Here is a 72,089-nt window from a genome sequence, read left to right as displayed (position 1 = left end):
TTTACTTCTGAAATAAAATTACATTATTTGTACATACAAATTTGAAATTTTACAATTACTCATTTTCATGACTGAAAATGTTGACTTAGGCGAAAGCATTAGTTTAAATAAAACAAAAGAATACATTAGAATTAAGGAATTTAAAAAATAAAGGTGGAAAACATGATCACACATCACTTAAGTTTGTCACAAACCCTGTAAAAGCCTAGACTGCAGTAAAACCCACTGAAAAAGCTTTTCGAAATAATATGTTAAAAGATGTATATATTTTAAGCTTGAACGTTTTTAATAGATTTATTATTATATTATATAGTTGAGTAATTTATATAGAGCCGGCGTCGTGGTGTAATGGTCAGGACGTTAGCCTACCATGGAAGAGGTCTCGAGTTTGATTGCCAACATGGTTGATATGAAATATTTATTTAAAAGGGTGTTTTCACACTAGAATATTTCATAGTTCCTGGACTGGGACCTGAAGCGTATGACTGAGCATCTTACCTTCACGCAACAAAAATGATCAAGATACGCTGCGATTGGTGTACCAATTCAGTGCCCTATGTAAAATTGGGTGCGGAAAGGGAATGATGATGATGATTTTTGTCAAAATCACCTCAAGGGAGCTTTCCGTACGATAATATATTTGAAGTTTGTAAAGGGTCTTATAAGCACGAATAGTTTAGCCAGGATTGTGAAAGTACTGAATGATCCGTGAATACCTCGTGAGGTATTCCGTGTATTACCGTGTATATATATTACCGTGGTAATCGTGTGGATTAGATCAAAAATTAGCACAAGGAAACCGAAGGTCTTCATCAGATAAAATGTAAAAAATGCCATTAGTGAACTTGTGAAGAGGAATTTTACAAGTCACAGAAATGTCACGTCATTATTCAAATACCAAGTCCATCATGAAGTAAAGATTAATGGTTTTACATTATCTCGATGAAGGAATATTATGTCAACTTTAACAGCTATAATTTTTATTCAATCGTTTCAAGTTCTGCCCCTATACAAGCTCAGTGAAGCAGGTAATTATTAGTTTTATCCTAAAATTAAAACTAAATCAATAATATTGATTGATACTTTGAATTAAAATTATTAACAATATAGCACTTGAAGACGGATCATCTTGGGTTAATGTAACATATGGTGACATCATGTGGTTTACAATATGTGACTTATGCTTTGATAATACTTTTTTGAATATTAATTTAATTAACTTTTTTATATACCAATCCATAAGGGTTTATCGAATAACCTGTCGATTGGTTTAAAATAAAATAAAATTAAAAAAAATGATTGAGATTCGAGATACATGTGTACTATTGAGTGTGACACCAGAGAGTCAAAATAATTATCACCTAAAAGTTTTTTCGTAAAAAAAAATATTCAAATAAATAATTGTTCTTTTTGACAGTTTTTTTTTATTTTCATTAAATTGTTTGGCTTAAATTATTTGGTTATATTTCAAATATCATACATATGAAACAAGGGATAAAAAAATATAAGATTACCAGTGAGGAGGAAAACAGAATCTCAAAACCCATTGTACAAGGGATTGAAGCTGTCCAATGAGTTACTTCAAAAGATAAAAGAAGTAGAAGGAATTGAATTATTTAAAATTAATTTGAAAAAATATGTTCTTGAGAAGTTTTGAAAAAAATAGTACTGTTAATAAATGTTTACATTAGTTCTTAAGATGTTATGAACTAACTTAATAAAGCGTAAATAACAATGTTTGATTATGTCCAAATGCTTGCAGACTGGCTGGATTTCCTCCCTAGGGAGTTGTTCGTATTTAAATTTATTTCAACAGAGAGGGAAAAAGTTTTCGAGAAGGGAATATGGAAGTCTAGGCATTTACAGTGTTGAAATAAATTTAAATACGAACAACTCCCTAGGGAGGAAATCCAGCCAGTCTGCAAGCATTTGGACATAATCAAACATTGTTGAATTACTACCTGGTAAAAGAAGAAGTATAAAAATTGGAAAATTGTTTCCAGGCGTTGCCTAGTAGGTGATTTGGTTCAGCCGGATGAATCTCACCCACGTGATAAAGGTTTCAGCTCTTTTACTTCACAAAAGTCAACAGATGGAAGAGTTGAGGAAATGTGGATGTTCAAACATGGGCAGAATGGTGAATGTTACACAGTGTGTAAAGTGGCCACTCAAACCAGCCAATGACAGGTCATAAGCCCTGTAAATGCCTAGACTTCCATATTCCCTTCTCGAAAACTTTTTCCCTTTCTGTTGAAATAAATTTAAAAGCGTAAATAACTTTAAATTGTTCACTGCTGTGACAATTTCAGTAAAACATTTTTTTGGAAAAGGTTCATTGAACCGTTGATAAATTAATAAATTAAATTAAATATATTATGCAGAAAACTATTCTTACTGGAAACTCATTAGTTTGTCGTAAAATAAAACTGTTGGAAGCTTAGGTTCTCAAAGACATAATTTTCTAAAAAAAATGGAAAATAATGTTGTTATTATTATATACAGCTATAATGATTTTGATGAATGATGTAGTTGAAATGTAGGTTAGAAGGCGAAATTCACACGTATTTCTATATGATATTACTATACCTGTAATCATCATCAATCTTCTTAATACGATGTACACGTTGGGCCCAAATTTGGATTTAACACATGGTTTGAATGGGATTTGATGACAATCAGTGGCATCAGTTTTTTAAAGAAAAAAGTAGTTGAATACTCTCTCGTCAACTCATTCTCATAGATTTTTGACACCGTTGTAAATATCACAAAATATTCAAATATTCAAATTATATTTTTTTAAATTCACAATGTTTAAGGTTCTTTGACAGTGCAATGTTATACAGTCCCTAAATTGGCAAGTGGTTTTTTTTTTTTTAATGGTTAATATTGTTTTGACAGGTGCCGTTGCGCAGTTGGTTAGACGGTTAACTGTGAATCTGACGTCGCGGGTTCGATTCGAAAAAAATCCAAGAAAGGTTTTTTTCTCAATCGGTTTGGGTGTTGTGGTGTATTTTTCATTACCTCCTTCCATATCCCCTCTATCCCACCTCTAAATAGAAGCGTAGCAGGTTATTACTTTAAAAAAAAAAGTATCTAGTGAAGGGTTTTTGTACAATGTTGCAATGGAATCATTACTCGTAAAGCGGTTTACTCAAATTTAATAAGTAATTTTTTGAAGCAGCTGGGTCTCAAACAATAAACCTTTACTTTAAAAAAGATCTTTATCAACCGATACTTATTCAAAATGATTTTAAATGAAAAATTTATGATTAACCCGAATGCTTCAATTTTTGTTTTCTGTTAGTCGTAAATAACCGTGTAAAAAAATGGGAAACAAATTGTGATAGAATAAGGTTCAAATCTCGGAACTTCAGTCGCTGACATAATTATAGAACCCTCAGAGTAATAATGCGTCAATTTATAGAGAAGCCCTATCACTATGTTTCATAGAACGCAAGTGATGTTGGTTAGCAACAAATTAGTGGCCATTTTGTTTTGCTTGACAACATACACATAACGGTTCTATCGGATGTTTTTGTCGCTGTGCTTGGCTTTGTTTGTAAATAACTTGGATATTTACGTTATAATAAATAAAAATCGACCATGGTGAATTGCAGTATGTTTGGTTGCAGCAGTAGGAGCGTCAAAGGTGTTAAAGGAGTCAGTTTTCGCAGATAATGAAATTCGGATATTTTCCCATGATTTACATTGATTTTTGTACTTTGTCTTATTTTTGTAACTTTCCTTATATCAACATATTTATTTCAGATACAATTTTTTCTCAATTTGGGAGATAAAATTGTGAATTAAAGTATGTTTACTGCTAATAATGACAGTTGATTCCGGGCAATATGTCGGGGCCGCACTAGGCATCGATATAACGTTTGAGTTTTTTATCGAGTAGAGGTCGATTAAAATTTTACTCGAAAATAGCAATGTTAACCTTGAAATCGCATCTTAAATGACTTGTCCAAATTTCAGGCCGCTACGACTCGCCATTTCGGAGTGACGGACAAACAAACAAACTCAACACAGGACTTTGGTTCCATGGAGTTGGGATTTATGTCCCAATAAATGTAACAAGTATATTGTGAATAAAATGAATAAACAAATAAAAAATAAACACACATGTATTTTCAGTTTTATAAAACAATAATAGGCGAATTATAGAAAAATAAATTGGAATATCCCTGCAATAATAAATACACAGATATTTAAAAGTATTTACAATGCAAATTAATATTCATTTGGAAATTCTCTACCTGAGTACAGCCCATTGTTTTGCTGCGAACTGTAGCTAACTTAATACCCAATAGTCATAGAATGGTTTTCCTACGTTTGGGCTCCTCTATAGGTTGACGCATTATTACTCTGAGATAGAACCGTAATACGTATTGTCTTTTTGTTTATGTTTTTTATTAAAATGACTATGTAACATTTAAAAAAAATATATTGTGCTAATTTTATTATAGTCCTGTCATGACTTTTTTTTCAATATACGTTCCTTATTGTAGTAAGAAGATGGACTAAAATGTCCCTTAATGGCGACCCAGAACAGGCAGAAGATGGGTTGACAGGCCTCAGACAAGGTGGTCTGATGACATAAGACGGGTGGCAGGAAGTGATTGGATGCGGTTCGTTCAGGATAGGGAGATGTGGAGATCTAAGGGGTGGCCTATGTTCGCCATTGGACACGAGGGCTAATGATGATCATATTAATAATGATAAAAAAACGTGTCGTTTTTAATGTTGATTAGGACATTATGTTAAAAAAATAATGAAATTCCAAAGTACAATTTATTTATTATATTATACTTAGCCAATTACAACAGTTAACTGAAGAAACATATGTACAAGAAAATGAATAAAAAGAACGTTAAACTATGTAGCAAAGACAAAAAAGGACAATAAAATAATGATGCATAATATTTATTCATTGACATGATCAACATATTAGACTTCGAGGAAACCCATGCTAATCCATCTTCATCCCACACTTCGTTAATGGCGAAGAGATCTAAAAAAACCCGAAAGATCTATCCCCAAGAATTCCAAGTTGTGTGACGAATTGACTAATCTACACTTTCTGGACATTGAGTCATAAAAACAAAAGTTGCTCTTAGTTGGAAGATTTGATCAATAGCAGATTTTGACTTCTAGTGACACGGTTGGGAACATGAAAAGAAATTGATTGCAACAGAGATGTGACATCACTTATAGCATTCAGTATTTTGGAAACGATAATCAGGTCCTACGTCTTCGTTCTACGTTTCTCCAATGCACACAAATTGAGAGATTGCTTTGATTCGAAATAGGAATAATTACCCCATTTACAATCCATATATACAATATATTAACAGAATTCAAATCCCTTCATGAAATGGCTCCAAAATACCTATCGGACCTTTTATTAGGAAAAATACACGTCGAAGAAAATCTACTCTTAGGTCAGCATTTGATTCAGGAAGAGGAAAACTTGTCGAAATCCGGCGCTCTCCAAACACTAGATTTGGAGATCGTGCTTTTGCCGCCGCCGGCCCCTCTGTCTGGAACCAATTGCCTTCAAACTTACAATCACGACAGTCCCAGTCAGTTCTGATCCCAACTTAAATCCCACTTCTTAAAACTATCATACCCTCAATTTTAAATCTGGAAATATAATATATCACTTTGAATGTAAGTTTAGGTATACAATTGTAAAGCGCCCTTGAGGTGATTTTTTACAAAAATGGCGCTATATAAATCAGCCAAATATTATTATTATTATACATATATTACGTAATGTATGTTTATGGTGAAAGTTTTATAATAAACGGTTGAAACGATGGTTTTATTCGATGACGAAAACGAACAATTTTCTAGGTTCGCCGTGATGAATTTATTGGAACCATGATTTTTATGCAAATATTGTTTATGGTTTGTGATGGTGCGATCTTACAAATGATAAAGTGAAAATTTATCGTATGCGCATTGTGAGAACCATCATTTTCCAGCTCAACACGTCATAGGTTCCATTGTTACATGTCACGAATCGTCCACGGCTGTCATCAAATGATATTTCTATTCCAATTTTCATACAATCCATCATGAGTCCACGGTAATAGTAAAATCTTATGTTATTGTTTTTCAATTTCGTTAGCGTGCTAATAAAATAAAAAAGGAAATCATGTTAATTGCTATTTTTAATGCTAATGATACTCGAATAAAAAATTCCACATCCCCAATAAACATTTTAAAGACTTTTTTAAGTTATTAAAATGATTTTTTGTCATTTCCTCATACATTAATTTAACAATGTATTTTTTCAAACGTTTAATTAATAAAACACTTTTATCTTTGACCATTTGAGTTCATTTTAAAGCACTACTAATTTCGGAAAGCACAAATCCTTCCATCTTTTTTTATTTTTTAAACAGTTTTATTCAATTTAACAAATCAGTAACATACATAACTGTATTTTTGTTCCCGCAAAGCCGAAGCTTGTCTGCGAGTTACATTATATTAAAAAAATATATACATAAGCAAGTACATAGTTTAATAATAAATGAAGAATAAAATATAAATATATGCACACCTAAGTTTCACTTGCTGTTTTTAATAATTTTTGGACTATTTTTAAAAATAAAATTAGGTTTTTTCCCTCACGATTTTCTGCTGGTACTAAATTGTACAGTTTTGGTACTACACTCCCCATTGTTCTATCTCCATAGTAGTTCTTTTGTCGTCATAAATCTACCTGGCCCATGAAGAAGTATAGAAATTGAAAAAATAATATTTTCAGGCGTTGCCTAGTATGTAGGTGAAATAATTAAATTAGGTGAATCTCACCCGCATAAATAAAGGTTTCAGCTCTTTAACTTCACAAACATCAACAGATGAAAGAATTGAAGGAATATAGATGTTCCAATTTGGGCAGAATGGTGAATGTTACACAGTGTCTAAAGTGGCCACTTAAACCAGCCATTGACAGGTCATAAGCCCTGTAGATGCCTAGACTTCTATATTACCTTCTCTTTAATGTTCTACATCTCTGTTGTAATGTGTGAAATAATTTCAATTAGTATTTGTACATGCTAATAATTTTATCGACAATTAGCATGCTAATATTATTAATAATTCCATCACTAGACTATGGTAGTCTGCATAAAGCATGACTGACGCAAACCTAACCTATCATTACCGTGCCGCCATTTTGATCAGTCAGACGATAAAACATTTATGTTATACACACGCAACAAAAAATGCTGATTCTGGTTTTTTGTGGGTTATAGTTTAAACGTGAATTTGAATTTCGGCCTCAGGGAAGAGGGTTTAATGGCTATAGTAGTTTGGACAGCGCTGAAAATTCTTTCTCCGCTGTAGTCGAGAGCGAGAAGCAGGTAGGGAGAGAGGATTTGAATTGATGATTTTTTTGTTAATTTAAAAATTATGCACGCTAGCCACTGCGAATACAACTTTCGCAACAACCGACCAAAGACAAATCGTAACTGGAATAGCAATAATAATGAAGAATTTCAGAGCTACAGGAATTTTCGACTTTATTATTTTTTTCTTTTTCTCCAATATATAATCGGTTGTAGACCATTAGCAGATTTTTTGAGTAAGAGTCATCAATTGACCTCTTACATCTCTTTTATTAAACTGGCAGGCCCTTTTCAGCTTTCAAAGACACCACACCCAGCCTCCGAGCGGGCTGGGTGTGAAATATAGTTCCTCTCTGCAACTTTAGTTTAAAATACACAAATATGTGTTAAATTGTTATAAACATTGAGTTAAGTCGCTAAGGTGTGAACATGCTATAAACAAAGAGTGAGATAATTAAATTTAAAGCATTGTTTTATAAACGTTATTATATTCAACTTTTTGTTCTAACCTAACCAAACCAAAATATATTCAAACGCCAAAAACTCTCGGGATTTTATAACTGTGCTTCTGTTAAAACTGTTTAAAAAAATGTTTATTTGTGAAGATCAAGTGCCGAAATTTAACTATTTATTATAAAACAATTTCCGTTTGATATAGTGCTACCTATCTAGGTTCATTTAAAAATACAAATAATAAATTTTTTCGTGTATCACGTAAAGTTACTTGAATATCAAAAGTAATACACAAGTTTATCTGACATCTTAATCAAAGTAAAATAATAATAATCAGAAATTTTAGGCGGGAAACATGCGTTTAGTAATAACAAACAAAATTAAAAAGAAGCGGATATATTCCTTGGTACTTACACTCTACACTACGCACACAGATGCGTTTCTACTATCATCCCCAGGGAACAGCCAAATGTAAACCAAGTGTTTTTACAGTTATTTACTAGGAAAAAGACAATAGATCCTGTTTACTGCACACCAAAATAAAACAGGGACAAGTTTGAGTATCGTCTATTGTCTTGTTAACCTTAATAATAAGTTAAGGAATGGTATCTTTGTTTAGTTTTTTATATTTTACTTTTTGTGCTGTTACATGTTCACTTAATTGCCATACTTACTAGTTCTTTGCTCAATGTATTATTATTGCGTTTCTTAAAACTATTTTTTATTATTAACTCATTAAAATCATTCTTATGTTGTTGAAATTCCATTTGTCGATGCGTTTTGAAGCTGCAAGACTTTTTGTGATGTTAGCTATCATATTATGTAAATGTTATGAACTATCAAATATATAAATTTAGTAAATGGGGTCTAGAATTTCAACCATCCATGCGCTCAGTAGCTGCAAGACTTGTTGTTATCTAAATTCTAATTTTATAAATTTGCTTTTTATTCCGTTTTTAAAATATCACTTAAACTCTAAACTTCATTGTCAAATAAAAAAAATAAAATTAAAAATGTAAATAGGGGCTAGATTTCTTATTGTCCATGCGCTCTGTAGCTGCAAGATGTTCTGTTATCCAGCTCATATATATCATAATTGTAATATTTATTTATTTTACAGCGCCCTTGAGGTGATTTTTACAAAAATGGCGCTATATAAATTATCTGAACATTATTATTATTATTATTATATCATAATTGGAGATGAGGAACTAGAATTCCAACCGTCCATGCGCTCTGTAGCAGCAAGATGTGTTGGGATATTTATTTATTGTACAGCGCCCTTGAGGTGATTTTCACAAAAATGGCGCTATATAAATTATCCAAACATTATTATTATTATTATTAAAGACAACAGCTGGAGGCGCGATGCAGGAGCCAGGGTGAAGATCTTTGCGACATCCCATCGGTGATAGGTAATAAAGAACTCACACGAGAGGTAGCATCATACATGATCAATATAGTGCAGGCAATTGGTAAAATAAACCAAAGTAGGGAACAAAATGCCGAACACTCTTCTAGTGGAACGGAAGGCCGGTTGACAACTGTCAACAGGCCGGCTTCTCCTGAAGAGTTTTAAGTGGTTTTCTCTCCACATGGGCAAATGCTGCGAAGTTCCTGATTGGCCCACATCGAAATATCCTTCCTGATCCCAACAGTTTAGCAAGGCAAGGTAAAAAATAATGCAACTCCCACATATTTTTTTTTTAAAACTGGTAGGCCAACTTCTAATTTGGTAAATCCAAAACGTTAAAGCTAATGAAACGCCTAACATCTCCGCTTACATCTAGTAAGCTGCTAGAAAGTAGCTCAATCACAAATAACTATCGATATGCTAATAAGCGACGTGATAACAATTTCTCACCATGTTTGTTTATCGTATCCGCGATCACAATGGAACACCTAATATTAAATGTCAAAATATTTTCGTTTCGCGACGTATAATCCTGCTGCGCATCACTTGTTTGAATTTCAACGATGTAAATATGGAAAGTTTTCCAAAACTGCTATTTTTATTTATTTATTAATTATTTATCATGCTGTTTATTGCATTTAGCTGGCGGTTGGCAAGCCAAATGTCAAGAAAAGGAGTCGCCATAGTAATTGTAGTTTAATTTTCACTTGTTTGTATTAGATACTACTTTTTTGCAAATGCAATATTTGTATTATTTTTTATAGTAAACGCCGATTTTTCGCTAATGAACTGTATTTATTTACGAGGAAAACAAAAAACAAACTGACACGAGCGTTGACTTAGAGATAACACACGCGTTGACTTATGACTGCGATAGCTTAAGCGTGTTCATTATTGTTCATTGTGATCGCTCAAATGCTTAGCATATTTTAAAGTACGTCGATAGTTATTTGTGCTGAGCTACTGGAGGCTTATTCTGTCACAATTTCGTTTCTTAAGTTCGTTCGTTCGTCATATATCCATCTCATTCTAACGCAATGAAAATCGTATTTCATTAACGTTCCCTCTCATACGATTCAAATGAATTTACGACACAAATTTGAGCCTTAGCTGGAACACCACACTGAATTTTCTTATCTTGTCTTTTACTAGAGGCACTAAACTTTGTACACTTTGGTGTTCCTGGAAAACCAAGGGCGTTCACTATGGCTCGCAATATCTTATTTTTAAAGAGTTGTAATATTTAAATATTGGAGTGACTGGCTGTGCCTCACAACTGTATTGTCAGCTCTGGTTTGAGTATGACTTTGTACTGGAGTGATATATTTTCTAGTGAAAGGTTGGAGCGCCTTCCTATCAGCCACTGCATTTGACTGAATCGAAAATTTAAATCATCTCTTTTGGCTTTGATGTGGTTCTTCCACGTAAGTCTTCTGACGAAATACATCTCCAGGTATTTTATGGTATTATGTGAAAGAACTTCATTATATAAGCGTACTTCTGGGCAGTCACTTCTTCTGATACGGAAGGTAATATGATTTGATTTTCCACCGCTTGCCTTGATAAGCCATTTTTGGATTTTCCAAAACTCGTATTGGATTAGGGCGGAGGCTGGAGTTGCGTTATCATGGCTTGCTAGAATAACCGCATTATCAGTAAATGTTGCAATGGTTACATCCTCTGTTTCTGGTATTTACGCTGTGTTATGGGTATATAGAATTGGTCCCAAAACATATCTTTGGGGAACACCATATTTTATAAAGGAGGATTTGGAGAACTCGGCTTGGTGTTTAACTTGGAAAATACTTTTGTCAATATATGATTTTACCAGTTTATAGAATGTGTGTGGCAGCCAATGCTTGAGTTTGAATAACAGCCCTGCATACCATACTAATCGTATATTATAAGCTTACTGTATATCAAAAAAAGCCGCCGAGCTATATGTACTATTTTTTCAAGGCTCTGAGTTATTTTGTTGGGAAATTGGATATAAGAAATGTTTTCTTGTAAGTGGTAAAAATTTGAGCATTTAATTGTACGTCGAAGTTTCTCGAAGATGTATGGAAAATAACTAAAAATGGTTTCAATAAAAATTAAAACGTCACAGGTTTTGTGACACAGGTTTGAAATAACTAATAAATTAAAGCGTGTTGCTGTGGCAACAGGCAAATGATTTTTGGGTTCCGGGATAGCCATGTTTTTCGGCGTTTAGAGGGTTTTGACGTTGGCGGGTACAGATTATGTACGGGGCTCAAATTTTAAAAATCAGAAATAAAAACAAATCACCGTTCGTACAAACTAATCCGATCACGTCAAACGATGTCGTAGAATGCCGCAAATCAGCAGTTCTGTAGCTGTATATTTTTTAACATTATATGAGATCACTAATATCAAACACACACACAAGCACGTACAATATTTTTTTGCTTACGTTTTTTTTCTTAATTAATTGGGTTTAAAAAAAATAATGAACTATTTTATTGGTTTTATTTAACTCTTCTATTGCTTTTATTTTACTCTTATTAAAATAATTGATTTATTTCTTTCTTTCAAGAAAATAACAGCCATTACAATACAAATATAACATTCACTTATAAATCAATATTATAGGCCAATTACCGTTTTCTATATATTATTAAATACAAACCAAAAAAAAGCATATTTGTTTAAAGTCACACTATACTTGTAAAAATAAAAAAAATACTTAATTCGTGAAATAACACATAAATAAAAAGTTTTTGGTGGTTTATTTGATCTTAAGAAAACCTTTTTGTCAACGGATTCATACGGAGTAACCTTTTTTTCAAATTTAACACAAGAGAAAATAAATATAATATGAATGTATACAAAAAAACGTAATGTCTATATATGGTTAGATTATTAAAATATTACAACAGAGATGAAGAACATTTTACAGAGGGGAATATAGAAGTCTAGGAATCTAAAGGGCTTATTTTACACACCTCAATCCAAACATTAAACATTCTGCCTATATCTGAGCATCTACATTTCTTTAATTAATCCAACTGTTGATGTTTGTGATTTTAGAGAGCAGTGAGATTAAAAGATTTTAATTATTATTTGCAATTAAGACTCTAGCGTTTTCTTTATAGTTGTTTGGATTGAGAAAATCTATTTCGATTTCAAAAAAAAAAATCTTAAAAAAATTTTGGGTTCTGGGAAAGATGCATTCTTATTGCTATTTGTGCTTGATTTGCCAACTTGAAACACTTGTTATAGCCGAGTTGTACGTTGAGGGATACGAATTTTAATTTTATCAAGGAGTTGAAGGTAATCTGTAGGGGAGACCGAGGAGAGTTGTAACAGAGGGCATTAAAAACAATGGCGATTTCGAGAAATCTATGATCGATGGCGAACTGGCAACATCGCGTATTTATTATTTTTTGACGTGTCACTTGATGGAGTCAGCAACAGCAGTCTACAGGGAGTGGTTGTGTGTATACGACATCTGGACAGAAAAAAATACCAAAAGTAAATTTTTGGCTAGAGTTTTGATAGCCTGTTATTCGATACGTATTACGTGAACGCTGACGTGATATTATTTCCAATTTGCATTGACTATTCAAGTTTTATATAGCCCGCCTCTAGTTTTCAGGTTAAAAGCCATTAATATGAACAAGTCCTGATTTTTTGGGCCTAGGAGAGTTGGAAAAGCTTGTTTCAACTTTTATCTTTTATTTATTTTATTACTATATGTTTTGTGGTTTGAATTTGGACACTGAATTGTTAATTGTTCTTGTTTCAGAATGCCAAATCAATATGTACGAAATACTATTTTGCTGTAATTTATAATTACTGCACGATAAAGCCTAACCAATATATTTTTATTGATGAATATTTTGTTTCACGCGTATTTTTCTAAAAAAAAATCTTATTTTTAAAAATAGTATGGTTTTTATTTTAATAAATAATTATGATCCCAAATGCCAAACTGTCACAACTTACCTTGACCTCTGTTTCAACTTACCTCGGTACTAGGAGAGTTGTAACTTGGGGAGTTTTTTCAGTGTTAGCCGATTTTCTCATTGACCCCGATTATTTTTTCCTGTTATTTTGAGATTATATGGTGTATAAAATTGGCTACGTTAATATATAATGTTTATTGAGGAAGGTCTATATTAGGCTAACATATACAAGGTAATGTAAAAACTGTTTCAACCCTCCTCGGTCTCCCCTATATACGAGTACATTGTATCGCTATTGTTTTCTCCTAAAAACAAAATCTACGAAGGTGCTTCGTCTCTAGTGAGATACTTATTCTCATTATTATTGTCATCACACGTTAGTTAAGGAATAGCTCGCACGTGCGAAATTTTGATACGTTGACACGTCGCGCATCGCGTCGCGTCGGCGCCGCGGCAGTGCGGTGCCCCATGGCGGCAAAGTACGTTCAAGGGCGGTCAAGAATTTCGTCAACGGCTACGCACAATACATCAAACTTATCTTTGAAGCTGTATCTCGATCTCACCCTAGAAATAACGAAAATTACGAGTTAATTATTTTAAGCCCCGCAGGTACAGCGGGCAGTTAAATGTAAATCATTGATGAGTAGAATGCGGTCAAGTGAAATATTTAGTCGAATTTCCCATAAGACCACGGCGGTTGTACGAGGCGTGCCGCGTGCCTCACACGCAAACAATGAAATAGAAATGTCCGTTCCAGAATTATCGACATTATGTGTTTTAGAAATATCCCTTTTTGAAATTTATTTGCCTCCAGGTTTTTCGATCGATAAGGAATCGTCAACATTTTCTATGATTTCTGAGCCGATTATGGAACTCAAATATTGATATTAGACTCAAAATTATTTTCTGGTCTTCCTTGTTCATATTTTGGACATGATACATACACATGACACTCTCTAGTTCCTTGAAATGGTTTCAATATATGAAATTCCGAGTAAGGAGGAAAGGTAGTCTGACTTTTCTTCATACAAACGTATTACGTTGTTTTCTCCCAGGGTTATGGCACTAGAGTAGTTTTGTTTTTGCACACTACAGATATTAACCATTGCATTGGCGTGTCTCTATTGTTTTTATTTTCTAACATCCAAAAACTCTTAAAAGGGCCTAGTTTCAAATATCTTCGGACGTACGGTACAAATAAAATAAATTATTTTGAAAAACAATAAATGTACCGACGCAGAAAATTTCCTTCTGATGCGCTTTCTAAAAAAAAACAACTAAATATTTATGAAATTTCTTTGACAACCGCATAAGCATTCTTCTAAACAATTTTTTTAATTCCCATTCCAAATCTGCAAAAGCAGTTTTTTTGCAGGGATTTCTCTCTTTAAACATTTTGGTAACACAATATAATGATGTTTACATAAAATATAAAAAAATCTTAAATATATCATTAAAATAAAAGTTTAAAAAAATTAAATACAAGTAAATCAAGTCTTTTTTGATAACAAAATATATGAAAAATAATAAACAAACACTTTTTTTGACACTGTTTTAAATTGTTTAGTTTTCCCATAAAAAAAAAAATTTACGCACTAAACTTAGAATTTAAGAAAAAGTTTTTTAAAACCAATTTTACTTTGTTTTTATTTATATAACTATTCTTTATTTCATCCAGGAGTCTTTTTCTTATGCGAGGGAGTATATACGCCCTGGTCCTCTCTCCATACTCTTATCGCACGCATACACCATAAGGATAAGTCAATTATAATGACTCGGACCGGATCTCGCCGGTTGACGATACCTGGTTGATCGTGAGACAAAGCGCGTAATGGGTCCTCCTCTGAGTGGCCCTAGGCTCAGCCATCTCAATGAGAAATAATTCATAAATCGCTCTCAAATTCTTCGACCGAGAAAAAAACAAATTGCTATATTCAATAGCATTCCTACTCTTTTACCGGTTTCAGATTATTCCGATTAGATTATACTTATTTACGAGAATAAATATTTATTACTTTTAAGTATTGTATTACATTTTAAATCAAGCGCTTTATAAAATGAATCTCGCTGGTGGCTATAATTAAACGTCGGTTAAGATTCTTAAGGGGTGTTAAAAGTTCAACTGCCAGAGGGATTATTCTAATATATTCCTCTGTGAATGTTAGTACAGAAACACAAATAGATTTTCCATTTTTTTTTAGTTTCAAGGTCTTGAAGTCCCGGGTTAGATTCTCGGAAAGGTTGTCAAGAAATATTTATTTGTCTTTGTCCACGCAGATGAAGAATACTGTACAATGCTTAAATATAATAATGCAGAGCCACGAACATTATAATATATATTGCGACCGAAACTACATTCTTACTAGGCAAACACTACATTTTATACTCGTACTTTCTGATTTAAAAATTCAGGGTATGGCGAACGAAAGAGGTGAGATTTTAGTTGAGATCAGAACTGACTGGGACTGTCAATGATTCGTAAGTGTGAAGGCAATTGGTTCCAGGCAGAGGGGCTGGCAACGGCAAAGGCACGATTTCCGAACCTAGTGTTTGGGTAGCGCCGGAGTTCGAATTTTTCTTCGTCTGAATCAAATGCTGACATGAGAGTAGATTTTCTTTGACATGTATTTTCCCTAAAGCAGAGGTCCGCTGTGTATGTATTTTATGAAAGGATTTGAATACTGTTCAGCAAAGTTTATATTTTATTCTCTCTGGGTTCTTCAACCAGTGCAAACTTCAAAGATACGGTGAGATGTGAGAATATTTGTTTACTCCCGTAATAAGGCCCGTCTATAGATAGGATGGCACCAATGCTTCCCTATACATTTGACTACTAAACAATTGCACCTATTTTTTTAATACAATAAAATCACCCATAAGTTAAGTAATCTATTTTAATTTTTATAAAAAATAATTTACTGTTATTCGTATCGATCTGAGATAGGTTAGATGCTCATTCATTAATAACCAACCAAAAAATTGCGACAAACCCACAAACATCCTTTCGCCTGTGTAGTTATACGCTAACTGAAGTAAAATTCACAGCGCTCTGTCTAATTTCGAAATAAGAAACCGCGTAAGTCTGTTGGTTCCTATAAGGCGATCACCTAGTACTGAATTCACAAGTTAACGCATGTGCACATTGAGATCTTTAGTAGCTCTGTGGAAGCAAATTCCAACAAACCTATATATTTATTTTGTATATACTGTGACTGTTTTATAACAAATTTAGCACTTAAATCAGTTGACACGATGGTATTATAAAATAAAACTATGAAATATAGCTCTTTCATGCTGAAATTATGTCAAAAAAATGCTTTTTAGTTTATTTCAATATACTTAATTACTGTTTTAGTATTATTTGATTGATTTATTTAACACTTTAAATAAATATACAATTTATGAAGTTATAAGGGCAGGCCTATTGCCTTAAGGCAATTTCTTCCTTCCTACCCAAACCGTTCAGTTTGAGAAAATTACAAGTAAATGGGCATATTCAATCTTACAATTTTATTCAAAATTAAAAACAAAGATTAAGAAAAAAAATATATAAAAAATTTACACTGCGCTATGAATAGAGGAGAGGGGATGGGAAAGAAAGAAAAAGGATAAAGGAACAACTTAAATATTTATATAGTGACATTTCAATCTTGACTTACATGTTAATAAAAAAGGGGCTAACATTAGTGGCTAAATTATTCCAGAATCGAGCAGCTACTACTGGAAAAGAGGAGGCAAGAAAATTAGAGCGATGAAAGGGTATTAAAAGGGTTCTCTCGTTGCTAGAACGAAGAGATAGTCCGTGTTGTCATAGTATGAGTATGTATTTTACCTACAAGTATGTACCAAGGACCAAGTGACTGTTTTCGTATTCGAAATCCTCACCGCACGCCCCCGGTACATAAATACAATTATTATTGTTTACTTTTAAAAAAAAAAAAATATATATATATTTATTATTGACATCACAGGATGCTAACTGAGGCCTAGCAGACCAAATTGATTCATTCTTTTATTCGTCGATTTTTTACATCCGGTGGGCAGCTAACCCTCAACGCCATTTTTGCACTTAATTTAGTACCCAACTGACTACGTCACGTCCTGTCAACATGAATGTGTAATAGATGGCACTTAAAAATAAGTAATTGCCAATTAATATAAATCAATTTATAAACTCATGTTTGAATGTCCGCCTTGTGAAATAGTGATTGGCGCGTTTCGTTACTATGCATGAGATCTCATGTTCAATTCCTCGGCACGATTTATTGAATCTTGGAATAGGGCGCACACTAACATATTCTTATGTATGTGTGCTTTAATAATAACAATGTACATATATTTCATTTATTAGTTGTTTAACACATATTAACTCGGTTGACATGGTTATTTGATCTACTTGAAATAATAATTTTCAATGAAATATTTCATGGCTCTCTCCGTTATGGCAGTTGAAGCGTAAAATCGGACACAATTAAATTATTGCGTAAACAAAGTACATAATTTAATGAAGAATATTACTGGTATTTATCTTTCTGAGAAAAATTTGAAATTAAAAAAAATAAAAGAAGTATATTTGTTCTTATGATTTATTTATTTGACGGACTTATGCAGTCCATTCTAACGATTGTAAATGCAATTTTTTATAATAAATACAGGTACTAATAAAATAAAATACAACTTAATAAAATTAAAGCTAGGACAAAAAAAAAATACTACCTCAAGTCAAGGTTCAGTCAATCTTAGTGATTAATAAAATTTATTTTTCTTGTGTTAGTAGATGCGTTTAGCATTATCATCATTTATTTATTCATTTATATGTACATTACAAAATGGAATATCTTAATTCATACATATAGACATAATTAAAATAATTAGGTAAAATTAGGTATATATATTTAAAAAAAACACATTAGTATACATAATATACAAATTTACTTGTGAAATAGACATTTTTAATACGACAATTATCCATTTTAAAACGTTCTTAAATGCACTGTTTGAAACTAATTATCAATGTCGTAATAAAACTTTCTTTTTCATACAATTCCTTCTCTGTTTTTGATGTGTATTATTATTATCTTATCTCTTTCTGATATTAATTTATCAAATATTTTTGTGTACCGTATATTATATTATTTTCACATATATACTTACTGTTAACTAATTTTCATTATTTGTTTTTAACAATAATTTGTTGATACCATTTTTTTATACTTATAAGTATTTGAAAATGTATTTATTTTTTTGTTTGAATACTTTACAAGTTATTTACAATTTGCTTTTTAATTCAATTACTTTTATTATATCCATTTAATTATTTTTTTTCTTTTTTACTATGTAAAGTTTCACTTTTTATTTTGCATGGCAGTATGCTTCTTATTGTTTCTACATGTATACAAAAAAGCATTGTTTATCTTTTAAATTTTTACGCACTATGTTTTGTACTTACCTGTATATTTTTTGGTAAATGCCCCTTGGGCGTATTGTAAAATTAAATAAATAAATAAAAATAAATAAATAAATAAATAAGTATCCAAAGAATAATATGTTAAAAAAATAAGAGAATCTTGTAACGAAAAACTCCCTCAGAGACGTGAAAAATGTCGATGTCCAAAGTGATATTGTTCAACATAGAGATAGCCCTTCCAACAGGCATAACCATTGGCAAGTTGGTCCTGTATATTGGAATGTGAAACAGTCTATGCTGACGCTGTCTAAGATAATTATCAGGAACATAAAAGCTAATGATCCGCATAATTTCAGGGTATAAAGACTTACACCAAAAAAGTCCAGAACCTGTCTCTAATATTAAAATATTTAATTTTGAGGGCCATTTTCAGCAAATTGTTAATAACTCACTATTGGAAAATGGGAATCAAGTTGGGGTGGAGTAGGATTTGAACCACGGACCTTTGAGCCGTGAGTCAAAAACATTAGCCTCGGGACCACAACCCTATTTAAATATAGAATATATCAAAAATTGTATTTTTACGCCAAACGCGTGTTGAATATAAGAACACAACATGTTTCGGATATTCAGAATAACCCATCATCATTTTGTACATAAACAAAGTAAGACCTCAGTCTTAGTTATGAACAGAGGAATTATTTTTTTCTTATACATAATATGAAACGTTAATGTAAACATAGATGTGTAATAAACTAATGTAAAATTTGTATTTAATTTATTTACGGTCACTGTTATTTATTTATACTTTTACATTGTTTGTATTCTTTTTTTTATACAGAATAATATTCCCTCGTTGGGGTGTTCCGTGCCGAGGGAAACATTTTACAAAATGTGAAACATGCCTAAGATTAGCTATTTAACAAAGTTAACATAATAATAACAATTAAAAAAGGTATTTAATCCAATTAACCTAATTATAATTAATAGAATAAACAATAAAAAACAAAAATATTCCTAAAAAACATAACCAATTTATACAGACCAATTTAAAAAAAAATCATAAACTGTGCATAGATTTTACCTATTTGGCTTGATCCACTCATCGATTCGTAGCGCAACCCACCTCCACTATCCATTTCTTAATAGCAATTTTATATTGTGAGAACTTACTAATTGTCCTTATTTATTTTTTTATTTTTTTTAACTGTAATTTAATTAATTTTTTTTTTTCATTTTATTTTTGCACCACAACAGGCCAGGAGACCTAATTACAGTGGTGAATTACATCACAGAACACCCAGGCTTGAGAAAAATCACATTTCATTTTTGTGTTCTCACCGGGAATCGAACCCGGAACCTTCCGTCTGTGAGTCAAGATAATGAAAGTAGATTGTACACTTTAACCGGGTAGTAGGTCAATCCTCTTTGACCGAAGGATCTATTTATTTTTTTATTTTTTTGCAGCATCAGGTTGGAGAATTGTTTTTCTGAATACACAAAAAAAAACTTTCGGTTGAGAAACTTCTCAAATTGATCATTCGGAGAAAGTGACTATTCTCATATTCCACCATCTTCGCATAAAAACAAAAATGGTACAGATGATATAAATATTATATATTATTCCCTTCCAGATGTAAGATGAAAACAAATTGGTAGTACTTAGTTACCTTTATGGTATTTGGCTAACCGTTTACCAAAACCAGAGATATAAACGTGCCAGTAATAAATAAAAGCTTTCTCATATATATAAATGAGACATTGAATAAAATAAATTCAAGAGTATCTTCCGGTAAAATCAGGGGTCTTCAAACTACGGCCCGCTGCGCGCAGGCCACTCCAAAATACATTTATATTTTTTAAGTTCGCCGTGAGTTGTGTAAGTCTCATGCTTTGGTAAATAATTATATTTATAACATTAACTAAAACCAATGAGGAAGTTCAGTGGTTTTAAAAAAAAATTAAACTTTTTAATAGAGAATAAAACTAAGCTTAATTTTTTTTTCCAATTTTTATACATCGTATTACCAGCGCTACAATAAAAAAAATGTATTTCTGAAATAACTCCGCGTGTGACATCAGATTTTCATTTCCGCTAACTCTCATTCAGTTCTTCCCATTGGTTCAGAAACGGAAAGCAGACCAGAAATCTTCCATAGCTTTCATATCATAGGTTGATTCAAATGAACCAGTGACGTTATTCAAAGTAGTGCGTTTTTATAATTTTTTTCGTACATTTTCAAGAAATTTACAATTTAATGCTCTAATTTTTACCCAGCGCAAGAAAACATTTTTTGTATCCAATTTCCCGTAGGGCTGAAGTTCCTCATTATTCTTAGTCTCGTAACAAGACTAGTGAATCTAATTCATTTCTGTAAATTAAATTTACCCACAAATAAATATTCAAGAAATTGTTTTTTTTTTTGGCAAGGGATCGTAAAAAGCGTTCTGTTAATAATGTTACTTTCAATTTTAATCTAAACTTACTTGTGTTACTTACAATTTTATTTAAAACTATTAACATTTAGAGTAAAAATAGCAAAAATTTAAAACTAACGGTCCCTATGACGAATTTATTGCATTAAAACATTTTCGTAAAAAACAGCTTACACGGTATTACAGCATCATCGACAAAATGCCTTTTCGCGTCCTTTGCTTCAAGACGCGTATTTAGCTAAATACTATGAAGCTTCAAAATTGTCTGTCTGCAATAAAATGAATTGAACCAACGTCTGGCAGCCGACCGAAATGCCTGGAGGCGCATTGTGGATACCATATGCTCCAACTAGAGAGCGGACATAGAACGATGATGAAACTATGACTGAACTGTACAAAATACGTCAGTTTGACATAAAAGACTTGACGAAAATTGAGACAGCCAAAATTGAACACAAAACTTCAATTAAAAACATACAGGACGATAATGTAACAGTAAAAAAAATGCCAATATACACATATAGAAAAATGCATGAAGTCAAGCCTACTACATAATGGACTTAAATTTAAAAGAGAAATAAAAAAGAAAATAAATTTACTAGCTGCGCGATACACAGGTGACTGGAATTGAACCCGCCATAGAAAATTTGCACATAGAGGAGGTCATTTGCTAATTATTGGATCTTACTTTCCCTTTCTAACGTTTTATAGTTTGGAAGATATGTCAATTTCCATAGTTTATTGAGATTTTCCGAAATTTGGCCTTCAAGCATTCAGAACTTTGTTTTTTTTCATTATTTTAGTATTATTTTCATTATTTATTAATAGTTATAAAAAAATGTGATTTAAATACGTCGGAACTTCCCTCAAACAAGAAACTAACTAGAAAAAAACTTAATGATCAAATTTAACCTGAAATAAAAAAAAAGCTACGGTGTTTCAATAATTTATTCCACTCTCAGTTAGTTCTCTAGTTCGTCACCTTTTTTTTTAAAGCCTAATATCTTTTTTAACCCTAGTTTGATGTAATTTGCATGACAAATAATAAAAATAATAAAAAAACAATTTTAAATAATAAAGTTCTGAATACTTGAAGGTCAAATTTTGGAAAAATCTCAATAAACCATAAAAATTTACATATTTTCCAAACTGTAAAACTATAGCTAAGAAAAGTAAGGTCCAAGAATTAGCAAATGACCTCCTCTCAGGGTTCAGTTCCAGTCACCTGTATACTACATTATCGAGATAACACTTAACTATGATTTTGCTTAAAAGTAATAAATATATAAAAGGGATTATAAAGCACTGTCTCCGTAAAGTGATTTTAATAAAATTGCGCGATATCTATTTGTAAATAGCTCTACAAATTAAGGTAATTCTCGCCAAAACCCCACTATAATTCTAGAATTTTGGCTAGGAAGAAATTGTCGATGTAGAACATAGATCAATATGTTTGGCACCCCTGAAAAAACCTTAAGTAGTACTATCACTAAGTAAAAAATATCGGCGAAAATCTTCTCGATAAAATAATTCCTTTCTTTAAATATTATTATTTTTATGCACTTTCCCTTCATTACGGCGCGGCACAAGTGGACGTTTTATATAAAATAATCAGGTTGTATTTTACAAAGCACACTGTGAATCATTGCGAATATATTCCGAGATATTTTAAATGAATTATTATGATAATTTAATTGCATTCCTGAATAGAACTTTCCACATGTCCACGCTGTTAATACATCAACTGTGTTAAATAAATAATTTTAAACACGCGGCAGTGTATTAATTGATAATTTATATCGAGAAACAGTATTTTAAATACAACATGTTTTTTACTCTCTTAGAACATCTTTAGTTACCCGAGTCAAACAGATAAAGTAACTTAATATAAATAAATATTTGCTGTCTTCCACTTAGATAAGATTCTATGAATGACAGTGACGTGGCGTTCTATCCTCGCTTTTGTTTGTTTGAAAAACTATATTTAACACGAATCTGCCTGTGTTCACATTAATTAACACAATATTCGCAAGAGAGATTCCATTTCCACAGCATTCAACCTACATTCATCTTTGTTTTTCCAATTCCATACATTAGCGTCGATACGAGGACTTCACTTTAAATAACTAATTAAGCTTCCTGCGACAAACATTTATTTGCCAACGTCTATTTTAACGCACCTTTCAGCCTGTTTCCGGCACTCGTCCTTCTTTTAATATTTCCCCAGTATTATTTATTAAACATAAACTGACAATAAAACAATTTGTTATCAACTGTCTCTAATCACTCGTTTATTTATAATGCATTTAAACTGAGACAACCTGTATGTTTTATATTTCAAGAGAAGTTCTGCCTAAGGAAACGGTGATTTAAACCAGTTTATTTAATAAGAAGCCTGTACCGAGACTATTTGATTAAATTCACCTTATTAGCCTTGTCAACGATGTACGTACATATGTATTTAATTAAAAATAGCAATCGACTTTCTACAAATAAATTCAACCAATTACTGAGTTATTCAATACTCTCTTCGACTTCCTACTATAAAAAACACGATTTAATGAATTGAAATAGCCTAGTTAGATATTCCACAGTAATTGTAGATTGATTAGGGCGTTATCAAAAACAATAATTGATTAATTCCGGCGATAAATATGAATGTAAAATTATAAATTAACAAAAAAAGTATGAGTTTTCAAGTATGAACTTTTAGAGAAAAAAAGTAACGTGGGTGGTAAATACCGCAAATTAAAATGTTCTGAATTTGAAACCGAAATCACATTTTTTTTCAGTAGACTGCCGCAAATATCAAGCAAAGCTTACGTTCAACAAAAAATTAACAATTTTCGAGTCACACTGTAAACTTTTTCGAGTCAAACAACTCCGCAAACAACTTGCCAAGACATGTATAGAGCATATTGATTGTTCTGAGTTGTGAGACATGTTGCCTTACTGAAAAAGATAAAAAAGGACTAGAGGTCTTTGAGATGCGGTGTTACAGAAGAATATTAGGAATTTCCTGGAGAGATCACATCACTAATAACGAAGTTCTCAGTAGAATCGAAGAAGGGAGGCACCTGATCAAAACCATCTCAGAGAGGCGAGCCCAATGGATCGGCCACATTATGCGCCATGAGGGTCTCCTGCACGACATAATATAGGGAATGGCTGAGGGGACAAATCACAGAGGGTGCCTCCGAAGGGAGTATTTAGAATAAGTATGCGAGGATTTGAACTGCGCCTCATATGTTGAGTAGGGCTGAAGTTCCTCAATGCTTTCCTGGGCCACTAAAATTATTTTTTTCATAACAAACTACGTTTTAAATACAGATGAATTCAATATGTTTTTTGTGAAGCTCCTTAGGGAGTCAAACCCAGTCCTTTAGGCGAACTAAAAATACTGCTGATTAAACCAACTGGTCTATGAAGAAGCATAACAATTGAAAAATATTTTCAGGCGTTCCTTAGCATGTAGGTGAAATAATTCCATCAGATTAATCTCACCCGCGTCAATAGGGGTTTCAGCTTTTTAACAGCTTCACAAAAAGCATTACGATAACCATCAACACCAACTATCTGGATCCGATGCTGCATAGAGCACTGTATTGGAACTTTGAATGTAGCGTATCTCAGTCATTCGTTTTATGAAGGTAAAGTACAGTGAAACATTGTAGGCTAAAAACACATAGAAAACTATTATTTCACGTGGATCCTACCGGCAATTAAACTTGTACTTCAAACATGCCAACCACTATAGTACAAGGCGGACATATACCTGTATGGTTTCATTTTTCAGATTTTTTATGTGTTTTTTGTTATATGTTGAAATTTGGTAATATATGATATTGCTAAGAACTTTCCTGAAAATGTACAAAAAAAAAAAAAAAATTATACAAACGAACTTATTTAAACGACGTCACTGGTTCATATGAATCAACTAATGATGGGAGAGTTATGGAAGATTTCTTGTTTGCTTGCTGCAAATGGACCATTGGGCAGAACTGATCGATAATATCAACAAATTACAACAGGGATGGAGAATACCTTAAATAAGGGAATATGGAAGTCAAGGCATTTACAGGGCTTATGACCTGTCATGGTTTAAGTGGCTACTTTACACACTGTGTAACATTCACCATTTTGCCTATGTTTGAACATCCATATTTCTTCAATTCTTCCATTTGTTGATTTTTGTGAAATTAAAGAGCTGAAACCTTTATTGTTGTGAAGAGATTCATCTGACTGAATTATTTTACATACTAGCAACGCTTGAAAACAATTTTTCAATTTTTTTTTAAACTTCTTCTTGGACAAGTTGGTTTCATTACAATATTTGAGTTTGTCCAAATTTTCGTAGACAAAAGACTGGATTTCACCCCCTCGGGGGTCGTCGATAATATGCGAAAGAGAATCTCTGACGTCACACGCTTAGTTATTTCAGAAATACTAACTTTAAAAAGTTGTACCTCTGATAATACGATACATAAAAATGGAATTTGTGGCTAAGTTTAATAGTCTATTAACAAATAAAAAAAACACTCTTCCTTCTCACTAGGGATGCATATTAAAATTTAGATTTTTCTGTGCTCAAATTAAAACTTGTTCGAAATTTATTAAAAAAAACATAAGTATTATGTTATGCCATCTTTTAACCGATACCTGTAATACTCGGGTTGTTTAGTATTTTAGTAAAAAATCACACTAGCACTTATCACGTTCATAAAATTGAATTAGCAGATAAATATGATCGATAAATCAGTCTAGAGTTAGCATGTTTTATAGCAATATTTTAAATTTGAAAGCGTTCACGGTTCCGTGTGACAAAATCGATTTGCATATGTCCAGGTTTTAGCACTTTACTCATAATGTTCGTACTTCTCCGAAGTTTATGACTATTTTCAAATCGGAATGTTGCTTACATAAAATTTATAGGGAAAAATGACTAAGAGATACATTATATAATAAAATACATTCAGACTTTATTATGATGGCGTGATTGTGGAATCATAGTAAGCAACAAGGTCTATTTTATTAATAAAAATGAATCTGACAGTACCTGCGTTAATTATTTATTATTTTTATATTTTGATAAAAATTCCTTGGTTAATTTTTATTAATCATCATCGATTTAGACGAAAGCGCTCGTTGGTCAAATAAAATAATAAAAAGTAAACAAGGATTTTTTATTGTTATTTACTAACATTATTTATGAAGTTTTATCAAGAAATACTCCAAACAACATAAATATTTTTGGGGACTTAAATACTCGTAAGTTCTCGCTGTTTTTTTCTGTTATACGTCATTTAAGCGCTGTGTTTTTACGTTACACATATTACTTTATTTAATTACGAGCCTACAAAATCCAATGTTAAGTAGACGAAGTAAGCATTTTCGACACCTTCTGCTCGCGTTCAATCGATGCAATAATTCTGCTAAAGCTGCTCGGGATATTATCGTACTGGACGGTGAAGATGCTATGAATTATTGACTAATTTGTTGTCAAATAATGAATGAGAACACATTTTTTAATTTATTAATGTAGTTACATAAAATGATACATGTTTTTTGTTTTCTATTACATTCTACTTTTACATATTTAGTTGATCTTAAATTTTGCTTGGAGAGTGGCTCACATTTTGATAGGATCTTAGTAATATGAAGCTATATAATTTCGAATATACATTTGTAATAATGAGAAAAACAGAAAATAATAAAACCACCACTATTCCCTTTCCGCATCTAATGATGCATAGGGAACTGCATTGGTATATCAATTGACACGTCTCTTGATTTTTTTGTTACATGAAGGTAAGATAAACAGTCTTACGCTTCAGGTACCCGTCCAGGGACTATGAAATATTCCAGTATGAAAACACCCTTTTAAATAAAAATTTCGTATCAACCAAGTCCGATCGAACCCGAAACCTCTTGCATGGTAGGCAAACGCGCTGACCAATACAACACGAGGCCGAATAATAATACAGTAATATTAATTCAAATGGAAATGCTGTTTTTACTAGGGTTCAACCAATTTCTCAAAATTAACTTTGATTTTATTAAGTGATATAATAGTTTCAATAGATTTTAGTTTATCGAGGAGATTATTATAATTTTTTATACCTTGGTAATTTTTTTTATGTCCTCTCTTTCTCTTCATTTAAAACGGTCAAAACTAATGTTTAAACTTAAAATGTATTTATTATTTATATAATAAAACTACGAATCCAAAATAAAACATGTAAATGTGGCTCGATACGGGTTCCGTCCAGTGAGGTATTCATATAGCAAAAATATATATTATTTTTAAATAGATATTTTGTTTTATTTTATACTATGATTTGTTAAGAAAGGAATATTTGATTTCTTATAAACTCCAATATTCAATTTTTTATGACAATTTTCCATTAATTTGTGTTGGGAAATGGGAATCGAGTTGTGGTAGAGTAGGATTTAAACCTCGGACCTTAGATCTTTTAGTCCACTACACTACCACGAAACCAAAACTCTGTTAAAAATAAATAAATTATTGCCACCATGGGTACTTTTTTTTATTTAACCATCACACCACCGCGCCCCTCGGCGGTCAATATCGCCCATTTTAAGAATATCTTGGATATTTTAAAATCAGCAATGTTTCGCACAAAGCATGTCCTGCAGATATGCGTATCGCACAGGTCGTGATCGGTCCTGGATAAGGCGTTCAGGACTCGCCTTCTTCATCCTTGGCAAATTACCGCTCCAACTTGCCCGGAGGCTCGTCCATCTGTTCCTCCTCCCACAGCATCCTTCTTGGGGTCCAGGCCTACGCAGAAGGGCACTTAAATACTGTACTCTCTCTCACTTCCGTATGGAGTTATTCTATTTATGTTTATTGAAATATGCATATGTTTACGTAATATTTTTAATTGTTTATTTTTGCTATTGTTTGATAATGTTGCTAATCCTCCCTTCCACCACCCCACCCTGTTGTTTCAACTCTTTTTTTTATTTTGTCTTTAAATAGTACAAACATAATAAATGAATGTCCTAATATTAACTTATATCTAATTATTATTAAAACATATACTAATTATTAACATTTTTCAAACGATATACGTACACTTAAAAAGAAAACTTCTATAAAGCTAACACGAATAAGATTACTTTTTAAAATTTATCTGCTAAACACATGTTTTTTTTATTGTCATTTAAATGAAATAATACTTTTTTGCTCTCTTATTTCCAATGGTATTTCCTTATAATATAACTGTACAGCTCGGTGCATCAATGAGTTCTGTGTACTTGTTTTCCTACGAAATGGTAGTCTTACTTCATGTTTATTTCTTGTTTTATATACATGTTCACATTGATTAGAAAAAACCTTTTGAGTCAACTCTTTTGAGGTATAACCATTAATCATTTTATGAACAAAAAACATTACATTAAAATATATTAGTTGACGTACTGTCATAATTTTTGCTTGTTTCAGCATCAACTTTATTCTGGTGTATTTTTTTTTTTCAAAATTACTCTCATAGCCCTATTCTGCAGAACATCTGGATATTGATCTGTTTCGTGTATCCGAAGGGGTTTTCCGGAGCAGGATTCTTCGACTCCTTTGACATGAGTCTTTTTCGTGTATTTTTTCCTTTTTTATAATATGTACGTATTGAATATATTTTTGTAATGTATATGTTATATTTAAAATAAATAAATTGAATTGAAAATTGAATTGAAATTGAACAGTAAGTTTATTTTTCCCCTTCAGTTGCCAAAAACAAAATACTACTACAATAATTTATATGAGGCACAGTTATGGAGTTATAAATCATCCTGCAAATCATCATCATCATCCACGTCAAACACTATCGTAAATTTTAATCAGCGTATGTAAGGGTTGTCTAGTAAAAGCACCTGGTTTTAAATCAGCGCGGAGGTTTTGTGCAACAATTCTGACGAGGGTATACGGTGGGATTAGCATGTCTGACGAAGAGACTGGTACGTTTCGAAATCGGTAAGTAGTGATATACAAATATTTAATGATATTTCATCATTCCCTTTCCGCACCTAATGGTGCATATGGGACTGCATTGCTACACAAATCGCAGCGTTTCGTGATAGTTGTTTTGTACATGAAGGGTTAGATAATCAGTCTTACTTTTCAGTCGCTAGTCCGGGGACTATGTAATATTCTCGTGTAAAAACACCTTTTTAAATAAATATTTCATGTCAAGCATGTCGGGAATCGAACTAGAGACCTCTTACATGGTAGGCAAATGCGCTAACCACTACACCACGACGTCGACATTTAACATTTAATGAAATAAATATTTATTAACACATGTTATTGTATTTTTTTAATTATACACCAAACAAAAAAAAAATAAATTTTAAAGGATATTGTTAAAACGATAAATGAGGGTATGAGAAGCAAACTATTAAAGAAAGAAACCTCTATTGAAGGAGTATGCGAAAAATTTTGAAAAAAGAATTGTGAGTTCTCTAATTATGATTCACTAATTTTAAGTTTGCAATGTCAAGTAGTATATTTTTTTTAAATCTGGTGATGCAAGATTTAGAGATACGGTTTTGTATTATAGTTTCGGTTTTTGTGTATAGTTTATTTTGGCATCAATAACTAATTTTCCGTTTTTGGTGGAGATTTCTAAGGTTTCTTTTTATACCCTGAAATTATCCATAAAACGTAAACTTTCATACAAAGGCAAAAGTATTAAAATGTGCAAATGTTTTTTATCGTACTTAATGACAATCGAATACCTAGTCAGTCTTACCTCCCACCATATCCTATACTAATTATTCACAATAAACGCCTGTCTCGTCAATCTGCCTGAGCGAGAGCTGAAGATGCATGGATGTGGGTGTAGCGAGGCGTAGAAAGTGGCCGGTTCCGTGAGTTACAACCTAACCTGGGTCTATCAGAATCATGGCGGACTTGCACTCAGCAAATATACCGTGATTGAAAAGTAGTTATTCCTTAGAGTTATAACCTAATAGAGTCACCCATATGGAGAAAAACCATTCTAAGATTATTGACTACAAAGTTGGCTACATATTACAGCAATACAACAGGCTGTAGGTACCAGTGGCGAATGGTGATTTTATTTACAGGTATCATATATTTGTACCTACATAGGATGTACATAATATAATGTAAGTAATATATACTATAAATTGATATTTTCTGTGGTTCTGTGTGTACAACAACTCTTATCCATGAAATCAACTCAAACGATGTTACTTCGTAATAAATTATACTATGTATATATATTATCCATTACTTTAATATAATTCATTAAAAAATAAATAAAAAATACCATTATGAATTCAGTCGATTTTAGGTATTTCATTGAAATGTCAACTGGCCGCATTGTTCTAGTAATTAATAGTTCCAAAAACGGCCGCGTGGAGCGCTATATGTCCTGTAATATGACGCATGAAAGTAATTATGATCTTATGTCAAAAGTACCATCTCAAAGAAAAATAGTCCTTAAGAAAAAACGTTTGAAATACTGTTTTCCAAATCAAGAATCTTCAAATAATTTGTGTAATCTGTAAGTTTAATCTAGGAGAAAAAACGCGCACTGGGGTTAAAATACATTCAAAATATACTATAATTATTTGTATGAAAAATAAGCTGGAATAATCGGCAAGTTTCTTCGCTCACCGCAGGCGCTGGGCGCGCTTTATTAAAATTTATATTTATATTAGGATAAAAATACAAACGGTGGAAATGATTTAAAATAAATCGTAATTATTTATTTGTTTTTCTGTAAATAATGTTACAATAAAACATTATTATGGTTAGTCAAATATAATGGTAAGCTGCGCATAATCGTTTCTATACACGGTTCGCCCCTGGTGGTACTCGGGTAGAGAATTGCGAGTGCCAACCGAAATCGTCCATTACACGTTTGTTGTTAAACTAAAAATCAAACTAAAACCGAACCAAAAATTTAGAACGATTTAGAATATTTTGATATTCTAAAGGACTCCGGTAACCGGTTGTACTCGCTACAAGCAAGGTACAGCGGAGACCTGATAATGTTATTATAAGGTCTTTATAATATAATTGCCAATACCGACATGTATCGGCACAGGAGCTGACGGTGCCTTTAATTGATTTATTTTATTGTAAAATTACACATGAATAAAAATTACAATACATAAAAAAGAAATAAGCCTAATAAATACAAAAACCTCACCAAGCCACTTTTTGTGGCTTTTTAGTGAAGTTTATCTATATGAATATAATTCCTGCTTAAAAATGAATATCTTTACATAAACTATTATGGTCAAAATAAGGGGCAGTAGTAAGACTGTAACCGGTCAATCAAAAAAAGAAAAATAAAACAATACGAAAAACAAATATACCATGAAAAAAATAATATACGTACATATAAATCAAATTTGAATAGAAAAACCACATGGAGATAGAACATTGGGGAGTGTAGTACCAAAACTGTTAAACTTAATACCTAGTGAAAATTGAGAGGAAAAGAACTTACATACATTTTTTTAAATCATCAAAAACTTATAAAAAAGATCAAGTGAATTTTAAGTGTGCACATAAATGTGATATTTTTTAAATTTTTTATTAAAGCCCGTACCCAAAAAGTAATGTAACCCGCAGACAAGCCTCGGGTTTGTGGGAACAGCAATACAATTATGTATGCTATTTTATCGTTAGTATATATATATATATATATATATATATATATATATATAAATATATATTTATATGACTAGCGGAACCGACAAACGTTGTCCTGCCTGAAAGTTGTCTTGCCTGCTATTAGCTGGTTCAGCAAACGCAAAATCTCGAAAAATTCGAATTTTCGATAAATTATATCCTAAATGAGTTTTGACATTAAAATCGCCTCGAATGCAACCCTGGTAGATCGATGAATAACACATGTATGCTCCTAACTCCCCCTTAACACATTAAATTGAAGATTTAAATTTCTACGAACACGCGCAGTGCAAAGATCTACATTTCTTTGAAAACCGCACATAAATCGGTTAAGCTGTTTAGGAGTTTAGTGACATCACACGTACAGAAGATTTATATATATAAAGATAAAAAATAAAAAATCAAATGTTTACTTTGATTTAAACGTTTAAAGCAGCGCTTTACCCCTTTTAAAAAACAATTTTGACAAAAATAAAAAGCGCAGTAATTATTTTTACAATCTCTTATTTTTTGTGGGATGTGATGTGTGCGCATTTTTATATCCGATTTTTTTTTATCTGATTGTCTTTTATTACAGCTCGACTTGAATGGGGACCGTTTAGATCTAAAATTACAGCCAATATTACGTTTTCCATACGTCTTTCGTTACAGTACCGAGTAGGTTCGTAATGCGGGGGAGTGCGCATCCGAAAATGATTATGTACAGGGCACAGGTAACGCGGCCTCCACGATGTGGCCGACGCGGCGTGGCGGCTGTGCGCCATGCGCCATGTAGGCAAGAGTCGACGATGGCCGATGGCTATTCGCGATCCTCGCTTATCAAGTCCTCGAGTGTATCATTTTGATTTACATGGGCGCACGTTGAAATTTACGCAATATGCCCAGAGATTTGTATCCGGGCGTTATATGAATTGCCCGATTATATAAAATACCATATCGTCGGGATCGCGGAACAACGACGGACGTGCGAAAAATGCGCCATTGAATTTCTTTCTTGAAGGATTTTTATTCCAGATCTGAAATTAATACAATATATATAAGGTGGAGTTTAGTGCTATGCAAGCTCATGCGACCTATGAAGATCAATTGTGACGGGTCCCCGTGAATAGTTCTCGCCCCCCAAGCCTAGGTTTTTATATGGGAGTTGCATTATTTTTTACCTTGCTTATAATATACAAGGTTAACATTTCAAAAAGAGGATTTTTCTGCCATTATATTACTTTATTTTAGCCAAACTGTTGGGATCAGGAAGGATATTATAATGTGGGCCGATCAGGAACTTCGCAACATTTGCTCATGGGGAGAGGAAACCACTTAAAACTCTTCAGGAGAAGCCGGTCTGTTGACAGTTGTCAACAGGCCTTCCGTTCCACTAGAAGAGTGTTCGGCATTTTATTCCTTACTTTGGTTTATTTAACCTATTGCCTGCACTATATTGATCATGTATGATACTACCTCTCGTGTAAATTCTTTATTACCTATCACCGATGGGATGTCGCAAAGATCTTCACCCTGGCTTCAGCATCGCGCTTCCAGCTGTTGTCTTTTTTTATTTTTTTATTTTATTTAAATTTTATTGATAAACCCTTTACTTAATTACTTATCACCGATGGGATGTCGCAAATGGAGCCTGGCTATTGTGTGGAAGCCGAGAGTTTACATTTTGCTAAATCTCCCCCTTCAAGCCCAGATCCGTAAAGTATCGGGCTATTAAGTAGGAGGCGAGCTCTTTAACACCCTCAGGTTTAACCAGTGGTTCCCCGAGGATGAGGCTCCTTTTATGATGTAAAGCATCACATTCACACATAATGTGTTCGGTGTTTCCTCATCTGCACTGCAGAACCTACATCTAGAAGTTTCGGAAAGGTTAATTCTAGCAAGGTGTTTGTTCAATCTTCAGTGCCCTGGGCGGGTTCTAGTGATAACCCTTTCTTGATTTCGGCTGAGCTTTATTAGATCAAAAGCAAAACTAAGCCTGTATCCTTTTATCAGAAGAAAATCACATGCGTCCTTGTTCCACGACCATGACGTATAGGTGCACTGGTTGAAATGGATTGCTAGTCCAACAATGTTTTGAGTATGCCCAAATGTTTGCAGTCAGGCTGGATTTCTTCTCTAGGGCGTCTTTCGGATCTAAATTTGTTGCAACAGAAAGGGAAAACACTTTTGAGAGGGGCATATGGGAATCTAGGCATTCAAAGGGCTTATGACCAGTCATTGGCTGGTTTAAGTAGCCGCATTTCCACAACTCTTCCATCTGTTGACTTTTGTTAAGTAAAAGAGCTGAGACCTTTATCATGTGCATGAGATTCATCCAGCTGAACCAATTCACCTACTAACACACTGAAAACAAACATTTGGACATACTCAAAACATTGTTGAATTAACTGACTGGTAAAAAAGAGTAAGAAGTATAAAAATTGGTTTTTCGTAGCCTAGTTGGTACAGCCGGATGAATCTCACCCACACGATAAAGGTTTCAGCTCTTGACGTCACAAAAGTCAAACAGATGGAAGAGTTGAGAAAATGTGGATGTTTAATCGTAGGCAGAATGGTGAATGTTACACAGTGCGTAAAGTGGCCACTAAACTAGCCAATGACAGGTCATAAGTCCTGTAAATGCTTAGACTTCCATATCCCCTTCTCGAAAATGTTTTGCCTCTCTGTTGAAACAAATTAAAATCAGGATTGATCGTATTTATTTTTGATAATAGATTATCATATTGTAATATAATAAATATCCTGCTAAATTATTTATTTATTTATACATCTACGTTTCACAGAACGTTTTACAAAAAAGTTTCTCAGAAATAATCACAGCAGTGAACAATAATTATGAAGTACATAATATGAAATATAATAGAATTATACCAAGATTACTGCAAAAAAATTACGCCATTCATTTTTAGTTGCAGATTGAAGTTCTAATTCCAAGATAATTGATTAGAATAAATATTTTTTTTTAAATTGAAACACATTATTACCAAGAATTGTTTAATTTAAAACGAGTTGGAGTTGGATTTGATCATAATACTGCTTTAGTCGTTTCTATGTGCGATAGTGGTACTCGTCGACATATGAACCCTTTATTGGACACATATTTTGTGTTGATTAACGTCTTGCAAACTTCATGATGTATGACCTCTTTTAAGAAAATAAACCTTTTGGATTTGAAAAAGCTGAGTCAAAGATCGATCTATCATTGTACGTTATTACGATACTCTTGTGACATAAGACTTATTATTAATACGAAATATTAGATAAAAGATACCTCAATAGGGTATTTTTACAAGTCGTAATAATGTTAAAAATATAATATATATTTATGGTGGATTTTTAAAATCTAACTATCAATGTATTCAAAACAAGTTTTCTTTTATAATTTTCGGGTTTAAAAATGAGCACATATTAAAACGGCCCTTCATCGATGGCCTTCCAGGACGGCGTGAGTCCTCAGGTTTAAAGAAGAGACAACTTGGGTTTAGGTTATCCTGAGAAATACGCAGCACGTTCCCTAGCCAGGTCCACAACTGCATCCTCAAGACGCTCGTTATAAGAAGCGGCTGCGTCCCTTCTCGGACTTCAATGTTAGTTATAAAATCGAACCACCTTATTTTCTCCTCAAGCATTTGCTCTCAAAACGATATATGGTGTTACTCGACTCAATATAGTCACTGAGTTATAATATTACTACCTAATAGCCCGATGCTTTACGGATTTGGGCTTGGAGGGGTAGATTTAGTAAAACGTAATCTCTCGGCTCCGCACAGTAGCCAGGCTCTTTATAGACCTGGGCTTGGAGGGCGAGAACTATTCACGTGGACCCGTCAGAATAGATCTTTACAGGTCGCAGTGACGTCATGAGCTTGCATTGACTCCCACCACTAAGAATAAGAATACTAGACTCAATTTCTGTTCAGTTTAACAAAACGCCGATATAGACTCGAAACATAACTTTTTAACGACTTAACCTCAAATATTTTTTCGGGGCTCGGATTTGTTAAGACTTTTGTACGAAATAACATAAAAATCGCAGTGACTCACCAAAACTGCATTTATTATTATCGTTTGATTTCATTTTCATAAAAGCTCAAGCGTAAAAAACATTTTGATGTGTGATGGCGTACATCCTGCCCTTTAATCGGTGAAGTCTGATATTTTGCATATCCTCTTCCACGAGCGACAAGATGGCTGCGCATATTTCGCCGTAGAGCGCTCCGCACCCCGAAGGTCAGGATTAGCCATGCTCCGCCAGGATATCGGAATACAAGTCCGAAATAATGTCCCGGGACCGCCTAGGGTCATTGTTACCTTTGTGTGGTGTTACCTTCCCAGATTATGGCCATATTAAGTGAGCGCGTGACGGCTTTCGGTGTGAAAAGAAAACAATATAATAAAAGTCACGTCAAAGGAAAGCGTTTGGGCTCTTCGAACGGAGATGTAAATCAAAAATAAAATCACAAGTCATAAAGTTCTCGGCAGAGATTACTATAGACTGGAAACGGTTTTCTTTAATACTTTTATTTAATGGAAACTACACGGTGACGAAGGAATTATTTTTACTACCTAAAAAAAGTTGGTTCATCCCATTTTTGAATACAACTCTGTAATATGGTCTCCTGAATATACTCGTATATGTTGTTCGTAAATTGCATGTAGTCTGTTCACCATAAATTTATAAGCTAGCTTACAAATTAAGAATCACAAAATACAACTAGTATAACTATACCGATATTGACATTTTGCTTAATCTATCGAGTCTTTTTGAACGCCGATTTATAGCATTGAGGAGAGATCCTTAAGCCCACCATCCACCTGCAGCTGTTATAGATTCCTGGGGGACTCTCTGTCAGCTGCGCATAGAGGAAAGTTATTATAAATATTCCTAAGGAATACAAACTCTATGCAGATAAAGGAGGGGGAAGGAGGATGTATGGACAGAGGCCAACACGTCGTCTTCACCCTTCAGGATCCCCTTAATGCCTCTGTTTTTTTATTTTTTTAATATGTATTTGCCGATTTATAGCAGATTAGATTTGGATCTTCAAAATACTTAATGGTTTATTTTTTGTCCCGGCTATTCTCCAACAAATACCTCTTAATATTCCTTCACGCCGACTCAGAAATAATTTAATTTTGGTCCTCGGTCATCATAAGACTAACCATAGTTTCCAAGCACCTCTACCCAGAATAATCAGACTTGTTAACGAAAATCAGTATCTGAATTATTTTACTCTTAAAATTTGTCCGTTATATTTATTTTTCTTTAACTGTTTAATTTCTAGGTTTATGTTATTGTTAATGATTTCTTAAGTCTCTCCTTCGAATTACATATTTTAAATGATTTTTAACCGATGTTTTGTTTGCAGGAGGCGCTTCTGATGTCCCACGTACAGGGGCGGCGGTCTCCCCCCGCCTGCCCCCTCGCTACCCTGGGGCGGGCATCTCCACCGCCGCAAGCCGCCTACCACCACCCTCTTAGTTCGTCACCGCTGGACCCGCAAGCGTACCATCTCTCGAGGAACTCCCAAAACAGAAACAGGGACTCCCCGACACCGGAGAAGCCCTATCAGCATTTCAACAGAAGCAGAAACACTCCATCTATAGACTACCAGACAAGAGAGCACCAATACCAAAGACATGTGTACGAACAAAATTTCCAGCGGCATTCGCCAGCTCTAGATAGATGTTACCCTTTAAGTAAGAAATCTACGTCCTCTGTGGACTCACATATGACTTACCATCTTTCGAGAAGTTCGTCTAGCTCGTTAGATCAGCCATATATACATCCGAGTGTCAATCCCTTAGAGCCGCAAGTATATCATCTGCCGAGAAACCCAGCCAAAGCATTAGAAGAATCATACATAAGGCAATCACCCGCAACGTTTGACGCGAGTTATCAAAGAAATACACCGTCAATAGAAAACAACCACCATATGAACGGCGATGGACTGCGTATGCAAAAAGATATTTCCCATTTGGCACCTAGTGTTTTTAAGCATCAAGCTCAAGTTTATCAAAATAAAGAGAATGAAAGCTCGTACCCATTAGATTTAAGATCCCCGTCGTTGGATTCTGTTTACCAAGAGAGATACCAACATAAAAACGAAAATACTAATTTAGAGCAATACAATTTAAGAAATGAACATATTTATAACGCGAATCAGAGCTATTTACAAAATCATTTGATGAGTTCTCCCGCGTTAAGACGAGCCTCTTCTCCAAGCACAGATACCTGTAATTACTTAGTAGAAAATTTTAGCAAACTCGGTAGATCGTCTCCAAGTTTAGATCAAGGATATCATACTTTAGTTTCTCCTAGTCCAGGACCTTCAACTCCCGGCCCATGGACAGACTTAAGCCCCGGTGTAAACGCCTTCAAGGGCAAACGATTAATTTCAAAGAATAATGCTTTCGATAGGTTACCCGATGAAGCGGTAGTTAAAGTGTTCATGTGGTTAGACAGCAGTGATTTGTGTTCTTTGGCGAGAGTGTGTAGAAGGTTCGAGTCTCTCGCGTGGCATCCTTGCCTTTGGAGAACAATAACGTTGAAAGGTGAACAAATTAGCGGGGATAAAGCAATGCGCTGTGTGTTTAGAAGACTTTGTGGTTTAGGAAGAACAGGAGCTTGTCCCGGTGTAGAAAGAGTGTTCATAGCTGAAGGTTGTAAAGTGACGGACAGGGGTTTAGCACTGTTAGCGAGGAGGTGTCCGGAACTAACGCATCTGCAGTTACACGGAAGTACAGCTGTGTCATCTATAGCGTTGAGAGAACTAACAGCAAGGTGTTCTAACCTCCAGCATTTGGATATAACTGGTAAGTCTAAATAATTTCACATCTTGATCAAACTTTATATTTCTATTAGGATAAACGAAACATCAAAAGTTAATTTACTATTACAAACATTAAAATAGTTGTAAATTCCACATTTCAAAGACCTACGTACATCCGTGTCGTCGTTGCGCTGGTAATATCTGTTAAGTGATTTTTATATTTTAAAGGTATCTTTAATTTATCATTATCATTACAGAATTTTTTTTTTTTTTTAAATCTTTTTTTTTTCAAAATAAAATTAATTATTTTTCTTTTTTGTTATTTATATATTTTTTTAAAAATCCACCATCAAAAGGTACATTGTTTAAATTATCTCCTTATTTTTTTTCTAATGTTATTTAACCGATATTGCCGGCGCAATGACGGTATGTATGTATATATAATGATAACTTAAAAAAGAGCATGTTTTCTTTAACTCTTGCGTGGCTATGATGTAACACGAGTCTACATAGGATACAATACTTGATATATATCTCTTATTTATTTAAACGTTGAAGATGTATTTTTTGTAATCTTCAAATGGGCATTTTCACGTCGGATTTCACGTATAAATATGCTGGATTAAAGAAAATAAAATATTCATTCTTACTACGCGAAAAAAAATCATTCTAAAGAAAGTGATGCCAATACTACAATAAATTCGTTTAACTGTATAAGAAAGAGAGAAGACAAAGGTGCAGTTCTGCGGCCGGTGTTTGTGTGAAAAAGACGAAAACAATAGAAAAAATTCCTTAAATCAGTCGATTATTGGTAGTAGGCGAGAGTGCACGCTAATTAAATGACCGGCGTATTTATGATTTTTTATTTATTTTGCTGTAAAAGGCCTAAATTATTTTTTTTTTTAATGAATTATGAAAAAGTAATTATTTAACTGAATGTCTCTATGTTTTTTTAAATATCTGGATTTCAGAACATTCTGTCCTTTGCTTGTGGTAATACGATGCTGCATCACCGCATGTAAAGAAATTCTGCAGCACAGCCTTTTAAGAGTTAATTACATGTAAAGAAAAAAGCTAATTTCGAAGTGAGATATAAAACGTCATTTTTGTTTGTAAAGTGGGGTCCATAAAACCTAAAGATCCTTCAAACTATTTTAAAAGAAAAAGCCGATTTAGGTTTTAGTTTGAAAATAATTACTAACCACTTTATAATACAATTATAAAGTAGTTTATACAAATTTATAAAAGTAAGTCTAAAGTCTAAAAAGCAACCTAGAATTATTTCATGAATGGCTTGTTTTCTGTTTTTTAATGAAGGATGTTTGTTTTTTGATGTTAGACTTAATTCTCGCATAGTTTCCCACGATACGCAATACAGCTACTAGTTTTACTTCTCTTTATGGTTTAATTTTGATTGATTCCTATTGGACACAAAAAACCGTTGCTTGACAGATTGCCAGTTTTCACTAATGTATAATACAATTTGATAAGACGTGCCACGTTCTTTCGGTGTTCATTTCATGTGTGGATCATAGATTAATGGACCGGCAGATCATTAGTCTTTGGATCTGTAGTTCCTAGATTAGCTTCTGACAAATTAAATACATTGAGGATATTTCGCGTCCAGCGGACTGATTTTGATTACACAATGTATTTGATTGGTCCGAGAGCGATTTCAGTCGGGAGAAACAAGATTTCGATAATTATCTCCATACTAAATCACTCCAGATCATTATCGCCCACTGATTAATTTTAATGGGTGTTTATCACGCCACCAAACGAATCTACCAACACATTGCATAGGTACATAACACTGGTATTCACAATTATTTTTATCAACACACCTATACACTTTCATAACACTTGGATCGAAAATAAATTAAGCGACCATAAAAACAAATAATAGACTTTAAACATCAATCTAAAACACATAAAAAAACGTAATGTTTGTACATTTATTTATTTAACGGACTTATGCAGTTCATTCTAACAATGGTAAATACAATTTCTCATAATAAATACAGGCACTAATAAAATAAAATACAACTAAATAAAATTAAAGCTAGGACAAAAAAAATAAAAATTACTACCTCAAGACAAGATCTGGTCTTTATGCAGTACTTATGCACCATAATAGGTACCTAACCAATAAATAAACTTGCATTATATTTTAATTAAATAAAATATATAATATAGCAAAATGTCATTATTGCAACCGTTTTATTTTTATCTTATATTTAAAGCATTAACTTTGTGGTCAAACATTTAACAAAATATTATTAAATATTTGTATATAACCAATTACCGACTTTTCTATGTCCCGTACCTGCCTCTTCGTCAGGACACTCATTAAATCAACATACAGAATATTGATGACTTTAATAAAAATACAGGAGTTAAAATCTTTCATACAAATAATAAAGGGTCAAAAGTAAATAATATGGAAATATTTCACATTAGGAAAGCCTGAAAAAATAATGTACCTTTGATTAATAATCAAACCGTTCAATATAGCCCGTTATACGATGTTCAATTGTAATGGTCACCCTGAACCTATTAAACTTAAGCCCCTCCTTCCACCATCTTCCCCATTTTTTTCAACTATTTCTCAAACAACATAAAATATTTTCATAATCTAATCAGTGCATATTTGTCCTAATCAGTGCATGCACTTATTAAAATGCATGTCGTGTTGGTTTTATACTCTTGTGCAACAACTATGGTGAAGGTTTGTAGTGGGTTTTGCATATTGGTTTAATTGGTGTCTTGATGAAGAGACGGGCACGTCTCAAAACCGGTAGACATAGAAAAACCGGTAAGTCGTTATATACAAATATCTAATAACATTTAGCGATATGTTTTTTTTATGTTTAAATATCGGATTTTTTTTTATGTTCCCTTCTTTGAAATTGTATAATTTATTTTTTACTCTTTTTTTTTAGGATTGTAATTCTATTGCATTACATGTTATTATAATTTTATTATGTATTTTTATTGTTAATTATTATGGTTTAACACGAGCGCAGTCTAAAAAGCCTTAACAAGTTCATTTATATGTAAACTAATGTAATTTTTAATGAATAAATAAATAAATTTAAAATTCCGTTAGCGACAATATCTCCCCATAGTAAGTTGAACGAATGTTGTTTTATTGTCAGTATAAAGTAATAAAAACACATTTTTTAAACATTAAAATTAAATTAATTGCTACCTTTGCATTATTTATTTTTTAGTAGGTATTATAAATACATTTTTATAATTTTTGCTTGATTTTGCATAAAATGCTTTGGAGTTGCTCTTATGTCATACCAAAAATAGGCTGGAGTGCAAAGGGCCATAGAGAGCCAGCCTGTAGACCAACCTTTTTATAACGGCATTTTACAATATTGGGACAAAAATATGAATATGTTGGACTCTGGCGTGGAGATGTTTGATAGTTACAGTGGGTTTAAAAATCTGGTGTGTAAATGGATGATGCGCGGAGAGAGAGATATTGATAATTTATTTCACTGTTTCCTTTGTTACTTATTTTTACGTTTAAATTTCTATTGGTTTTCTTCAAGGTACTCGTATGCTTGGTTATTTGAGATGAATATCCAACTACGCAGTTTTTTCTGTTCTTGCTAACCGAAGTATTGCAAGAACGTTAGTTCTCATATCTCCGATAAACAATGTCACTAAGGACACCGATCCTTTTCACGTTATTGAGATCGAGTTATTCGATGCAAGGTTTTTTTACTTTTAAAATAATTTTAAGTCAGTGAATACATAGTTATTATGCAACATAGTAGCCACTTGCCCCATTAAAATTAAATTCGGTTAGATCTTAATGCATTTAAATGATAAAAATTTGCGAAGCTTTTTACTTTGAGTTGGGTCGATACCTCATCCTCGTCAAAATTTGGACTTACCTTATAAGAATATAAGCTCCTAACACTCGTAAATATTTTGCTTCAGAAAAACGACAGTATTCTTAATTATCGTAATTACCGTAAACCAACATGATGATTTTCAATATAACTAAATCAGTTAAATAAATGCAGTTTAATTTTTAAAAATCTAAACTTCGATTTCTCTCTTTTTATTATTTTAGTCAGTAAAATTATGTGAGCATCTTCGTTTGTCTTATTTACAGTTTAAAACATCTTTGAAATTTCCTTTCCGTATAGGTATCGAGACTTGTAACCGATACTTTTCTTTAAATACCGTTATCGTAGCACCAGTGCCGCGATTATGAACGCTATCTTCATGTGTACATATCGAGACGGTACACGTAACTTCTGCACTATCTCTATCTACCTCGGTATGTTCTACCGCCTTGTCATCTGGACGTCATATAATCGAGTCCAACCAATGAATGAAATTTCGTACACGTTTCTTCATTAAAATTAAAAATAGTTCCTGTATATAGTTTAAGTGCCCACTTTAAAGCGTTTATAGACTCCAATAAATCCCAATTCAAGCAGAAAATGCTTGCTTGAACAAGATTTTATATGATTTTTGATAATTACCAAAACGACATGCTTAACGATCGTCTGTATTTATCTACCGAGCGATCACAAAGCTGGCTACTTTAACGCCTCGATACGTACACTAGGAAGATAGTAAAACAGATGGAAAAAATATATTGAATAAATATTTTTTTTACTGTGGCAACATTTTACACCGGTACAATAAAATATTACAGTTTTAAAAAGCACCGCTCAAACTTATATTTTACGAATCGAACCGGGAACGTCAAATATGATCAAACCTTTATTTATCAAATTAAAGGAACTGTAAAGACGCTAGTATATTTTCTTTATGCTAAAAAAAGATTAATTTATTGGACAAAAAAAATTCCACTAAACATACTTGATTTGAATACTCAGCAAAAGTCTTGCGTGTGTGTTAAGTGATCCTTCTAAATTGTTTTTTATTTTTATCTTCAACGGATGTAACCAAGTTGTTTTAGTCGAGCGGAAATGCCTCGAATCCTTTCGCCAAAACGTTTGAAGATTTATATACATTTATAGAGTGACGTGACAAATATTCAAATCAATCCATTTCGGTATCTTGTTTGCCATGCTGGATTCTAACGCGAAAATACATTTATGTGTAGTACCAAAACACTGCGCGAGTGTTAACGACTCGATGGCTACTTTTTGGTGAAAAAAGGGAATCAGCTGGAGATTAGTCAACCTGGACTGATATTCCAAATGCTCTTGCGGCTGTAGAAAAGCCATTTATCTCGTGTATTTACATACATAATTCACGAAATAAAGTGTTTTCTACGGCCGCGAGAGCGATTTAGAATATCACCCCCGGGCCGGGATTACAATGGGAAGTTGAAATTTATCTTTAATTTTATCTACAAAGTAAAATTAAGCTTTCTGTATGAAAATCAGAATATGCATGCAATTTTTTCTTCTAAACATGTTCAATCATCGTCATCATCATTCCCTATCCGCATCTAATGGTGCATGGGGGACTGCATTGGTACACCAATCGCAGCGTATCTTGATAATCGGCCTCCGTGGTGTAGTGGTCAAGACGCTTGACTCGCTTGGAAGGTTCCGGGTTCGATTCCCGGTGAGAACACAAAAAATAAAATGTGATTTTTCTCAAGCCTGGGTGCTCTGTGATGTAATTCACCACTGTAATTAGGCCTCCTGGCCTGTTGTGGTGCAAAAAATAATGTAAAATCATTTTTGTTACATGAAGGTAAGGTGATCAGTCTTACGCTTCAGGTACCAGTCCAAGGACTATGAAATATTCTAGTGTAAAAACACCCATTTAAATAATATTCCATGTCAACCATGGCAGAAATCGAACCCGAAACCTCTTGCATGGTAGGCAAACGCGCTGACTATTACACTACGAGGCCGACAAAACATATTCAATAGGTTACCGATACTCATTTTCGAACACAAATATCGGTTTTTCTCTAAATTAAAATCTATAAAAACCTATCGTCTATAAAGACAGTCGAAGATAACTCTCTTAACTTGCCACTGTAATCGGGGCCTTGGTGGTTTACTGGTTAGAGCTTTTACCTATCTCACCTATCGTGTCTGAAGTCCCGAGTTTTGATTACCGGTCGACGTGTAATCCATATTATGAAGGCTGATTTTCAATGCAAATATTTCGTACTTCCTGAGCTGGATCATCGTGCCAGATATTGAAAAAAAAAAAATTCTCTTCGTTTCTTTCCAAATGAATAGAATAAGAGGATAAAACAAAAAAAAATACAACACATTAGTCAATAATGTATTCTCCATCATTGTTTCACAACAAATTACTCAATAATTTAATCTCCATCATTATTTTACAACAAATTAGCAATTCGTGTCTCTGGCGTTGCTAAAGGTGTCCATAAATCCAACATATGGAATAAACACATTATTAGTTATATTTTTAAGTGTATTTTCCAAAATTTTGACGGGTGCTAGGTAGTGTCGAATCTATGGTAACAAGTTTTACTGAAATAAATATGAACTAAAGAAATATGCATGTCTCTTTTTCACATAAATAATTGTATGGGTATCGTGATGTGCCATTTTTTTTCTTCAAATTGTTGAGAGCAACGCAATATTTGTTATATTTAGGATAAAGCTAGTTGGGAGAAACGTGTATTTTTCTTATACGTCAATGGTAGGCAGTATATAAACATGCACAAATATTTTATTTTGTTTTATTTCATTTTTGTTACTCGTTTTCTGTTGACAGTTACAAAGTATTACTAGGTCCAGTTATATTTGTATCTATGTACGTGTTGCTAGTAATTTCTTATCTGTTCAAAAATAAATCCATAAAATATGTTATTACGTGAATAGCGAAGAAAAATCTCTTTTCACAATATAATTTGTGCACTGTATATAATTATTAAGCACATTACATTACGCTCGGTGTTAAAATAGGCAGTGATTGAATTAATATGGTATTAAATAAATTTATTACACCTTCAGCGCTTATCAAAGCTACTTTACGAACCTCAATCTATCTTAGTTTCTTAACACAGTAGTACTTAAGTTAACTTAAGTGTATCTTTTATTATAATTTTATAACAAAAATAAGAAAAACGTTCATAGCAACTAAAAGCCTTTTTATCTACAGCATATCATTTACAGAACTTTTTTAGTATTAAAATGTGTATATATTTTCTATAGTCAGGTGCCGTGGGGCAGTTACTTAGACAACCAACTGTGAAATGACGTCACGGGCTCAAAAGAATCTTAGAAATATTTTTTTCAAATATGTCTGGGTGTCGCATGTCGTGCGGTGGTATTCTGAACCGCTCTCGCGGCATGAGAAAACAATTTTTCTCGTGTATTTTGTTTGTAAATACGCGAGATAATACGGCTGCGAGAGCGTTTGGAATACCACCCATGGTGTATTTTTCAAGACATCCTTCAATATCATCTTTCTGGTGACAAGTTTTAAAATTAGAGGCTCAGCGGGTTATTTCCCTTTAAAAAACAAAAATATAAATGTATTGTCACAATAATACAGAGTATTAAATGTAAGTATTACTCGTAATTGTAATATTATAAGAATTGTAAAGTATTGCATTCGAAATTCTATAAGGGGCAGATTATAAATTGTCTATGAGGGGAAATTTTATTTTCGTGTTTTTGTTATTATGGGCCTTACTCTTAAACTTGGCATAAAGTTACTCCAAGGTTTAGTGGTAGAATACGGACGGAAACACTATCCTTTTTACAGTGGTAGAATGAGAATTGAACGGGGTTATGCAGAAAGCCAGCCATAGAAAAGTGAAACTGAGATAATAGCACTTTTGTAAAAAGAGTGAATATACAAATCTACACAACAGTTGAATGTTTTCGACTTTAACAAATAATAAACAATGAAAACATTTTGTTTTATATGACAAACAAGAATCTAATTATGTACTTGACCAGTTTTAATGATTTTTAAAGAACCGCAAGATTTTTCTAGTGCTGTGGGTGTTTTCAGCAAATAGAAAAATTCCATTTTTGTAATCGACACTATTTTCAAAAGGTGATTAAATTCAATTTTTTATGTGAAAGCGGTCGGCTGTATTTAGCAAGACAAAGAATTGACCTTACTGCATCCGATAACATCAATATCTCTTTTTTTATATTTTTTATTGTGGACTGGCTGCTTTCTGCATAACTACGTTCAATTGTATTTCAATCCTTATTTTACCACTATGTCTAGGCGTAACCAGGTAGTAATTTTTATTTTTTTATCTTAGAATTAATTTTATTGAGTTGTATTTTATTTTTTTAGCGCTCGTATTTATTATAAAAAATTATATTTATCATCGTTAGAATAGACTGCACAAGTCCGTCAAATAAGGCCCAAGGCTGCAAGGCCCTATATATATTAGAACTACATAATGTAATAAAGACTGCTTTAAACTGGTTAGTTTTATAAATATTCGTGGCATGTGAATAGACGTACATTTTTGTTTTACACTCATCATCATCTAAATATTAATTAAATTTACAAGTTACCCACATGCAGTGCCTTGCAAATCAATACAGTGATGATTTAGATCACTTTATAGTCAAGTCCTGGGCCTTGATTACGACAGGAGTTGTCTTCATTTACCTGTAAAATCATATCGAAATTTCTGGATGAAAATGCGAATACTTCAGATACCTACTATATTATCGAACATGCCTCAAAAATATTTTGTATAAATATTTAAAATTTTAAGCAGGTTATTATATTTCATGATTAACTTGGTATTTATTTTGTCGAACTCTATATTATAGTTTTAATATTAAAATCAAATACTTATTTGAGCCTACTTGAGGTGAATATTAAGTAGACTAAAGGTTCTCATATGCAGTTTTTTTTTTTAATTTTTGAAACCAACACATTCATAGTTATAAACAATATATACAGAAAAACAATACCATTTTTGAGTTTAATATAGGAACAAAATTATAAAAAACAAAACGTACAGTTTGCTAGGGGTGAAAGGAAGTGGGATGGGAAAATAGGAAAGGAAGAGAAGAAGGAAGAAGAAATAGTAAGTAAATATAAAACAATGAAAAAATAAATAAAAATGAATATAAATGTACACATACAACATACATATATATATACATATACACACACATCCATATACATATATACATATATACATACACATATATACATACATATGCACATATGAACATGCATATAATATAATATATACATACACATACACACATGAACATATACACATACGTACATTAATAATAAAATAATGAAAACTAAAAAATTAAACGATAAAATTAAATTCTAGGTACCTAAGTAATAATTGAATGTACCCAGTTCAGAATGTAAAATGATTATAATTATGGGAAAAACTGAATACTTGTCTTTTGAAAAAACGTTTATTCTTTTTTAAAACGAAAATTATCATTTATTCATATATGTATTGCGAAACAATTAATTAATTGAGAAACGTATATAAGGAAATATTCACATTCGTTTGAAAATACCCTAAAAGGCGAAATAATTTTTGGATTTTTAGTTTGCGACTTGCTTAGTCTGCAAGCATTTGGACACACTCAAACATTGTTGAATAAACTTCCTGGTAAAAGAAGAAGTATAAAAATTTGAAAACTGTTTACAAGCGTTGCCGAGTAGGTGATTTGGTTCAGCCGGATGAATCTCACCCACGTGATAAAGGTTTCAGCTCTTTTACTTTACAAAACTCAACAGATGGAAAAGTTGAGGAAATGTGGATGTTAAAACATGGGCAGAATGGTGAATGTTACACATTGTGTAAAGTGGCCACTTAAACCAGCCAATGACAGGTCATAAGCCCTGTAAATGCCCAGACTTCCATATTCCCCTCTCAAAAATGTTTTCCTTCTCTGTTGAAATAAATTTTAATAGTAAGCAGTAAGTGTATGATTTTCCATGTCAAATAATATAACAAAAATTTGACCCACGTATTTTTTCTAAGAAATGGTAAACTAGACAAAAAAAGCAAAAGGCTATACAGAAGAAACATAATATGTACAAGAAATGAGCAAAAACACCATAAAACTATGTCTCAAAGATAAACAAGGGTAATTAAATAGTGGGATATAATACATTTGAAAACACTATCAACATATAAGACTTCGAGCGTTAGCTCTGTAGGTTACTACAGTGGGTTGCCAAATTAATAGGGACAGTACAATATACAGAAGAAACATAATATGTACAAGAAACTGAGCAAAAATACCATAAAACTATGTCTCAAAGACAAACAAGGGCAATAAAATAGTGGGATATAATACATTTGAAAACGCCATCAACATATAAGACTTCGAGCGTTAGCTCTGTAGGTTATTACAGTGGGTTGCCAAATTAATAGGGACAGTACAAATGTTTTGTGATTTTAATGTTTATACTGTCTGTATTTCTAATTAACTTGTATTTGATTGGGGTTCCTTTATTATTTTTGATGCTAGTACCACCACTGACATTTATAAGAAGTGGCAATACTAGAAAAGTGTCACATTTGTCTATAATTTAAGTTATTTCCACGTAGTCAGCAATTACGAAAACCCGCGATCAAAGGTCTTGTAAAAATGTATATGTATATGCATTATTTGATGGACTTTTAACGGTTCAGTTATACCAAAACGTAAGTAATTATTAATTATCAGTTAACGTTGTTAAGTTTTTTGTTCATATCTTATTTCATTAATACTTTTGCCATATTGACCCCAGTATTGTGTTTTTTCAGTATGGTAAGGTCTTCAGAGACATCCTAAGGGAATGTGGACGATGAATACGCTATTATTAAACAATAAACATTCTCAAAGAGAAATAGCAGCGATAACAGGGCCCCGATTACAATGGGAAGCTAACAGAGTTATTTTCGACTTTTTATAAAGAAAAACCGATATTTGTGCACGAAAATTAGTATATTCGCATAAAAATTTAAAGTATCTTCGTCGGTAACATATAATTGAACATGTTAAGAATAATAAAGTGTATGCATATTCTGTTTTTCATACAGAATAGGGTATTTTCATAAACTGGGGATATGATTTTTAATGTATTCAGTATTTAAAGAATATTTTTACGATTCGAACCATATTACTATCAAAATCTGAAACGAATGTTTTCATTTATAATTTCCTATTAAAAGTTTGATAGAAATAAAACGGCCCGTAACTGGCCAAAAGGGTTGATGACGTCACGCGTGACTTATATATCCTACGTTCACTCAAATCCTATACTGAGATACTCCGACGCGGGCGGCTTGTGGCTTTTTATTTGTTTTTTCTAGTTAAATTTCGTCTTTTCCTTTGTTTTTTTTTGTTTTTATTTATAAACATCCATAGCATTATGACTAAAATTGGTTTTTTACAAGGAAAGTCCGATAACTTGCCCAAAATAGAAATAATCATGATGGGTATTTTTTTCTCATCCAATACAAACTTTTTAAGTTCGAGTATAGAAATGTAAAGGCCGTAAGGTAAGCAAATATATAATGTTTGCTTCCAGAATGTATTCATTCAAATAGTTGTATTATTTGCATGTACTATAAATATATTGTTTAGCGTACATTTAATGCAAAAGGGAAGTAACGTGACTTTGACACAACATAATCCATAAAATACCATTGCTTGTAAACATCTCTGTTGCTCGAGTGCGTGTTAATGCCTTTTTTTATTAAATGTGATTTACTTATTAATATATCAGCTAGGGTAAATTACGGAGACAGTGCCATAGATTACATTCAAGTAAAACGGACGGGTGATATTTGAATGGTAAAAGGTCGAGTCACCCCAGCAGAACTTAAAGTTAGAACCAAATCGTACTCGGTGACGTTGATTTGCGATGAAGTATAGGAAATAATAGATTCCTGCAAGAGTGAAGGCTGTCCAGCATCTCAAGGTCAGTTGCCATTATGTAAATGCAATAAATTTTACACATAAATAAGGTAGGTTTTCATACAGGATTTTTTTTGTAATTTTATTTTTTATTCATATAGAAAACCAACAGTTTCACAAATTAAACTAAGTAACATAAGTACAGAAATATAATACAAATATAAACAATAACGTTCAAAGAATAAACTATTTTAGTATTGTAGTACCTGTCAAGCTTTATAAGTGCTAATTTCAGTACCTACTGTTAGTAAATGTTTATAGTCTACAGTCTACACCATAAAATATAGTATTTTGTACTGAACAAGACCTACGGAAAAAAGAATAGTGGTTTGTTTTTTTTAACATCTCGTTTCATAACGTTCAAATGCGTTAAACCATTTTTTCTGCATTTTTTCATTAGGTACTAGGAATGGTGAAAAAAGCTTTATTTTGCGTCTTCACCGTAGTGTTTGTGCACATCGGAATTAAACAATACTTGTATCTTATAACTAAAGACATTTTATGCGCGTTAATTAGTTAAAACAACCAATTACAACAAAAACAACACGTAGGCTATACAAATTCGTATGAATTTGTTTGAACGGTCAGTCAAATTCGTAACGCGTGACGTCACAAGCCCATACGGCATCCGAATGTTCGTTTTGGCGCCAATTCAAAGTATACGTTTTTAAACCGCTCTGAAAAATTAACGCGTGGACATAAAAAAATAAAAACTGTACAGTTACTATCGTAATTTTTTTTTCTATTTTTTTGCAAAATAAAAAAAAAACGTGAAAATACCCTATTCTGAATTTTACTTTGTAGATATAATTGAAGATACATGTTAACTTCCCATTGTAATCGGGGCCCAGGAGTTTCAAAGTCAGGATAAAGAAAAAAATCGGTCATAGGTGTGCCTATTAATATGGCAACCCACAATATGCCAATATATCTTCATCTCATGCTGTTTTAGTGACGAAGAGATCTACGAAAAGCCGGAAGATCTATCCCAAAGAATTCCAAGTTGTGTGACGAATTGACTAATCTACACGTTCTGGACATTGGGGCATAAAAAACAAAAGTTGTTCTTAGAAGATTAATTCAATAGCAGATTTTGACTTCCGGTGTCATGGTTGAGAACGTAAAAAACCATTGCGTGCAACAGAGTTGGGACATCATTTGAAGCATTAAGTATTTGAAAATGCATGTAAGGTCCATCTCCGTTCTACGTTTCTTAATGAAAACAGGTTAAACTATATGTCTAGTCTTCGACATTCTCTTTTGAAAAACGTTTTCTTCTCTTTTGTAATATTTATTATGGTTCAGAGTTCCACGGATCTGTGTGTTTTGTATTCAAGTCATGAAGGAATTCCGTGAGGCACCCACGCACCAGATCAATTTGTTCGTAGACAATTATTATTGAAAGCCTTCGATAGCCTGAACCTGAATAACCGTGCCATTGCGATTGATAAATTTTACTGTTTATGGCCTCTTAGACTGAAGATATAAAGAACCAAATATAGATTGTAGTATTTTATGGATTATTTTTATGTTCCATCTGTAAAGCCAGCGGTGATTTTCAGAAGCCAGAGCTTAAATATAAAGACTTTACAGTTGTCGTTGTACTTTTTTTATTATTTGAGGAATTTTTTAAATACACTGAAACCTCTTGTCCGGCTTGTGGAGTAGTGGTCTCGGATTGGATTCCCGTCATGGTTGACGTAAAATATTTATTTGAAAAGGTGTTTATACACTAGAATATTTCATAGACCCTGGACTGGTACCTGAAGCGTAAAACTGATCATCTTTATTTTTTTTTACTTTTGTCTATTAAATAAAACTGTTAAAAAAATAAGTATGAAATTACAAATGTTTTGTGCATACATAATAGATAATAACGTTTCTAACTCTCTAATATAGTGAAAACTCGTGTTTAGAGAGGAAGTTTGTTTAACATGCATTTTTATTTATAAACATGTATATATATATTTTTTTAAATTTCATTTTTTTAATCTAAAACAGATTCATTAAAATAAGATATTATATTTTTTTTTATCAATATTCCTACAGAGATGATGTAGAATTTTTTCAAATTCAGGATTATCGATATTCGAGCGTTTACAGGGCTTATGACCTGTCATTGGCTGGGTTGAGTGGCCACTTTACGTACAACATTCCCCATTCCGCTTATTAGCGAATATCGACATTGGTATCATTTTGATTCTTGTATATATCTTATTAAATGAGAAAGCATTCACTAGCGTGTTGGAGCACCATCTATGTATTGATATTGAAGTTAAGTATTTTTAATTAGCATATTACTTTATTTTATGTATTTAAGACTCTTCCGAGTTAAATTAAGTACTAGTAATTGCCTGCAGATGATTCTGCAATTTATTTATACTTATATTTTGACCAGATCTTATTACACAACATTATATTTTTTTTGGTATGTGTATTTTTGTACATACACAAATCTGGATTTCTCCCGAGGGGAAGTAGTTATATATTTTTTATCAATATTCCTACAGAGATGATGTAGAATTTTTTCAAATTCAGGATTATCGATATTCGAGCGTTTACAGGGCTTATGACCTGTCATTGGCTGGGTTGAGTGGCCACTTTACGTACGACATTCCCCATAAAGTGGTAAAGTGGCCACTCAACCCAGCCAATGACAGGTCATAAGCCCTGTAAACGCTCGAATATCGATAATCCTGAATTTGAAAAAATTCTACATCATCTCTGTAGGAATATTGATAAAAAATATATAACTACTTCCCCTCGGGAGAAATCCAGATTTGTGTATGTACAAAAATACACATACCAAAAAAAATATAATGTTGTAAGATATTATACTCTAAAAGATACTCAATTTTCTACTATATGAAGTTCAAGATTAATTTACTAATTAAAGGATTAATGTGTTTTTTTTTTTAGATTTTAATGTTTTAATATTTTCAATGGATTTTAAGATTTCTGGAAGATTATTTAAGTTTCTTTTCCAACCATATGAATAATGATTTAAAGCTTCATATTGTATTTTATTCAACATTCATGTCAATGCACTCGTAAGGTTTAACAATAAAAACGCCTAATTTTAGGCGTTTTGAAGTGACTTTAAACTTATTTAAATAAGTTTCGGTTTCAGCCGAAAAAGATTTTTTTTAATACTTAAAAATAATTTATTTTTTTTGTTAAAAAAATGTTCCATTACTGGGGTTTCCCAATGTACAAATCAGTTTATTTAAAACCTCTCTCAAATGCGTTAGCAGTGTCGAGTATTTTTTAACGGATAAAATTGTGAATTTGAATTAATCCAACTCTATAAAAAAAAATCTGGCGCCAATAATTGACGTTTCCCATTATTCATCCGACCAATCATAATGCAGCAATATAATCATGTCGCCGTGCGCTTGCATCGTACGCCGCACCCGCATTCTTATTTCAAATTTGAAATATGACACTAGCCGGTGACAGCTAGCGCCGATTTCGTTACGAAATGCGAAGGTGGCCGTCGCGGCAACTAATACACAAGACAAGATCATAGATAAAGTATACCGCTGTGCTATTATCTATGACTTGTTCACGAATATTTTTTATTTCCTCGTAAGGTTGATAAGATACAAGAGACGCAGTCGTCGGGAAAAGTTTTAAGTGGCTACCCACGCTAAGTTGATTGTAAAATACACGAGAAATAAAGGTTAATGCTTAGGCAGTTGAAACTATATTTGTTAGTCAGACATCTCAAAAGAGTCTTTATCATCAGCACCATTTTTGCAGCATGAATTGATCACGCGGTGATCAGTCTTACGCTTTAGACTACGCTTTCGTGAAGTGGTCTATATCGACCCCCAGGGGGCCATGAGGACCTGCAACTGGTCCATGGCAGGGAAAGAAATTGGGGGTCCATGAGATGTAAATGGGAGTCTACGAGGGTGGATCTATTTAGACTAGATTACCGTCGCCAAAATTGTATGGTAATTGTTATAATACACCTAACACCTCAGAGTCATAATTCAGAAGCCCTTTAGCATGGAAAAAAAGCGTTCCAAATTTTTGGTTTAGGTATTAGTCAAACAACGCTCGTAAAGTATCGGTTTGCGCTTGCAATTCTCGACCTGAGTGCCTATGGCCCACCGTATTGCTGTAAACTGTATCTAACTTCGTTGTTGATAATCATAGAATGGTGTTTGTCCGTATGGGCGATTCTATTGGCCTTATAAGGCAATAAGCCCTCCCTTATGCATATGTATGTAAACTGTATATGTATGAAATGAACCGGGTTGTGGTCCCGTGGTAGTATTGTGGACTCACGGACCAAAGGTCCTAGGTTCAAATCCCACTCTACCACAACTCGATTTCCATTTTTACAGCATAAGTTATTTATTACTTTTAGGAAATGGTCTAAAAATGTTTATATTTGAGTAAATAATAAGTACTCACGTATTTCTCTTTTATATTTTTTTAAATATATTAATTGTTCAAATAAATATTAGCTAGTGGCGTGTTATTACTGAAAGCCTAATACGGATAGTATCTCAGAAGGTACTTACCTAATATTCTTTACATAATCGGCATATAAATTTCTTATTTATTTATTAGTTTTTTAATATATACGCCCAATGACCATTTTTAAGGACATATTTATGTAAGGAAAATTATTATACAGGAAAGTAGAAAGACACAATAGTATTATTATTATTATGGATTACTTATATAGCGCCATTTTCGTAATGAAATACCTCAAGGGCGCTTTACATAGTTATCCTTTTAAATTTGTAATTTACTTAAAATAATTTATTTTGTTGTCACATGCTACGGATTTATTCAAATGATTTAGAGAACAAGTGGGTTTTAAGTTTTTTCCGAAACATCACTTCACTTTCACAGCCTCGCACCTCTGCTGGGAGAGCATTCCATGCCATAGGGCCTGCGACCGCAAATGCGCGTTCACTAAATTTAGTGCGCTGTTTGCGTAGAGGTATAATTACTTTTCCTCTCGCCGTAGACGTAGCTGATCTAAGCGTGAGACGCCTGTCAGCTAGTTCATCTGGAATGCATTGTTCCCTTAGACTTTGTGGGAGTGGAAGCGGGAGAGAGGTGTTTATAATTGAATTTGATTCAGTGATCGAATTAAAGAAGACAACTTGTTATTTATTTATTTATATACGGCATTTCTGCCATTTACATATATGTGGTATAAAGAGTGCTTAAAAATAAAAATATTTAAAAAAATCGAGTATGAAATATTAATATACTCGTACTGTACACATTATGAATTACTTGAAATACATATATATTTTAATGAAATTATACAATAACAAAATACATTAATCAATCAAATCATAACTATTCCAACCCAATCTTCTGAATATGATTTGCTCTTTTTGATAAAAATATGTTGGTCACTTTATTTTTTAAGTTAGGCAGAGATAAACTAAATATATCAAAATGTGATGCATGTTCATTCCCGGTATTCTATAATCTAACAATAGGTGAGTTATATTGAGCTACCGTTCGAGAATTTTGACAATAAAATATTGTAGATGTTCTGCTTAATCTAGGTGGTACATAGAATGAAATCAATTTCAGTAGATCAGGGGTATCAAAAATTGGTTTTATTATTTTATATAAGGTTGTAAGATCGGTCGATGTTCTTCGTTCTTGCAATTGAGTTAATTTAAGAGAGTCTAAAATTTTGTTATAATTTAATTGATTAGTAGAAAAACCCATCTTTAAATTAATATATCTAAGAACTTTATTCTGAATTCTCTCAATAGAATCTGGGAAAGTGATCAAAAAAATCAAGACTGGTATGTTCGTTGGCAGACTTAAAAATTCTGGGCATAAGGGGAATGAAAACCATAGTTAGTTCTATGGTTATCGGTATGAAAGAGTAAGTAATTATTAGAGATTTACGGTCAAACGTGTCTAAATTGCAGCCGAAAATTGAAATTTTGCTATCAAATCATCGGTCTCATCCGTCTTTAAAAGTATTTATTTTTTCGTGTTTTAATTTAACGTTAAAATGGTTTTGTCAGATTTTGTATCGTATTAAATAATACTATCGTTTTTCTGCCGTATAGTTAACCGCGTGAAAATGTATGTAGCTATGCGTCAGCTTCAATATAACATTAAAAATTTATTTATTTTTTAAAATGTTACCGAAGGGTCTACCGAAAACTGAAAAAATCGATAAATGGTCAACGAGACAAAAAAGTTTGGGGACCTCTGTTTTATACCATTGGTTCTCAACCAGTGGTCCGCAAGAACTGAAATATGGTCTGCGAAAATAATTATAAAAAGTGTGCAAAAAATATGGCAAACAAACAAGAAAACATCAAGAGTTACAGTGATAACATTTACTAGATGTATTAAAGTAGATTTGTATAGAATTTAAAAAAACATGTATCTTTTATAAAATTTATTATTAAAAAATATAAAAAAATTAAACCAAAATATTAGCTGATGAATTCAACTATTACTTCCCAGAATGTAACAAAACAGAAGCTAAAGTTGACTAAAACTGATTTGCAACCCTTTTACCACAATTGCTGGAGAAGTCGCATAAGAAATGGAAAAAAGAGCTCATTGAATTCTAAAATGATAGGAACTGTAAAAGCAATTTCATACCCTGGGGGGTGAAATCCAATCGTTTGTCTACGAACTTTTGGACAAACTCCAAATATTGTAATAAAACCAACTGGCCCAAGAAGTTTAAAAATTGGAAAACTATTTTCAGGCGTTCAGTCTCACAATTTCGCACTTCTGCTGGGAGAGCATTGCTTTTATAATTACTTTTCCATCGGCATCGCCTTAAATCTTCTTTTTCACATTCCGGTAAATTGTCTGTACTTTTCTCTCTTCAATTCGTGAGTCATGTCTGAGGATGGTGATTACGCCTGACTCCAGGCATGGCTCGTCTGGGGACAGTCTCCCTCCATCTGGAATGGTTTTGTGCTCTTCTATAGGCATTTGTCAGTGATGAGTCTGATAATTCAGCGACTGTGCCACTCCATCTTGTCGGTTGACGTCCACGCGACCTTGTCCCTTTGATACTTCCCAGGAGAATAGTTTTCTCCAAACTATAAAATCAGAGTTCCCCTGGAAATATGCCCAAAGAACTGCAGGATTCTGTATTTATTAAATATATATAAATATGTCGGCCTCACGGTGTAGTGGTCAGCGTGTTTGCCTACAGCGCGAGAGGTCTCAGGTTCGATTCCCGACATGGTTGACACGACATATTTATTAAAAAAAGTGTTTTAACACCAGAATATTTCATAGTTCCTGGACTGGTACCTGAAGCATAAGACTGATCATCTTACTTTCAAGTTACAAAAATGATCAAGATACACCGCGATTGGTGTACTAATGCAGTGCCCTACACACCATTAGGTGCGGAAAGCGAATGATGATGATTTATTAAATATTAAAATTTATATCCTTCGATACAAGCTAGCTTAGTAAATCAGATAAACAAAGAAAATGAGGTATACAACTATTTTATTTATTTACTTATACGCTCCATGGGCTTTTACATTTATCTGTAATACATTTAAGTTCAGTATTGTAACATAAGTGCATTAATGAAGTTAAAAGTAAGAATATCATAAGAAAGAAATAAAAAAAACAGTAAACAGTAATAAGGAAGATATTTAATACGTGTACACATTCATATATATATTTATGTGCATATATGTATACATACATACAAAGACACATAAATTTATAAATCATAGATAGAGATGCATTTGGTAAATAAATAATTATATTTAGAAATTTTATACACATTAGTTTATAGCCTTTAGAATACTTAACATATAATTATATAAAGATAAACTAAATGTACCAATTTCACCATACTTGTTACCTAACCGGTGTAGTATAGGTATTGGTGAATTGAAATAATAATCATGACTGCTATGGCTGGTATTCCAAACGCTCTCGTGGCCGTATTATCTCGAGTATTTACATACAAAATACACGAGAAAAACTGTTTTCTCGTGCCACGAGAGTGGTTTAGAATAGCACCCCCGGAGATTAAAAAAATAACTTTAGCGGTCGACTATTTCGAACAGGTACTTTTATGCTGATAATACTAGTTAATTCCGGGACGTCCAAAACGCCATTTGCTATTTTATATGAATTTAATAAATAATTTATAATTATTTTGTACACAATAAATAATCGTTAATTTTAATAAATTAAATATGATAAAATTAATAAGTTAATTATACCTTGATAAAGAAGCTTGTGTAGCTTTGAAACGGTAGCAAGAAAAAAAAATGGTTCAAGACAAAGTTGTTTTATATTTATTTTATTACAATTATTTTGTTAGTTTACATCTTGCTATAGTATCACATGGTATAAAGCCGATGAAAGATTTATTGAATATTAATTCTAATGTGTCGATACTGGATATTTAAATGATTATGTAGGTGTTTGTGGCGCCTGGTAATTCTATTCCTCACGAATAATCATTCTGATCAAGGAGAATGCAATTCATTGGAATTTTAACTGAATTCGAGATATTTTGCTCTATTATGTGTACGTATACTCTTATGCACATACTTATGCAATGTTTTTATGAATATTTGTTATACACATTCACATATTTACGCCCATGAGACATTTACAGAAATAACATACTAACTTATATATCAGGGCGCAATAATAAATAAAAAAACAACATAGCCTGATGAATATTAGACAGTGTAAGGATAATTTATATAAAACTAAATATTATCTTAAGTGTAGGTACATTTAAAAATAATTTGAAAAAGATACAATACGCAAAATTTCAATGGAACAGATTGAGACAAATTATTGAAACATGTGTTGGCGGTGTACTTTTAGAGAATTATAAATAATTTAAATAAAATTTTACTTTGTTTGTATTCTTTTTTTATACAGAATAATGTAAAATTTTAATTGTATTAATCTTGGGTACCCAAAGGGTCAGTGTAAATAATGGTCACATGACCACAAGTCTACAAAGGCAATAGAGTTAGGGAGGGTGGTACAGTGGATGGTGCGAAGAGAATAGGGGGTGAACAAGTGGACAGTGACCACAACGAATAGAACAGACTTGAGATAAGGCAGAGGACGTTTCTAAAAACCGGACTACAAATAAAACTTGCAATAATAATTGTAGGTATCTCAATACAAGACTTTTTGCATCATTTAAGATATTTCTTGTCTCTAAAAAATATAAAATATCGAAATTGTTTACTTTTTATTTGTTGCAACAGAGAGGGAAAATATTTTTGAGACGGTAATATGGATGTCTAGGCATTTACAGGGCTTATTTATTTATTCTTTTACATTGTTTGTATTCTTTTTTATACATAATAATGTTCCCTCACTGGGGTGTCCCGTGCCGAGGGAAACATTTTACAAAATGTGAAAAATGCCTTAAATTAGTTATTTAACAAAGTTATCACAGTAAAAATAATAAAAAAACGTAATTAATCTAATTGACCAAATAATCATTAACATAATAAACTAAAATAATCATAAAAAACATAACTAATGTATATGGACCAATATACCAAATTTCGTAAACACTACACACATTTTACCTATTTGGCTTGATCCACTCATCAATCCGTGTGCAACTCACCTCCACTATCCATTTCTTAGTTGCAATTTTATACTGTGAGTACTTACCAATTGTCCTCATGGATAATGGAAGTAGATTGTACACTTTAACCGAGTAGTAGGCCAATACTCCTTGACCGAAGGTTGTATTATTTTTTATTTTTTTGCAGCATCAGGGCGGAGTATCTAGTAACTTTTGTATTTGTAACGGAAAGTAGAGAATAATGTTTATGTGCGTATAGTAACAGAGCTTTTACATAAAGTTGTTTTATAGATTTTACATTAAGATTTTTGAATATATCGAGGGAGCTTGTTCTAATCGGGACTAACGTACTAATTATGTACGAATGAACATTGTTGTATTTAAAAAAGGGTGTTAGAAAAAAATGCATGCTGTAATAAAATTAAAAAATAGAACTTAACGTAACGAAAAAATAATAAATCCTTTCAGTTCAGTGCCGAAAATCGACGTCTATTATAATAAATATACACCTGCTTGCAAAATAGTGACAGAGATATCTATGTGTTACAATTAAGAAAATTGATTTGTTTGCAAACATTATTAGACTGTCTCCCCTATTAGGTATTTGTAAATACCTGTTCTGAGGTAGGCAGCATTTACTGTTTTTTTTCGAGGTTTTTAAGCGAGGTTCAAAAACTCTAACACGACTCAATTTCCTCTTTTAAAGCACAAGTTATTTACGGTTTTACGGTCAAAAAATTTGAGTAAATAATAAAAACTTATTTCTCTTTTTATAAAGAAAAATAACCACGGGGGCGCCAATTATGTCACCTTTGATGGCAAAATGATTGAATTCCATATTAATTTGATTAAAAAATAATACATGCAATGTACATTGCAACAAAGCCGAAAGAATCTAACGTAAAGTTCTTAAGTTTATAAAACAAAAATATAATTTTACACGTTGAATAAAGATATATTTTGTTCTTATTTACATTGAATGCGCTTATTGCATGTGGACAGGACGGCAACGTGAGACGAGGACGACCAAGGAAGACGTGGCATGATCAGATAAACCATAATCTTAATTATGGTCATGTCTAAAGCAGACAGGACCGAAAGGCATGTATGACAAGATGTATGAATGTGGAGGAAGCTAGGAATGTATGCCAGGATAGACGTGTCTGGCGGTCAATTCTCTCTGCGTTTTCCTACGGGGAAATTATCTTTGAACAAGAAAATCAACAAATTTTATTTAATGTTCCTGTATTAATAAAATTGATCAAATGTAACACACCAAATGGTTCATAATATCTATTAAACTTACTAAGCTTTCTTTGAGGTAAAATTCATTACTCGTCTATAAACATCTGTATATATTAAAAAAAACATTATAGAAATCAAATGAAGCTAGTGCTATTCATTGTTCGTTTATTTTTTTTATTTTTTTATTTTATTTATAAATCATATAACACAGAGTATTTTACAAGTATAATACGTTGAATTACATTCCCAGGAGTTACAACAACTCAATTCGGGACATAAATAATATTAACATTTAGAAAATAACACATATTGAGAACAACAAAGAAACAAAGCAAGTTTAGCACCTTTATAACTAAATATACAACAACAACATTTACGCCTAAAACCTTTTCTTATACAAGTTTCGTCAAGTAATATCTATTTTCTAGTTATTTTCTTTATAATTTTACTCTTTTCTCCGGGGCGCAAAAAACATTCAGAACGAATCACGCACTCCGGAAGTGATGAAACCACAATGGTCTGTTAGCGAACTTTAAGGACGTTAGAACACCGTGTAAACTGCTAAAAAACTCGTTACCCTTATGGGGGAGGTTGCACTTAAATTGACCAGAATAAGTCCGTGAAACCACAGAGCCGTAATGTAAGGCCTTAAAGCAATTGTATGTATGAATATTCCGTGCAGAAGCCATGGTTTTTATGGCGTTGTGGGTGTATAACCATGGCCGATTTCGTATTGAACAATTGTTCGCCTTGTGGTCTAGTGTTAGTACATTTGTCTAACACGCGAAAGGTCTCCAGGTGGATCGCTGACAAGTTGTACATTAAAAACATTAGGATAAAGTAAAAACTAATCAAGACACGCTGAGTAAAAGTGATATAAAAACCGATTGGTTAAAACAGTATCTATTAAATTCACAAGATGAAAGTTTTTCCATAAATCTCACTGTAAATTGTGTTATAAGATGTACCATTAATTAACAATATAAACTTTATTGGAAATCAGTTAAAAAATGTTGTTACTATTACTACTACTACCATCACGCCATTTCCCCTTAGGGGTAGGCAGAGAGAATGGACCGCCACAGACGTCTATCCTGGCATACATTCCTGGCTTCTTCCACATTCATACATCTTAGCCCTTCGGTTCTGTCTGCTTTTGACATGACCAGACTTAAGATTTTGGTTTATCTGATCATGCCACGTCTTTCTTGATCGTCCTTGTCTCACGTTACCATTCATTTTCGCCATATATACTTGTTATATCATTTTTTCGTCGTCCGTTCGTTCTACGTGACCAAACCATCTCAGACAATTTCTTAATCTTATCAACTATACCTGACTCAGATTTACACTCTCGCTTGATTTCATCATTCGTAACCCTGTCATACATTGATTTCTCACACATTCGTCTTATTCTAAGACATCGCATTTCGACCGCGTTCACTCGGCTTTCATCCTTCCTCTGCCAGTTCCATGCTTCACTTCCATACATAAGTGTTGGGACTAAAACTCTGTTGAGCACTGCCAGTTTAGCTTGAAGCGGGGCGTTTAGCGGGGTGGTATTCGGATCCTCTGCCTCTCACCACCCAGGGAGTCCTTCTTTATCCAAAGTCGTTCTCTTAATGTAAATATCCGTGTTTTTACTTATGTTTTGTGTAAGTTATGTTTGTTATTTTTATTTATTTTTTATTTTATTATTTTTTCACGCCCATAAGGCTTTTACATACATGAAAGTTTTACAGAATATAAGTTTATAAACAACATTAAATTTAAAAAATACAGTATAAAGCAACAAAAGATAGAACAGTGTTAAGAGGTAAAGTTGGTATAAAAAAAAGAAGATGAGTATATAAACAACATAGATTTTAAAAAAAAACACAATAAAAAGAAATAAAATATAGGAACAGTGTTAAGAAGTATAGTTGGTATAAAAATAAAAAGATGAGTGTATTAACAACATAAATTTAAAAAAAAACAATATAAAGTAATAAAATATAGAACTGTGTTTAAAAGTTAAGTTGGTTTTAAAAAAAATTAAAGCAATATATATATATATGTTACTATAGTTTTAAGAAAATGTTTTTGTATATTTGGATACGTTTATTTATGTAAATTATTTGTTAACATATTTTTTTGAATAAAAAAAAAAACAGAGGCATTGAGGGGATCCTGAAGGGTGGGGACGACGTGTTGGCCTCTGTCCATACGTCCTCCTCCCCCCTCCTTAATCTGCATAGAGTTTATATTCCTTAGGAATATTTATAATAACTTTCCTCTATGCGCAGCTGATAGAGAGTCCCTCAGGACTCTATAACAGCTGTGGGTGGATGGTGGGCTTAAGGGTCTCCCCTCAATGCCAGTTTAGCTTCTTTGTTTGTCAGCTTAAGTTGTTAATTATTTTTTTAAATTTGGTTAAACACATACATACGTAGGTAGGTTTTCTTTTATAATATTCTTGTGTATATTTTTTCACTGACCAGAGCATCTGGCCTACATTGAATTTACAATAATAATTAATTAACTCAATTCAGATAAGTAAACCCCTTCACATTAATGCAATGAATAATACTTACTAGTTAACGAGGCAACCAGCAGGTGAATTAATCGATTACTGTTTTTGATATAGTCATCACATGGCGTTCTCACCTTTCGTGCTATGTTCATATGCTTAAATAAACGCATATTACGTTTGTAAGTACATAAAATACCCACATGTTATTTGCAGCAAACCTGTTAGGCGTAAATGGTCACCGCAAAGTATTTACAGAAGCTTTCTACTAACTTGTAATTACATTTATCGTGGCGGTCAAGTTTACTAACTGCACTTCTTTACAAGAAACTCCCCCAGCTTCCATAAGTCTAGCTTATCAGGTTATTTATTATTTTAACAAACCCAGCAATACGTTATTGATGATTAAATAAACAGTTCCTATCCTTTCGTCCAACTGAACACGGAAAATAAATGAAAAGTCTGCCACTTGAAAATAATTTTACTGTCTATTTAACGCTCTAAGGAGTTCAATAATATTGAGAAATATTTCGACAGAGTTAAAACCTCTTTAAGAAGGGAATGTGGACGTCTATGCGCTTATAGGGCGTGTATTTATAACTAAGCAAACATGGAGAATCGGCACAAATTCCAGCATAATGTACTGTTATATTAGTCGCAAAAAGGAATGCGTACATTATTAATTTTCACACCTACGAACAAGTTCGCATGGGAAACATATTTACTCGTACATACTAAGTTCCAGTGCATATTCATTTAAAATATCTAATATTTACTAAGAAATAACTCTAGTAAATAACAAAATAATCTATAAACATATTACAACAGAGATGAAGAACATCTTAGAGAAGATTTTATTTTTTGTATTTTTATTTTCAATTTCTATACTTCTTCATGAACCGGATGGATTTATCAACTGTTGATAAATGCTTATGAATGTTTTTGACTAAAATCATGAATGGAATTTCTGTACCGTCTATTTTGAAAAGAGGAAGTGTCGAAAAATGAACGTTTGAATACATTTTTTTACTACCAACAAGTACAATTTGGGTTTTTGTTGGATTTATGAGAAGTCCATGTATTTTTGTCCATGAAGACATACTCTCGAGTGCAAGTGACATTACTTTATGTGTTTCAACAATGTCAACGCGTTTGAAATGAATCTAAATGGTACGAAAATTACATAGGGTATATTGATTTTAACAAATAACAACAGAGATGGAAAACATTTTATGGAAGGAAATAAAACGCTCGGGGGTTAAATTTTTATCGTTCTACGATATTTTTTTTATTTAATTTATTTAATAGCTGGCAAACGCACTAACTAGTATATAATGAGGCCGACTAATCTCCATTCGATTTCCTCAGGAATGATTTTTACCTAAGAGTTTTAATTTTGTAATAATTTATCTAGTGAGTAAACTTTTAGCTGTGCCATTGGATTAGCAAACGAATGTTTGTTTACTGAAGGCAGAGTTATTTTCAACTGTCTATAAAATAAAATCTTATCGTTAAAAAATATAAAATTTTACTGTACGAAATTGGAAATCTTTATTTATATAATTCCTCTGTACGTGTGATGTTACCGTACTCCTCCTTAACGGCTTAACCGATTTACTTGCGGTTTTCAGAGAAATATAGATGTTTGCGCTGTTCGTGTTTGTAGATTAAAATCTACAATCGAATATGTAAAAAAGAAGTTAGGAGCGTAAATGTTTTATTCATCGATCTACTAGGATTGCATTCGAGGAGAATGCATTTGCAAAAAATTGAATGATTTTGTTTTTTTGTGTATAAAAAAGTTTGTTTTTGAATATTTACAAAAAGAATTTGTTTTTTGTGGATCTCAATCAGATTCTTTTCTTCAATTCCTTATAATTTCTACCCATTTAATTTTTTTTTATTGGATTTTTGGTAATACTAAAATAATATTCAATTCAACACATTTAAAAAAATCGTATTCCTGCATAAGTACACCCCTTTGTTGGTGAGACGACCGGAGCTTGACGTTTGCAAAAAGAAAGCCATATTTGAAAAAATATTTATTTTATTTTTTGGAATTCAACCATAAACAAATACCTACTTAAATTCAATATATTTTTAATATCAACAATTTTTAGTTTTGGAATTTAATCACACACAAGTACCTAGATGAAAAGTATTTTTCCAAGATGATAGCAGGCAAGCCAACGTTCGGGCAGGACAACGTCTTTCGGGTTCGCTAGTATTTGTGTAAAAACTTGAAGCATCTTCGTCAGTAACTTGTAATTAAAGGTATATAAAAAAACAAAAATAAGAATTTATTTGTTTTTGTACAAAAAATTGCTTTTACGTTACAGACAATTCTGTTAACTTCCTTCGTAAATTGTATTTTTTTTGTTGTGTCACTGTTATTCCCGGGGTGCGGCCTTAAACACCGTTTTACCTATTGATAATAATGTAAATATATTTTTCCAGGATGTTCGAGGATATCCAGCATCAGTAACGACCCTCCGAGAAGACTCCCTCTGCAGTACTTGGACCTGACGGACTGTGCAGGGATAGAAGACCTCGGATTGAAGGCGATAGTCCGCGGGTGTCCACAGTTGGTTTACCTGTACCTAAGGAGGTGCACTCAGATTACAGGTGAGATATTTGGCGCTACGTCCCTTTATAATATTTTAAACTGTATTTCCATAAGGCGAATTTGCTTTTAATTTCATTTGTTTACCTACCTTTTCATTTTTTATATATTAGGTGTTAACATAAGTTGTGTTTTTTTACAAATTTAAAAATGAGCAATAAGCTAAAAACAATTGGCAAAGATTACACGTCATTCGAAAGAATTTTTTCTGCACTACAAGATGTTGTTTGCTTTTAGGTTACATATACTATATTATTTTATTTGATTACAAGCCGTTCAAATGAAATGTCAAGTAGACAAAAGTGAGAATTTTCGACATCTCTTTCCGTTCGCTTCTAATCGAGGGAATTCAGCTGCCAAAGCTGCTCGCCAAGTTTGCGTAGTGTACGATGAAGATGCCATGAATTATTGACTAATTTGTTTAAAAAATGAAGGAGATTATATTATTGGCTGATTTGTTGTATTGCTTTTTATTGTCTTCTCTTATTCTTTTCATTCGGAAAAAAAACAGACATAACTTATTTGAAAACACAATATTAAACAGAATTTTATTTATTTTACAATTCACTCTATTTATTTATATTCTTCCATACTATCTTTCTCAATAAATTGTTTTATTTCTTTGTACTGTATTTCAGGCGGCATTATTTTTTTTGTAATTAACAGTGAAAATCACAAAATTGTCATTTCTAAAATATAAAGAAAATATACGAAGAAACCATTACGCCGTTTCCCGTAAGGGTAGATAGAGAGGATAGAACGCCATATCACTCTTTCTTTGCATACCGATCTTGTTTCCTCTACATTCATACATCTTCTCATGCACGCGCGCCGATGATGCAGAAAACGAGGAAGGCCGAGAAAGACATGGCAAGATCAAGCCCATCAAATACTTGAAGATGGACATGTCAAAAGTCGGAATAATCGGCATGCGCGCATGAGAAGATGTATGCATGCAGAGGAAGCGAGGTATGTATGCAAAGATAGAGTGATATGGCGTTCTATAGTCTCTGCCTACCCCTACGGGAAAACGGCGTGATGGTTTGTTTGTTTATTCAAAATATATCATTTTTAGCGTCAGTCAACATTTGGATAATTTTTTTATTGCACTGTAACTTAATATACAAAATGATTTTGTGTTCATTAAACCCTGTCACATCCGAAACCACGATGATCAGTATGAGCAAGAAGACATATTGGCAAATTAAATTAATTTTTAGAACGAATAAAATTTTAAAAAAAAATATATCAAAAAAGCAAATGGTTGCTTACTTCTGCAGGGGTGAAATGAAGAGGAGGGAGGGGGGAGTCTGATACTGCGCCGCGCTCCCCTCACTTCTCCACTGCAGAAGTAAGCAACCATTTGTTTTTTTAATTTTTTAATTTTTTTAAATTTTCTTTGCTCTAAATATTTTTTTAAGTATGCTAATATGTCTTCTCGCCTATTACTGAACCTCGTGGTTTCGGATGTAACAGGGTTTAAAGAACACCCTGTATAGATAGACCGGGCTGATTGTTTCGACCGTCACTTGCATTTAGCTTCATCTACCATATTATTAGCACACGGAAGAGAAATCGTCGAAAATAAATGGATTTGTGGACGAGTGGGTGCAAACATTGAAATATTCCCACTGTTCAAGGGTTCAATACTCTAGCTTGAACTAGCAACCTTAATGATTTCTAGTCATTATAATGACGAAATTACATTCTAACTGAAATCCAAATGTAGCAATCGATATTTGAGCTCTTAGCTGCGTAAAAAAATCATAAAAACTTCATAAAAAATCAACCCTATGTCATGCTTCATTTACTATAGCATCACTATTTTTACGATAAAGAATTTGGAAATAAATGCAACGACGAGCTTACTATAAACGTTTTGCTTTTTTATTTATCAATTGTACATTATTTAAACTAATAATTACCAACTTCAAATATTTTTTTCTATGTTCTTGTACTTAAGCATAGTTTTTAATTATAGTATTTTTATTTTAAATATATAGTACTATATACAGAGTGACTGGAAATGAACCCGCCATAACAAATTCGCACAAAGAGGAGGTCATTTGCTAATTATTGGATCTTACTTTCACTACCTAAAGTTTTATAGTTTGGAAGATATGTCAATTTTTATACTTTATTGAGATTTTTCCAAAATTTAACCTTCAAGCATTCAGAACATGATGTTTTTCCATTATTTTAGGATTTTTTTATTTTATTTGTTGGTAGCCATAGACATTTTTGATTAAAATACGTCGGAACTTCCCTCAAACTAGGGTTAAAAAATAAAATATTAAGCTTTAAAAAAAAAAGACACTTTACGATCAAATTTAACCTGAAATAAACAAAAACTACGGTGTTTCAATAATTGATTCTACTCTCAGTTAGTTCTCTAGCTCGTCACCTTTTTTTTAAATGGAAATTCCGACGTATTTTAATCACAAAACGTTAATGACTTCCAAAAAATGAAAAAAATAAAGTTCTGAATGCTTGAAGGTCAAATTTTGGAAAAAATCTTAGTAACATATAAAAATTGACATATCTCCCAAACTTTAAAACTTTAGCTAGTGAAAATAAGATCCAATAATTAGCAAATGACCTCCTCTATATGCGAATTTGCTATGGCTGGTTCAGTTCCAGTCATCCTGTAAAATGAACAATTTTTATTGAGTTTTCATCGTAAGTTTTTATCTGAAATGCACTCAACGCGATGAAAAATTTTTTTTTTGTATTCAAATGAATGAATGAATAAATAAATAAAAATAATTTCTGTAAAACTTTTCTATTTTGCTTCTTCGCGAGAGTTGCTAATGTATTTTTTTTCTTTTCAGATGACGGTCTTAAATTTGTACCATCTTTCTGTTCCGGTCTTCGAGAGCTTTCGGTGTCAGATTGTTCACACATCACCGACTTCGGACTTTACGAACTTTCAAAGCTGGGAGCCACTCTTCGCTACCTGTCTGTCGCCAAATGCGACCAAATAAGCGACGCAGGCCTCAAAGTGATAGCCAGGAGGTGTTACAAGTTGAGATACCTGAATGCGAGAGGCTGCGAAGCCGTTAGCGATGATGCCATAACAGTTTTAGCAAGGTTTTGTCCCAGATTAAGGGCTTTAGACATAGGAAAATGTGACGTTAGCGACGCTGGGCTCAGAGCTTTGGCTGAAAGCTGTCCTAACCTGAAAAAACTGAGCTTGAGAAATTGTGATTTGGTGACGGACAGAGGGGTGCAATGTGTAGCTTATTACTGCAGAGGCTTGCAACAGTTGAATATTCAGGATTGCCAAATATCCTTGGAAGGATATAGAGCAGTGAAGAAGTATTGTAAACGGTGTGTCATCGAACATACGAATCCAGGATTTTATTAAATAAATTACTTAACTATTAACTAAAAAATAGTTTTGGTTATATTTATAATCTTGTGAAAAAACATTTTTAAATACATATGTACTTTTACTAATTATACAAAAATATCGTGCTAAGCTAACCTTACTTATGGTGCTATGTATCTCTTTGAAAAAATAAGTTTATCCACTAGAAAATGTCGAACGTACATATTTTAATGTGAATACTCTGCATGGAATATAAACACTATTATATCTTTGATTGGCGGACTTAACAGTACAGCTGCATTTTGCTCATTTCACGATTTATATGGGGAAATGTTCCTTTGTTTGCCTTCATCATTGCCATTACTAGTACACTTATACTAATACAAAAACTAAAATAAACAACTTGTGCCTATGAAATTTTGATATTTAATTGAATAAGAATGCGCATATTTGTCATATTTTAAGTGGCACAAACAGTATAAAATGGTCTCAGGAATATGAGTAGACTCCTTTCTATCATTTATTGAGTGGTTATATAGGTTAGTTCTTTTAAAAAAAAAAATTAAAAATTTTATAAATATAATTCCTCTGTACGTGTGATGTCACCGTACTCCTCCTAAACTGCTTAACCGATTTACGTGTGGTTTTCAGAGAAATATAGATCTTTGCGCTGTGCATCTTAGATATTAAAATCTTCAATTGAATATGTTAAAAAGAAGCTAGGAGCATAAATGTTTTATTCATCGATCTACCAGGGTTGTATTCGAGGAGAATGCATTTGCAAAAAAATAGAAAGATGTTGTTTTTTTTGTGTATAAAAAAGTTTGTTTTTAAATGTTTACAAACAGTATTTGTTTTTTGTGGATCTCAAGCAGATTTTTTCCTTAAATTCCTTATAATTTCTACCCATTTATTTCTTTTTAGTGGATTTTTAGTAAAAGTAAAATAACATTAAATTCAATACATTTTTAAAAATCGTATTCCTACAAAAGTACATCCCTTTGTTGGTGAGACGACCGGAGTTTGACGTTTGCAAAAAGAATGCCACATTTGAAAAAATATTTATGTTATGTTTTGGAATTCAACCATAAACAAGTACCTACTTAAATTAAATATTTTTTTAATATTGTCAATTTTTAGTTTTGTAATGTAATCATTAACAAGTACCTTGGTATCTACTTATCAATGCAAAGTCTTTTCCAATGCTAATAACAGGCAAGCCAACGTTCGGGCAGGACAACGTCTGTCGGGTCCGCTAGTTATTAACAAACAATATAATACAAAAAGTAAATATTATACTTCCAGGAGTAATTAAAGAAACTCACTTGGGAACGTACACAAGAAAAACCATTTTTTTGACCATACATAATATCATACATATATTAATACATCCGAAATAGAAAGAAAACATTATTGTATAAGAAACATAAAACACCATCTAGAAAAATTACATTAATCACTATCAAAAAGATTTCAGAAATATTTTTTAATTGCGACACTTCTGGATTTTTAATTCAATTTTTCGTGTTTTAGCTCATCGGGCAGTGTAATATATTCGGAATGGTCAATATTTTCCAAGGACCTACTGCCGAACTTTGTTTAGCGGAACTTAGACGCATGAAGATTCTCCGAGTAAACTCATTTCATTATCACTAGTAGTATAAGTAGACTCATTTCTGTTCCATTTTTAATGGTTCAAGTACTCTATAATATACATATTATGACAAATATTTCTGTTACTTGTACAAATTACTCGAATGTGAATTGATCTTTGAATAATAACTCATTTTGCTAAATATGAGTCTCATAGCTAAATAATTAGGTTCATTTAAAAATCCTCTTTTTTTGCTTTTCTGAAAAGTTTCATTTTTGCAGTTATACTTTATTGTCTGCCCATCAAAGATATTACCCACAAACATTTCGATGCGATGTTTTATAATCCAATTTTGTGTCAGGAAAAAAATAAAATTAATTTTTCATATTTATTAACAAATCTATTTACTAATTCACTTTGTTAACAGCTTTTAAGATTTCTAAAAATAATAATACGAGTAGCAGCAAATTTACATGTTATTTATGGTTTTAAAAAAGGCACTGCATTTGTACGCCGCATACGCATTTAATATTAATACGCATATTTTTGGTTCTTTTATGCCATCTTCATTTAACGATTTTCAATACAAACAATACTTTCAACTCATAATAATACATTAAAAGTAACAGTACGGTATTTCAGAAAATGTATTGTATAAAATAACATCAACACATCCTCCAACATTTTTTTTTCTCAATCTGTCTACGTTACAATTTTAGCAAGGCACGTTTTATTTTGTGAACAAAGGAAAATCGTTTGTTGTTTGTATCCTTTCAAATGAAATATTTGAATGATTTTTTTGTCAAGTTTGTAATTTGCATAACATTAAAGAACAAAATTGATTTGCGAATTCTTGCAATATTTTTTTTGCTATGTATGAATGAATAAATTCCAG

At 32.5% G+C, this 72,089-nt stretch overlaps 1 protein-coding gene across 1 annotated transcript; it reads left to right on the top strand.

Annotated features, from left to right (window-relative positions):
* The first annotated feature begins 37,063 nt into the window (after positions 1-37,063).
* Positions 37,064-70,169, top strand: Fbxl7 (F-box and leucine-rich repeat protein 7). The gene is made up of 3 exons (XM_088224131.1): positions 37,064-38,506; positions 66,104-66,271; positions 69,101-70,169. Exons 1-3 carry the CDS (start codon positions 37,072-37,074, stop codon positions 69,634-69,636), a joined length of 2,139 nt encoding a protein of 712 aa, XP_088080257.1. The 5' UTR covers positions 37,064-37,071; the 3' UTR covers positions 69,637-70,169.
* The last annotated feature ends 1,920 nt before the right edge of the window (positions 70,170-72,089 follow it).

Source organism: Micrasema longulum, unplaced genomic scaffold, assembly GCF_059751315.1.
Source record: "Micrasema longulum isolate JH-2025_06_02 unplaced genomic scaffold, ASM5975131v1 h1tg000265l, whole genome shotgun sequence".
NCBI lineage: Eukaryota > Metazoa > Arthropoda > Insecta > Trichoptera > Brachycentridae > Micrasema > Micrasema longulum.
The sequence above is the reverse complement of the archived record's forward strand: the minus strand, read 5'-3'. Positions and strand labels throughout refer to the sequence as shown.

What these genes read in the sequence shown, in the direction of transcription:
- Fbxl7 (XM_088224131.1), top strand. Translation starts at nt 37,072, where the DNA reads ATGTCCCACGTACAGGGGCGGCGGTCTCCCCCCGCCTGCCCCCTCGCT. An exon ending in CCAGCATTTGGATATAACTG is followed by an intron (nt 38,507 to 66,103) that starts GTAAGTCTAAAT and finishes ATATTTTTCCAG; the next exon opens with GATGTTCGAGGATATCCAGC. An exon ending in GAGGTGCACTCAGATTACAG is followed by an intron (nt 66,272 to 69,100) that starts GTGAGATATTTG and finishes TTTTCTTTTCAG; the next exon opens with ATGACGGTCTTAAATTTGTA.